At 37.6% G+C, this 72,089-nt stretch overlaps 1 protein-coding gene and 1 non-coding gene across 2 annotated transcripts; one reads left to right on the top strand and one right to left on the bottom strand.

Annotated features, from left to right (window-relative positions):
• Positions 1-50,407: 50,407 nt before the first annotated feature.
• LOC122438331 (60S ribosomal protein L12-like) lies at positions 50,408-51,027 on the top strand. Its single transcript, XM_043463102.1, has one exon. The coding sequence runs from the start codon at positions 50,464-50,466 to the stop codon at positions 50,959-50,961; it is 498 nt and encodes a 165-aa protein (XP_043319037.1). The 5' UTR covers positions 50,408-50,463; the 3' UTR covers positions 50,962-51,027.
• A 7,531-nt stretch (positions 51,028-58,558) lies between these two features.
• TRNAC-GCA lies at positions 58,559-58,630 on the bottom strand. The gene has a single exon. It is a non-coding gene; the product is annotated as a tRNA-Cys (tRNA).
• Between the last annotated feature and the right edge of the window lie 13,459 nt (positions 58,631-72,089).

Here is a 72,089-nt window from a genome sequence, read left to right as displayed (position 1 = left end):
TTATGGAAAACAGCATGATGGATTTTTGGTAATGTTATACATTCTGATGCATCTGTAGGGTATCACATTATGGATTTAATATGCATTTTGTGAATGACAAAAATTTTAGCATCTTTTCATATGTCTGTATATCATTTGGATATTATCTTGTGAAATGCCTGTTTAAGTATTTTGCCCATTTTTAAATTAGGTTATCTGTGTTTTGTTTTTTTTTTTTTACTGATTTTTAGTTAGTTTGCTATATTCTAGATATGATTCTTTGTCAGGTAATTGTTTTATAGATTTTTTTCTTACTCTTTGACTTTTTCATTACAAAATGAATCTTTGACTTATTAGAGTCTTCTGCAAATTAATACTTTTATTTAGCTTCTAGACAATGCAAGGACTTTGAACACTTTAATATCATTTACTCAATTTCTGATTTTTGTACAGTTGTTGCTTAGTTTAATTGTACTTAATCATTTTAAAATCTAGCAAAATATTATTTATTTTAAATGGACAATATTAGTTTAGATTTATAGTGTCTTACTTTGCTTTCATTGTGTGTGTCCTAAGTCACTTCAGTTGTGTCTGACTCTTCGTGACCTGTGGTCTGTTGCCCTCTAGGCTTTTCTGTCCATTGGATTCTCCAGGCAAAAATTCTAGAGTGGATTACCATGCCCTCCTCCAGAGGATCTTTCCAACCCAGGGATTGAACCCACATCTCTTAGGTCCTCTGCATTGGCAGGCAGGTTCTTTACCATTAGCACCACCTGGGAAGCCCTTGCTTTTCATTACTTTCTGCTTTTCTGAGATTAAATCTGAAATCATTTTCTTTATTAAATTTTAGAGCGTATCTCCTGGTGACAAAATTTACTAACAGGCTATCTAAGATGAGATACTTAAGCTAGCTTTCCTAACTGCTTTCCATACTCTCAAATGCAATTGTTTCCTTTTCATACTTCATCCAACAGTGAAGTTATTCATGGTGAGAAGTTGGTCTGATACCATATGCTCAATTATAGCTCAAAAAGAATTGAGCATGTTGATTGGTGTCATTAATATTTTAGTGTCCCTTAGCCTAGTATAGTGCTGTCCACCGCAAGAAAAATGTTTTGGAATGTCAGTGGTGAAAACAGCAGAATAGGCACCTTCAGTGGTCTATTCACCTACAGAAAAATTGAAAAATTAAGCAGAAGCAGTCAGAATAAAGTTTGCTGAAGTCAGGAAAGCAGATAAAGTTTCAAACAACCAAGCACATGCTGAATCAAGACAAGGCAACTTTATAATGGTAGAAATATTTGGGGTGTTTTTACTTGCCCTTGACCAGCCCCCTCCAAGATACTGCAGCCATCTTAAAAATATGAGAATATTTACTTTAAAAGATAAATTGTAATTTGGAATTTTAAGGATGTAAGTGATATAAAGCAGTAAGAAAGTAAGTGGAAGATGGAGGACAAGAATTATAGGAAAAGAAATGGTGGTAATAATGTTTTAATAACCTCGAGGGTAGCCATGATTGAGTGGTGAGTACATAAAACTATAGGCCCCTGAATTATCTTAATTGATAAATCATTTTAGATTCTGAGAGGACCTGTGATTGGTCATATGATGAAAGAAGAGGTTAACACATTTTTCCTAACATTTTTCTTATATTAACATTCCCTTTATTACTAGTTTGCAACTAAAATAATCTTAGAAGTTTGTCTAAAAGGGACAGTCCTTTTAGTAATTTAATAATTAGACATATTGTTACCAAACCAAACTTGAATCTCTTTGCCCAAAGCACAGCAAAGCTAATGCTTTGACACTAGGTTGTGGTGAAGGAAAATGCAACATTTATTGCAAGGAAAATGTGCAGCTTGTGCTAAAAAATTGGAACTCCCCAGTGGCTTTCAGAGAAGTGTTTTTAAAGATAGCCTGAGGGAAAGGGTTGCAGTGTGTGATCAACTTGAGCACAGTTCTCTGATTGGTTGATGATGAGATAACAAAATACAGTTCAGGTAACTGAAATCGTCTACCTATGATTCCACCTGGTGTAGTTTTGCCATTTTGCTGGTCAGCACACAGTTAACTTCTCCTGGCAGGTGGGGATTTTAGTATCTGTAAAACAACTCAAGGATATGGCTCAGGATATTTCTATGGCCCTTAAGGAGGAATGAAAGGTCTTTGACCTTGTTTTATGGGTAAACTATAATTATTTTGTCTTGCTTGACTGTCTTTGTTTGTTCGTTTGTTTTAGCACTTTCTCACCTCTTTAATTAAAGTTGCCCTTTAGAACTTGGTAAAGGCCTAGGAGGCTAAAGCTTTTATACAGACAGGAGGTGGGGGACGGGTAGGGATCTGTCCCCAAGAAAGTCTAGCAAGGTCCTGCTTGGTTTCAAAATCACTGATGTATATTGCAATTTAGTTCCCACTAAATATTACTACTAAATATATAAATAAGTGAAAAACCTAGGATAGGTGATTTTGACTTAAAAAAAGAAAAACACACCAATCTTGGAGAAGAATGAAATAGTGGATACCTGTTAGGAAGAGCAGTATCCATACCATCTAAAAAGACATGAGTTCTGAGACAAGTTGGGATATTTGGGTCTGATCCAAGATAGGCTTTAAATACTAATTTACTCTTAAACAGAATATAAATTCCTGTAGAATTTATTGAAGATACAACTTCAGTTGCAGCAGTTTAAGTATTAGAAGTCTAAAAGACTAAGTAAAACTTGACTTATAGGACCAGAGCTAATGTTAGATCTTCGTAGAAGTTTGCCAACCCCAAACATCAGTGAATTTGGTCATTCTCATCCTGTTCTCTCCTAATTTGAGGGATTTGGTTGCATTTTGGTGAATCTGTTTAGCTCACCATGGTCTCTCACGTAATACAGGACCACAATCCCAATGAGCATCCTCTTCTGCTCCAGAGTGAGTCAAGACAGCCAGGAAGGAGGTTTTCTTCTGCCACTGTGACTCACAGGGCGTGAGACTGAGTTGGTGCTCTGGAGTAGGGAACCACTGCACTCTCCCTTGCATGTGGACCTGATGTTAGCCAAGGCTGGTCAAACCACCAAATCCACATATCAAATTAGGCCTCCATATTGCAAAGTTGCCAAGAAGTCATACAGAGGTCATTGGTCTATTCTTCCCAGCTATGTTTGTAAAGTTTCACACAATGCTTGTGTTGGCAGGAGGCAGCTCCTATAAGATTCTAGTGGTAACATGTGAGGAAGGGCCAAAATAATGGCAGAATATCCAGGAAAACAATGTTTGTCATTATCATTAGTTATTTTCAAAGAAAGTTTTCCACATCTCTTTTTTGACTTTTTGGGGTTTTGTTAGTCTTTTTGTAAGCCTCTGTAGTCTGATGTTCTTTCTATGTTAAAAAAGGAATTCAAGTAAAAAGCACTGTTAATAATCCTTAACTTTTGGAAGCACTATGTGCTTGATGTAAGATTTCTCCATAAAACTATGCTATCCATAAATTTTTTTTTTAAATAAAAGAATACAGGTAGTACTATAATGCTGTGCTTGGTTTTGGTGAACTCATTCACTATTACCAGAAACTGATAGAGTTAGTGAGTTATTTTTTCTGTTTAGAAAATTAGTTTGTTTAAAATTTATAATAGTAATTTTGACCCTGCTTGAGTTGGAGCTAAAGGGGTGGGGAATGGGGAAGAAGGAGAGATGGAATGGGAGACAGGTAGGAAAGGGGTAGAGAATGGAGAAGAAAGAGAGATGGGATGGAATTTTTTAAGATGGTGCTGTGATCTCTGGGCCTGGAAGTTTTGTATGATTTTAACTGTTTTTTAAAAACATGTAACACAAAATTTACTGTCTTAACCATTTTTAATTATAGTCGTAACTATATTCACATTGCTATGAATGTTAATTATATTCAGTAGTGTTAACTATATTCACATTGTTGTACTGCTCTCTAGAGCTTTTTTATCTTGCAGAACTGTAACTCTGTACCCATGGAATAGCAGCTCCCTCTCTCCCCCTCACTTCAAATCATGGCATCTAACTACTTTAGATACCTCATATAAGTGGAATCATATACTATTTGTCTTTTTGTGAATAACTTATTTCCAGTTTCACTTAACATGATGTCCTTAAGGTTCTTCCATGTTGTAGCATATGACAGGATTTCCTTCTTTTTTAAGGATGAATAATATTCCATTGTACATATTTACCACATTTTCTTTTATCCATTTTTCCATGGACATTTAGGTTGCTTCTACCTCTTGGGTATTAGGCATAATACTAAAATAAATATGGTTATGCAAAATGTCTTCCATCCTGCTTTCAATTTTTTTGGTTGAGTACCCAAAAGTGGGATTGCTGGATCATATAATTCTATTTTTATGGTTTTGAGAAACCTCTATATGGTTTTCCATAGTGATACATCATTTTGCATTCTCACCAACAGTGCACAAATTTCAAGTTTCTCCACATCCTCACCAATACTTGCCATTTTCTAAGTCTATCTCTGTCTATTTGTGTGTGTGTCTATGTGTGTATGATATCTCGTTGCATTTTTCTAATGATTAGTAACGATAAGCCATCTTTTCATATGCTTGGTGGCTGTTTGTATATTTTCTACTCAAGTCCTTTGCACATTTTAAAATTGTTTTTTTATTGTTGCTCAGTTTAGTTCACTATTTTGGACATTAACCCTTTATCATACATATGATTTTGCAGATATTTTCTCCTATTCTGTAGGTTGCTTTTTCACTTGTTGATTATTTTCTTTGATGTGCAGAGGTTTTTAAGTTTGTCTCTTTTTCCTTTTCCTGTGTGTTTGATGTAATATCTAAGAAATCAGTGCCAAATCCATTTTCATGAAGCTCTTTCCCTGTTTTCTTTTACAGATTTAGATCTTATGTGTAGGCCTTTAACCGTTACCATTTTGTGTTACTTTTCGTATATGGTGTAAGATAAAGATCCAGCTTCATTCTTTTGCATGTCAATACCCAGTTTTGCCAGCTCCATTTGTTGAAGATACTGTCTTTTTCCCATTTTGTGAGCTTAATACCTTTGTCCAAGATCATATAACCATATATGTGAGTGTTTATTTCTGTTCTGTTCAGTTAGTCTATATATCTATCTTAATGCAGTACCACACTGTTATAATTACTATATCTGTAATGACTTGAAATCAAGTTTGAGGCCTCCAACTTTGTGTTTTCTCAAGATTTATTTGGGATCTCTTGAGATTCCATATGAATTGTAGAATGACTTTTCAATTTTTGCAAAAATATCTTTGGATTTTTCATAGTAAGTGTTAAGTGCTAGTTGCTCAGTCATGCCCGACTCTTTGCAATCCCATGGCCTGCAGCCCATCAGGCTCCTCTGTCCAAGAGATTTTCCAGGCAAGGAATCTGGAGTGGGTTGCCATTTTCTTCTCCAGGGGATCTTCCCAACCCAGGGTTCAAATCCGCATCTCTTGCACTGCAGGCAGATTCTTTACCAACTGAGCTACAAGGGAAGCCCCCTGTTTTTCATAGGGTTTGTATTAAATGTATAGATTGGTTTGAATAGTATGGACATTTCAGCAATATAAAATCTCCCAGTCCATGAACATAGGATGTCTTTTCGTTTATTTGTATTGTCTTTAATTTCATATAGCAGTCAGTGTTTTATAGTTTTTAGTATAGAAGTCTTGTTCCTTCTTGAGTGAATATATTCCTAAGTATTTTGTTCCTTTTAATGTTATTGTAAATAGAATTGTTTCCTTAATTTCCTTTTAAGGTTATTTATTGTTAGTATATAGAAACACAACTGATTTCTACCTTTTGTTTTTGTATCCTGAAACTTGCTGAATTTGTTTATTAGTTCTAACAGTTTTGTTTGGGTTAAGGTGTGTAATGTTTAGTTGTGTTTGTATAAGAATATGTCATCTATGAACAGAGGTAATCTTTCTTTCTTTCCAAATTGGATGCCTGTTTTTCTTAACTAATTGCTCTGGTTAAGACTTACAGTATTATTTAAATAGAAGTGAGGAGTGGTCATCCTTGCCTTGTTCCTGATCAAAGAAGAAAAGATTTCAGTTTTTCTATATTGAGTATAATGTTAGCTGCAGGCTTTTCATATATAGTTTTAATTATGTTGAACTGTTTTTCTTCTGTTCCTAGTTTGTTGCATGTTTTTATCATGAAAAGTTATTGAATTCAAAAGTTATTTAATTTTGTTAATGCTTTTTCTTCATCAAATGAGATAATCATTTAATTTTTGTTCTTTATTCTGTTAATGTGGTGTGTGAAATTGCTTTTCATGCATTCAACCATCCTTGTATTCCAGGAATAAAACTCATTTGGTCATGCTGGGATGCTTTCAAGATGCTATTGAATGTAGTTTTTATTATTTTGATGGATATTTTTATATCAGTATTCACCAGAGGTGTTTGTCTGTAATTTTCTTTTATTATAGTATATTTTTCTAGCTGTGGGATCATGGTAATACTTGCCTCATAAAGTTTGATTGGGAATGTGCTTCTCCTTTAATATTTTGGAAGAATTTAAAGAGAATTGGTAACTTCCTCTTTAACATATTAGTAGAATTATCCAGAGAAGCAATCTGGTCCTAGGTTTTTCTTTGCTGTGAAGTTTTTGATTACTGATTCAGTTTCCTCACTGATTATAGATCTGTTTAGATTTTTAATTTCCTCATGATTCAGTCTTGTTAGGTTCTATGCTTCTAGAAATTTGAATAGAAATAGTGTATTTCTTATAGATTATGTAGTTTATTGTATAAAATTGTTCATAATAGTCTCTTTTTTATTTATATTTTTTACATAGCAGTCTTTTATAATCCTTTTTGTTTCTGCAAAATCAGTTGTAATAGCTCCTCTTTCACTTCTGATTTTATTTATAAGGGCCCTCTCTTTTTTCTGATTTTCTTTATATGTGTTCTCTTTTTTTTCCCCTTAGTCTAACTAAAGATTTGTCAATTTTGTTGATTAAAAAAAAACCAATTCTTAAATTTTGTTGACTTTTTTAAAATTCTTTGCTTCATTTATTTTTGCTTTATTATTTTCTTCCTTCTGCTAAATGTATACTTTGTTCTTCTTTTCTGTATCTTTGAGATGTAAAGCTAGGTTATTAATGTGAACTCTTCCTTGTTTTTTAATTTAAATGTTTACTGTCATAAACTTCCTCTTGGTACTGCTTTCACTGCATCCCATAAGTTTTGGTATGTTGGGTTTTTTTTAATCTTTATTTTCCTCAAGATATTGTTTGTTTCTTTTTTGACTAATTTATTCTTTAAGAGTGTGTTGTTTAAGTTCTACATATTTGTGAATATTCCAGTTTTCCTTTTGCTGTTGATTTCGTTTCATCCCACTGTGGCCAGAAAAGATACTTGGTATGATTTCAGTCTTCTTAAATTTGTTAAAACTTAATTTTGTGGTCTAACATGTGGTCTATCTTGGAAAATGTTCCATGTACAGTTAAGAAGAATGTGTATTCTGCTGCTGTTGGGTGGAATGTTCTCTATGTCTGTTAGGTCTAATTGGTTTATAGTGTTGTTCAACTCTTCTGTTTCCTTACTGAACTTCTGTCTAGTTGTTCTATCCATTATTAAAACTGGACTGTTGAAATCTCTTACTATTGTTGGGTTGCTGTATTTCTGTCTTCAATTCTGTAATTCTGTCAATATTTGCTTCATATATTTGGGATTTCTGATGTTAGGTGCCTATATATTTATAATTGTTATATCTGTGTGGTTAATTGACACTTTTATCATTATAAAATATCCTTCTTTGTCTCTTGTGACAGATTTTGACTTAAAGTCTGTTTTGTCTATTATAATTATGGCCACACCTGCTGTATTTCAGTTACTACTTGCATGGTGTGTCTTTTTTCACTCTTTCACTTTCAGCATATGTATGCTGTTAATTTAGTCTCTTACAGATAACATATGGATGGATCTGTTTGGGTTTTTCTCTAATCTATTTAACAAATCTTTGGGAATTTTAATCTATTGACATTTTAAAGTAATTATTGATGGGGAGGACCTGCTATTGCCATATATTAATAGTTTTCCATATGTCTTGTAGCTACTCTGTCTCTTTTTCTCTCTTGCTACCTTCCTTGTGTTTCATTGATTTTTTTTTATAGTAATATACTTTGACCCTTATGGCAGAAAGTGAAGAAGAACTAAAGAGCCTCTTGATGAAAGTGAAAGAGGAAAGTGAAAAAGTTGGCTTAACGCTCAACATTCAGAAAACTAAGATCATGGCATCTGGTCCCATCATTTCATGGCAAATAGATGGGGAAACAGTGGAAACAGTGGCTGACTTTATTTTTGGGGGCTCCAAAATCACTGCAGATGGTGATTACAGCCATGAAATTAAAGGACGCTTACTCCTTGGAAGGAAAGTTATGACCAACTTAGCATATTAAAAAGCAGAGAGATTACTTTGTCAACAAAGGTCTGTCTAATCAAGGCTATGGTTTTTCCATATGGATGTGAGAGTTGGACTATAAAGAAAGCTGAGCACCCAAGAATTGATGCTTTTGAACTATGTTGTTGGAGAAGACTCTTGAGAGTCCCTTGAACTGCAAGGAGATCCAACCAGTCCATCCTAAAGGAGATCAGTCCTGGGTGTTCATTGGAAGGACTGATGTTGAAGCTGAAACTCCAGTACTTTGGCCACCTGATGCGAAGAGCTGACTCATTGGAAAAGACCCTGACGTTGAGAAAGATTGAGGGCAGGAGGAGAAGGGGACAACAGAGGATGAGATGGTTAGATGGCATCACTGACTTGATGGATGTGAGTTTGTGTAAACTCCAGGAGTTGGTGATGGACAGGGAGGGCTCGTGTGCTATAGTTCATAGGATCACAAAGAGTCAGACACGACTGAGTGACTGAACTGAACTGAACTGAACATTTGCCTTATATGTTGGGGTGCTTCTATGTTGGGTGAATATATATTTACAATTTTATATCTTCCTCTTGGATTGATCCTTTGATCATTATGTAGTGTCCTTCTTTTCTCTTTTGCAGTCTTTAAAGTTTATTTTGTCTGATATAAGTATTGCAGCTCCAACTTCCTTTTGATTTACGTTTGCATGGAATACCTTTTGCCATCTCATCACTTTCAGTCTGTATATGTCTCTAGATCTGAAATGACTCTTGTAGACAGCAAATATACAGTTCTTGTTTTTGTATCCATTCAGTCAGTGTGTATTTTGGTTGGAGCATTTAGTCTTGATTAGAAAAGTAAAAGAAAAATATGTTGATACATGGTTAGTCACTATTGTAATATTTTATAGGACTTAGAATTTGATCTTTCCGCTGTGGAATTTGTCAGATAATTGGAGGACAGAATCATATGGAAATTGTAGAAAGAATATTTTAACAAGTATTTGTCTAGTATACATAGAAATGTGAGTTTTTAACCCAAATTCCGTTAGTTAATGGATGTTCTGAGATGTGTAATGGGAAGTAAGCATAGTGATTACTAATACTAAGAAATTGTCTGTAACAATTTGTCTATAACATATCTGGAAAGAAAGTGACAACAAGACTGCATTAGTCTTAGGGCTTCTTTAACTGTGTACCACAAACTAAGTGACTTTAAACAACAGAAACGTATGGTCTCACATTTCTAGAGGTTAGGAGTGTCAGCAGGACTATGTTGTCTCTGAAAGCTTTAGTGGATATTTTTCTTTGCCTTTATATAGCTTCTGATGGTGGCCGCAATCCCTGCCAATTCTTGGCTTGTAGCTGCATCACTCCATTCTCGGCCTCTGTCATCACATGGTATTCTCTGTGCGTGTCTGTCCTTGGTTGTCTTCCTTTTGTTATAAGGGCACTAGTCAGATTAAATGCCTGTCCTACTCATCTAATTACATCTGCAACAACCCTGTTTCTGAATAAAATCACATTTGGAAGTGATGTATTTGAGGTATGGGGGGTTATGACTTCAGTGTATTTCTGTAAGGCACACAATTCAACTAATAACATTGACTAAACCCAATTGTAGAGGTACTAGAGTAGTAGTGGTCAGATTACCTAGAAATGTTATAAAGAACAAAGAACAAGACAGAAGTTCAGTTATGAGAATCAGAACAAAGGTCAGGTCAGAATGTAACTAAGGTCAATGAAACTAAGAAACTAACTTACTGCCAAAGCAGTCTATTAGCAAAAAGAGATAAGGAATTATGATGAAGGTTAAGATTTCTTCTTGAACTATAATAATTGGAGTCAGATGTAGAGAGGGGGGTTTATGGAAATTGGAAATCAGATAAGTACAGATAATCATTAACATTTGTATTTCACATTTAGTGCTGTGAATTAATTTGAATAGCCCTTTAAAGTTTTTCAAATCATCTTTTATATACCAGGCCCTCTGCCAAGTAGCTAGACAGGTTCAATGATGGTAGATACAGTGTCTCCTTTAGGGCTATCCAGTATTTTGCCCAGATACACATATGGCATTTACAGTTAACCCTTGAATAATGTAGGGGTCAGTGGTACTGACCCCAGTGCAGTAAAAAATTCGTGTATAAATTCAGTCTGCTCTCCATATCTGAGGTTCCATATCTGTGGATTCAACAAACAGTGGATTATGTAGTATTGTAGTGTGTATTTATTGGAAAAAAAATCCATATACAAGTGGACCTGCACAGTTAAGCCCATATTATTCAAAGGTCAACTGTATACACATATGTTACTGATATGAGGCAGTCAGGTTGAAATTGATGCATAAAGTGGGTTACTAAATGGAGGGAAGAGATGAATTGATTTTGACAGAGAGGATATATGTTTCTGTCCCTCAGCCCACCACTCCTTTCCCCCATCTGCTTTTGGTTTCTGCCTTCCTCACTTCCTTCTATGTTGATCTGATCTTTGCAAGCACATCTTCCAACCTTACTGACATTCAGTTCAGTTCAGTCACTCAGTCGTGTCCAACTCTTTGCGACCCCGTGAATCGCAGCATGCCAGGCCTCCCTGTTCATCACCAACTCCGTGAGTCTACCCAAACCCATGTCCGTCGAGTTGGTGATGCCATCCAGCCAACTCATCCTACCCTTTTCCTCCTGCCCCCAATCCGTCCCAGCATTAGGGTCTTTTCCAATGAGTCAGTTCTTCGCATCAGGTGGCCAAAGTATTGGATCTTTCTCTTCAGCATCAGTCCTTCCAATGAATATTCAGGATTGAAAACGAGCCCCAGGTGACACCAGCTCCTCACAACACTTCAGACTTGGTTGATAGAATATGTTTAGATAAAGATGTATAAACATCACCCCAAACCTTCTTCCCATTGCCACTTTTTGACTTTGGCTCCTAATTTCACAATGTACCCAACACTGTAATAATTCACAACATGGCAGTGGGAAAGTAGACCATCAGAGGGTGATGTGAGGGTCACTAGTAGCACATGCTACTACAGCAGGGATGTTTGTCCTTGGAAATCTGCCATAGTTTCCTTTAGCTCTTTACTCCTTGTAATTTTTATCATCTTTCCACAAATGCTAAAGGATCTGGACTTTACCAGACATCTCAGAACAGCTGAATAACTTCATTTTCTAGAAAAACAATAACAGAGTAAAAGAGGGATTGTATATAATTGAATCCTGGAGGACAAAATTGAGGAAAGTTATCAGAGGAGAGTTACTTCTAATTCCCACTATTTATTAAAAGCTTCCACAATCACAATTTCTACCAGATACTCCCCTTATAAACCTTTCATTTCAGAAACAAAAAGGGAAAAAGATATCACATGAACAAAGGCAGCAAGGGGGGAAACAGTTTCAAGAATTTGGGAAATACCATCTGTTTGATATTGCTGTAGTGATATCAAGTTTGAGGCAGGGGATCGTGACATTTATAACTGAAGGGGTAGTGAGTGTTAGATCATGAAGAAGTAACGTAATAAGTTGCCCAGACATTATTCTATAGATAACAATTGGTGGGTATTAAACATGAGCATGATGTAACCAGTGTTAAATCTAAGAAAAGTGATTGCAAGCTTTGTGGAGAATGAATTCAGAGGGACAAAAATCACTTAAGAGAATGTATGTAATCATCTTCTGTATCTCCAAGAGGGTTATGATGGCACCCTGATGCCTGGAAGTTTTAGTGCAGATGAAGAAGAAGGTTCCAGAAACCAGAATATTTGAGATATAACCAACGACTAAGTTAAGGGTATGATACAAAACAGTGAGGGAGTAGGGAGCTAAAGTAAGTAAGTTATTGTTTGTGACCCCATGGACTGTAGCCTGCCAGGCTCCTCTGTCCATGGGATTCTCCAGGCACCAATACTGGAGTGGGATGCCAGTCAGGGATCTTCCTGACCCAAGGATGGAACCCATGTTTCTTGCATCTCCTGCATTGCAGGCAGATTCTTTACCCACTGAGTCACCTGGAAAGCAAATTCTAAGGGTTTGGGGTACTGTGAACCACGAACTGAAGTTGAGTTGAGTTCAGTCGCTCAGTTGTGTCTGACTCTTTGCAACCCCATGGACTGCAGCACGCCAGGCCTCCCTGTCCATCACCAATTTCCAGAGTGGACTCAAACTCATGTCCATCGAGTCAGTGATGCCATCCAGCCATCTCATCCTCTGTTGTCCCCCTCTCCTCCCTTCAGTCTTTCCCAGAGTCAGGTCTTTTCCACTGAGTCAGCTCTTCACATCAGGTGGCCAAAGATTTGGAGTTTCAACTTCAGCATCAGGCCTTCCAATGAACACCCAGGACTGATCTCCTTTAGGATGGACTGGTTGGATCTCCTTGCAGTCCAAGGGACTCTCAAGAGTCTTCTCCAATACCACAATTCACATCAATTCTTGGGTGCTCAGCTTTCTCTATAGTCCAACTCTCACATCCATACATGACTACTGGAAAAACCATATCTTTGAGTTAATGGACCTTTGTTGGCAAAGTAATGTCTCTGCTTTTTAATATGCTGTCTAGGTTGGTCATAACTTTCCTTGAAAGGAGTAAGTGTCTTTTAATTTCATGGCTGTAATCACCATCTGCAGTGATTTTGGAGCCCCCAAAAATAGTCTGTCACTGTTTCCATTGTTTCCCCATCTATTTGCCGTGAAGTGATGGGACCAGATGCCATGATCTTAGTTTTCTGAATGTTGAGCTTTAAGCCAACTTTTTAAAATCATAATATCACAGCTATATTGTTTGGTTTAGGGAAGGGATGCAGGTTAGTAGGAAGAGATAAGTTTAGAAACACTGGATTTAGAATCCTTCCAAAAATTAATAAACAGATCCAGCCAGCTAGTGAAAATATGTCTTCAAATCTCAAGAAAGAGAGGGAATTGAGTTGAAAATAAAAATGTGAATGTCAAAAGCATACTGATGACTGTTTAAAATGACGTAATTTTACATATTTTTTTTGTCTGTGATTAAGGCAGAGTATTGAGAGAAGAATCCAAAATTTAAAAATATGTGAGAGAAAGAGATTCCACTTATAGAAATGGGAATAAAAGTAAGAAATTATTCTTACTTGTTTTATTTCTCTCGTGGGAATGCTGCTACTGCTGCTAAGTTGCTTCAGTCGTGTCCGACTCTGTGCGACCCCATAGGCGGCAGCCCACCAAGCTCCCCCATCCCTGGGATTCTCCAGGCAAGAACACTGGAGTGGGTTGCCATGTCCTTCTCCAATGCATGAAAGTGAAAAGTGAAAGTGAAGTCACCCAGTCGTGTCCGACTCTTAGCGACCCCATGGACTGCAGTGTACCAGGCTCCTCCGTCCATGGGATTTTCCAGGCAAGAGTACCGGAGTGGAGAAAATAGTGTGTCTTGATAACACGGGCAGAACACATGCATCAAAGAATAGGATGAACAGTGCAAAATAAATGGAGAGATACTGTAAGAGAACAATTAAACATGACAATTAAATTAACTGAAAACGTTATTATGGACCCCAACAAGAGTAACTTCAGTGGACTGCTGAGAGTGGGAGCCATAATTCAATTGACAAAATGTGATTTCTTGATAAACTTGTCTAAACTGGTCTCTTTTCCTTTATTAATCTGAACTTCTGAGAGTAAAATGTCACTCTTGAAGAATTCAGTTCAAGGGAATGTATCTTGTTTTGGGAAGGGCAGTAAAAGAACAAATAGGACAGAAGAAGTTGTACTTACAAGAGAGACAGTGGATGATTGAAGGGAGTGTGTAGGCTCAAGGTCTGAGTGGTTGGTTGACATGTGATATAAGGGAGAACTTAGACCAGAGGAAAGAAGTTTAAAAAATTTTTTAAATGGACTGGTGGAAAAAAATGTTTTTAGGTAGGGTAGAAAGTTCAAAATGAAAACAAACACACAAAGAAGCAAGCAAACAATCCACTGAAAATGTTAAGCATAATGTCAGTAGAAGGTAATGTTGAGATGTGTGAGAATAAGCAACAGGGAAACTGAAATTTGGATTGTGAATTTAATGGCAGGGAAGTTATGGTTTAGATTTATGAGAGTCATAGAATGGAATGGAAGGGTAAACTTCCATTAGCTAACAAGAGTGAAGGTAGGAAGTACCCAGGTCTTACGAAACCATGCCTCAAAGTGTGATTTCATCAATTTGCAGAGTTGTGTGGCTCAGCCCCTGCGACGAGTAGGAGAAAAAGGTAGGTTATTCCTTGTCTTTTATCCAGAGGTCAGGGAACATGCATACTGGGTATAGCAGGAGGATAGAGTGTAAGTAAACTGAGGTGCTGGTGAGAAGGTAGAGAGCAGATCAAGCCTGAGGTTTGCAGTAGGTAGTCAGGTAGTCAAGTTGCTGGTATGAGGGCACATACGCTTGAGAGAGGAGAGATGAGGAACTAAGGAGGGAGGTCTGTGGGGTAGAGGCGAGGAGATCTTTGGAGAAGTGGAAGGTCAGGAGGTTGTGGTGAGGGTCTGGAATATTGGAATCTATGTTTCTGAGGCCTAAACACATTCTTGAGGCCAAAATGGAAACAGACTCGTCTTTGGGCTGAAGGATTGAAGATGAAGACCCAAAGGATTACTTCTGTCACATATGACTATCTCTTCATCAATGCCCCAGATCAGTACTAGGGTAAAAAGCAGCACAGTAGTTATTAATTCACAATTTTTCTGACTCCCACCCCTTTTATCTTACTATTTAAGGGAAATCTGGTTAAAAGCAGCTATCTCTGGGAGCTCAGGGTGAGCTGACAATGCAGAAAAATGGGAAAGCTAATCTATTAGACAGGCCCTCAATTACCATGCAAACATATGTGATGATGAGCAACCACTGGTGGAGATATTTGCAAGGTGGGAATATTGTACCACAGGAAATATCATATTATATACTTGCTTCAGTATATTTTAACAAAATGCTGTGTGATGGAATAATCTGATACTAGGTGCAGTGTTTAAAGATACGTCAAAGAGAGGATGACTTAGCTTAGAGGTTTTGAAGCACTATGGAAAAAATGGAAATCTTGGGCTATTCTAATTAGCTACTGTGGATAACCACTGTATTTCCCAATCTGCCAAGTATGCAAATTGTGGAATATTCATGAAAAGGTCTTTGGAAAGTGGCAACAAGGAAACAGATAAATGATTTTTTTTGTAGAGCGGACTATTAGAGATTACCTTGGTTTTCCATTGTAGCCTTAAATATTATTACCTACAACTCTCCCAGAAGCTAGAGTACACTGTACCTGGTTTCTGTTTTGGTTACATGTCTGTTATCTTTGAAACCTTTGTGAACTTTTTTCAACCCTAAAAGCATGTGACCTTTGGATCCCAAAAGAGTAGGAGTTTTGGTAGTGTTCTTTTATTCTTGGATCGCTTTACATCATTAGGATTTTCTAGGCTCTTCCTTCAGGATTGGTGCTCTAAACTTAGGGTAAAATAAGGTGAAAGTTTAACTGAAACAAGATACATTGCCAGTCTAAATGACTTTTTAACATCTCTTGAACTGGGCTGGTGAAGTTCAATAATAGCATCATAAACACATCATTTTCTTTGCTGGCTTAGAGTGTTTATGTACTCTATGGGTCTAAGTAAGGTTTTAAAAAAGTCAACCCTTATACTTAAATTTCCTATCCTATTGGCAAAGTTTAGCTGATTTGGACCTAAAATATGCCTTCTGATAGAATGAGGCATCCTCCAAATTATTGACACCAAACTCTGTCACTCAAATCAATGGTGTGTACTTGTAGAGAAACGATACTATGTGACCATTCAGATGTAAATGTTTAATAATTCAGAAACATGAGAGCACAGCTTGCTTTGATTTATTCTACAACTTTCCAGCTCTAACAAGACCTCAGGCAACTATGTAATAGAAGTTCTAGCCAAATTAAATATTTGTGTGTGTGTGTTTTTTTTTAAGAATAAGGGAAAATAAAGATTGAAATTTAAAAAGTTAAGTTGAAATCCTTGTCAGCATCTTAACCGTCTCAGGATCACAGAATGATGGAAAGACAACCAGTAGAATGGTAACAAGATGAACCCAAACCAACAGGGTGGTAACAGGAATTGACTGGAATACTGGGGATGAACTTTTAGAACCCTTGTCTGCATATGTTAGTTAACTCCACACACAATAAATTACTTTATTTTGATTTTTCTGACTCCAGAATTTTAGTCTTACTCAGTTTATTTTTTCTAGTTGTCAAAGGACACCTTCGTTTTATATTCTGTACCACACCGTGAAGTCACTTAGGCTAAGTCTGAATACCTCTCTGCCCATTCAGTTCCCACAACCAAAGATAACTTGATAATACAGTTCCCATTCAAAGAAGGGAGGACATTCAATGAAAGAAGCTATAAAATGTACGTTTCCCCAGTTCTGAAACTCAGTCAGGTGTCTTGCTTGTAAAATCCCATGGGCAATTCATCAAGTGAGACAGAGCTATTGGGCATAGTGAGCACTAAGGCAGAAATGTTTGTTTCTGAAGGAAAGTCCTCTCCTCAGACTAATTCAGAAAGGGAGGGAGAGCTCTAATGTTTCTCTGTGGTTTTGTTCTGCTTTACTGCACTTTGTAATAAGCACTCTGGCCAAAAGACTGAGTTCTGATGAAGTGGCACAAAACTGCGTGTCATCCCACAGCCTCAGAAAGGAGGTCTCTCTGTTTTTATTTGAAGCATACCATAACATGGGATCCCATCACAGTCTTTGAGAACTGAAATATAACAACACACAACTGATATTTGGATTGCCTCTAAACCACAAGAGAATAGCCACAATTCCAGCAACTTTCCTTCTAAGCTCTAGCCAAGTGCTCTAAAAGCTGTATCCTGGAATTATAATGGGGCGATGGGGGTGGGGGGGGCGGCGCACAGAGGGGTGGTTTTAGAAGACAGTGACTGATTAGTTCTAATGCAATATGGGGTAATAGAAAGTGACTTAGATAGGAATTTTAGCTTTTTTTTTTCCTCCTCTCACCCAAGTAACTAACTCTTCAATTGAAGTCAAATCACTTGGAGCCCTTCATTTAACAGATGAGAGGATTAATGTTGAATGCAATGAGCTTCCTTATATGTAAGTAAAAATACCAGAAGCTTGAATCTCACGACCTGTAGACCTTTCTATAATTCTAAACTTTTCCTTTTTGCTTTGGAATGGATTCCATCATCGATGTAAAAAATATTACTTACTTAATACCCTCTATTTTAAAGATAAATAGCCTCTCAGGAAATCATGTTTTTTAATTAATAGAGAAATTAATTGATATTGTACTAATTTAAAAAATGCTGACCTGGCTAATTACCTCTAGGACTGATTGACAAGAAAGCATATGCAGTTCTACCTCCTGGAAGATTTTAGACACTAAAATACAGGCACTTTACTGGGATAGAGTAAATCAAATCCCTAACTAGCTATGGTAACAATGCACCAGGACTCAGAAATTAGGTAATGGCTGTTATTTGTTGCCACTGATGTTCACTGGAACACCCTTCCCACTCCCATAGAGGGCCAGAGCAGGCATGGCAGGTTTAGAGGAATCAGAACCAAACCCAGGGAAGGCTGCTTACAGAATGGTGGAAGTCAGGCCATTGTGAAGCAATAAAAGATGATGCATAGTTTATTTCACCTTTGTCTGGGTTATTTGTGAACTTCTGTCTTCTCTGGTTGGTTGAGAGTTGACTGCATATCTTTAATACTATATGACCAGAACCTAATGGACAATTTTTCAGTGTCATTTCTGATGTGATCATGTCATAATCCTCAAATCCATCTTCAACATTCTCTTCATGTTTATTCTTCACCTCAAATCTCTACTTAAAGATATAGAAAAGATTGAAAAGAACATTGGTATACAATAGAATTAAAAGGCACATTTTTTACTGAATTGGAAACTCTGGCTATCATTTGTTGTTCAGTTGCATGCATCTCTAGCATAATAATGACACCAGTTATTTTCTAACAAGAAGGGATTTGGAGGATCCATTTTCTTGACATGAGCTGCTGAGTATGCTTCACACAGTCGGTCCACATCCAAGTGTCTGAAACCAAAATGTTCTGCTCTAATCCTACAGAGTGATCTAATCCATGCAGAGTAATTCTCTGAGTGTAGAAAGATTTCCAGAGATTTACACTGTAGCTTGCTTTTGCAGCAAGGTTAGGTGTTAATCATGCATGCTCAGTTGCTCAGTCATGTCCGACTCTTTGCAACCCCATGGACTGTATAGCCTATCAGGCTCATGTGTCCTTGGCATTCTCCAGGCAAGAATACTGGAGTTATCATAAAGGAATGTTATTCTTCATTGAATAAAAATGGAGATGGCCATTGAGTCAGAAATGGAGAGGAAGTTCTTTCACATTAGTGATTGGTTAAGGAAGATGGGAGGGAGGAGGGGTAATTCTGAGCAATTACTGGGCTGAGACTGAAAATCCTTCCAAATTCAACTACTCTGGGGATTAAGCATGGATCTAGTAAAAATGGCTTTAAGTTCAGTTCAGTTCCGTCGTTTAGTCGTGTCCGACTCTTTGCAACCCTATGAACTGCAGCACACCAGGCCTCCCTGTCCATCACCAATTCCTGGAGTCCACCCAAACTCACGTCCATCGAGTCAGTGATGCCGTCCAACCATCTCATCCTCTGTTGTCCCCTTCTCCTCCTGCCTCAATCTTTCCCAGCATCAGGATCTTTTCCAATGAGTCAGCTCTTCTCATCAGGTGGCCAAAGTATTGGAGCTTCATCTTCAACATCAGTCTCTCCAATGAACACCCAGGACTGATCTCCTTTAGGATGGACTGGTTGGATCTCCTTGCAGTCCAAGAGACTCTCAAGAGTCTTCTCCAACACCACAGTTCAAAAGCATCAATTCTTCAGCACTCAGCCTTCTTTATAGTCCAACTCTCATATCCATACATGCCTACTGGAAAAACCATAGCCTTGACTAGACGGACCTTTGTTGGTAAAGTAATGTCTCTGTTTTTTAATATGCTGTCTCAGTTGGTCATAACTTTGCTTCCAAGGAGCAAGCGTCTTTTAATTTCATGGCAGAAATCACCATCTTTAAATGTAGACTCAAATAGTCTCTTGAAAGTGAAAGCCATTCAGTCATGTCTGACTCTTTGTGATCCCTTGGAATATACAGTCCATGGAATTCTGCACACCAGAATACTGGAGTCGGTAGCCTTTCCCCTCTCCAGGGGATCTTCCCAACCCAGGGATCAAACCCAGGTCTCTCACATTGCAAGCACATTCTTTTCCAATTAGACCAGTTTTGTGAGGGGTTCACGCTTGCATAGAACTATCAAGAACTATCACAGTTGACAGTGACACTAAGGAGAGATTCCTTCTTCCTGTGGAGAAACTGCTGACAGATAAAGGATGAATGGCGGCAATGCTTGTAGGTCTCCAAGATTCTTTGCAGTGGTCACCAGTCACAGTATTGGCCTGGGGCTCTGTGCAGCAGGGACCCTACCTGGGTGGCTGTGTTCCCTGCGTTTCAACAGCGACACCGTGTGGCAGCAACTGTGAAAAAGAAAGGCCTTCACCACTGAGGAAGCAGGTTTTCTGGTTCTCTGTGGATGGACTAAGCAGCCCTGGGAGTTTAGAGGTTCTCAGAGGAAGGAGAATCTTCAAAGAGAAGGGCAAGGATGACTGCAATCTGTATTGACCAAGCCACTGTCTGAGAGGGAACCAGTACTTCCCTCCTGGTCACAATGGAGAAGGAGGAGATGTGCTCATCTGCTGTCTCCAGGCAGGAGTTATCTTCTCACTCAACAGGGAAAATCAGGACTAGTCAGCTTGAGGACTCAGAAAGATTTGATAAGAGCTGGCAAAGCAAACCAAACTACATCTCAAGCCAATCACCAAATAATCTTTCTGCAGCAAGAGCCTTATTAGAGTAGATGGTAAAATCTTGGACTTTGCCTTCAATGCCCCTAGAGTTAAATAAACCCAGTCATGCTACTTACTGTCTATGACTTCAGGAATCAACTCTGGGTCTCGCTTTTCATATCTTTATATAATAGGAGGGAAACAGCACACCTCATAGAATGATTTTGAGAATTTAATGCATGAATCTGCAGAAAGTGTTTAATCTACTGGTAGACCAGGTCAACTGACATTTGCTGGGCATTCTTTCTTTTATAACCTTTTTATACTATCTTGCTGCTTATCTTGCTCTAAGACTCCTTTATTTCATTAATTCAAGAATTCATTCTATAATGCAGAAACCAGGTCCTGATTCCTGTTGTATTTCTTCTCTTAACTTTACATCTATATTTCTAAAATACATTTCAGTGTTAAATTATATTTTTCCAACAGAAGCAAAAAATACAACTTTATAATGTGGAATTCTGTAATCTTAAACATTAACCAGTAATAGAAAATTTTGAAAACATGATGAGCCAATCAAAACACATGTGAGCCAGAGTCAGACCCTCTCAGTTTCCAACCTTTCTGTCGCCATCCTGGATAGACACAATTTAAGATGTGTGCCACCTAGTGGTACAAATTACAATTAAGTAATAATAGACTGCTTTACATGCTATTTTAGTTTATGATTATAATACTAAAGTATAAAAGGTGATTGGTATCTTTTAATCATTTCCTATATAATTATTCATAAATGATAGTGGGATCAGTTAGTTTGAGAAAGCTAAGCAGTGATCCCATACTCTTATCTCACTCTCATAGCAAAAGTGGCTACAGAAGAATTGCTCCAATAATGTAGCTATAACATCACTTCCATTCCATCCTGCAGTTTCTGGGGATTCTGTTCTCATAAACTCTGGATCATCTTCTGTCTGAATTCACTCTTCCACACCTATGTCTTAATTTTTACCTTGTCTAGAACGAGTATAAGGTGGAAGTGAGGAGTAAACAAAGAAGTATGGGTTAAAGATGGGTAATAAAAAATCAAATTATCTACCATCTTTGTCCAGTTCCTTCTCTGTATTTTCTGAATACCCATTCAAGCTTCTGAGATTGACTTTTCCTGCAAAATCATGATGTCCTGATTTATTGTTGTATCTTATTTATTTGCACATCTGTTAGGCCCATGATTATGATCTTTCAATAGAACAAAAATTGGCAAACTATGGCCTGTTGGTCAAATATAGCATGCCAACTGTTTCTGTGAATAAAGTTTTCTTACAATGTATGTATTTGTTTACATATTGTCTGTGATAGCTTTCTTGCTACAATGACAGAATTCAGTAGCTGTGACATATGGCCCCAAATATATATTTTCTGGCCCTTTACAGAAAGATTTTGCTGAAAGTGAAAGTCACTTAGTTGTGTCCAAGTCTTTATGACCCCATGAACTATACAGTCCATGGGATTCTCCAGGCCAGAATACTGCAGTGGGGAGCCTTTCCCTTCTGCAGGGGATCTTCTCAACCCAGGGATTGAACCCAGGTCTCCTGCATTGCAGGTGGATTCTACCGGCTGAGCCACAAGAGAAATCCAAGAATACTGGAGCGGGTAGCCTATCCCTTTTCCAGCAAATCTTCCCGACCCAGGAATCTAACTGGGGTCTCCTGCATTGCAGGAGGATTCTTTACCAACTGAGCTATTAGGGAAGCCCTGACCACTGCAATAAAACATTTTTCAGATTATGGCATGTGTACGAAATATTTTACTCTCCATTGGCTTGTAATCTTTCTGTATGCTTATGTTTTATGTCTTTTTTAAACAGAGTATTGCTGCATTTTATTTAAACCAAGCTTAATTTTTAATTTACTCTCAGATTCAGTTAAACGGATGCATTCATCATCCAGTTTTGCCATCCTATCTTGTGATTTTTGTTTATCCTGTTTTTTTCCCATACTCCATTTTCCCCCTCCATTCAGACTTTTAGTAGATTGAGTTTTATTTAAAAATCCTATTGCTCCAATAATATTTGGAAAGTTTTGTGTTCTCATTCTTTCCTTTAAATAGTCTTAAATTTTAAAAAACACACATTACTTTGAAAAGTCCAGTTTATGTTTATTCCTCACCTGAAATGTACAAATTCTTAAAATACTTAAATATCATATTTCCTCAGCTCTAATGTTTCCCTCTTTAGTTCTAACTTATTTATATATGCGTCAAATAAGTTTTAAATAACAATTATAAAATTTTATGTAGTAAATTCTCATTTGTTTGTACCCTGATGTTTGCCATTTGTCAGTTCCTTTAGCTATTACTGTTTCTTGCTTTGTAATTCTTCCTTTAGGTTGCATTTCATTTTCTGGAAGCACACCTTTTAAAAGATGTTTCAGTGAAGGTCTATTATATAAAAAATTGGGGTTCCCACAAGGGAAGAAGACAAAGGATGGATCAGTTTGGGGAGAAATGACAAATTTGTAAAGTATTAAACTCTCCAGTCCATTAACATGGTATACTCTTAATTTGGGCTTCCCAGGTGGTCCTAGTGGTAAAGAACCTGCTTGCCAGTGCAGGAGATGTGAGAGATGCAGGTTTAATCCCTGGGTTGGGAAGATCCCCTGCAGGAGGGCGTGGCAGGGCAACCCATTCCAGTATTCTTGCCTGGAGAATCCCATGATCAGAGGAGCCTGGCAGGCTACAGTCCACAGGGTCACACAGAGTCAGACATGATTGAAGCAGCTTAGCATTCATGCACTCTTAATATATTTATGTCTTATCTGTTTTCTCTAAATAATGTTTTTCTCTGTAGAGATATTGCACATCACTCATTATTTTTAGACATTTAATATTTTAAATTATGTTTTAAATTGTATGTTTTCAAAAACTTCATCTTCTATTTGTTGGTATATGGCAACAGTTTTTTAGTTTTTTGTTTTTTTAAAGGGGATGGGACATAATCACATTTGATATTTAAAACAAAAGTTTGTTGACCATAGAGAAGAGCATTAGAAGAAGATCACACTTGGGGAACAAGACAGTTTAGTAGGCTTATGCATAGTGCATGTGCTATTGCTTAAAATTGTGGCTATGGCAAAAAAAAAAAAGTAGATATAAAATAGTCTTGTATGTATTCTGAGAGAAAGGAAAGAATTAATGATTACTTTGACATCTGGAGGCATTATAGTGTTGTTCACAAAGGTAGAGAAAGAAAGAGTGGGGCTTCGATGAAGAAAGCCAAGCCTAAAGCTGAACTCCTTCTGTCAGATACAGAACCATAGATATATCAATATTTAAGAGATAGCCAGATAAGTCTGAGTCGAAGACTAAGGGATAGGATAAAGCAGTAAGAAGAAATCTAAAAAGAAAAATCAAAGCCAAGTGAGTAAAGATCAGAGGCAAACGTTGCAGAAATCTAGTTACAGAAGAGTTGAAAAACTTAAAAAATCTTCTGAGTTATAGCCAAGAAGTCATCATGACCTGGGAGAACATTTCTAGTGTCTTAGAAAGGAAAACCTTTCTAAAGATGGTGATTTTTAGTCTCCTCTGCAACCCACTATGAACAATGTCTTCAAAGAATTTTTTTGTGAAAGGGCAAAGAAAGATGGAATAAAAACAGAGAGGGGAAGAGTCGCAAGTTATTTTGAACAAGTGAGAAGTAGTAAGCATGCAGAAAAGATAGCATATTGGTTCTCAAAATTTATCATGCTATAAGTATTGTTGAAGACATTCAGATAAGGAAGCCTCCTGAGTTGTGCCTTACAGAGCTACTGATTAGGGTAGGTTTGAGTGGATCTGTGCTTACCAAGTTCTCCAGGTGAATGTAAGGTAGATATTGCAAAGACCACAGTTTAGAAATACTGCAGTAAGCAAGAGAAAATAAGCAAGGATAAAACTGAGAAAACCTGGTCCACAGAGGTAGGGAGGGTTTGGGGTCTAGAGAATAGGTGGTGGAATGAGTATTATAAAGGAAGAATACACTTACCCTACTCTGATAGGAGGGAAAGAGCCCTAGGTGCACATACATTTGTAGTAATTACACAAAAATGAATGAGTTTTATTCTAAGGTTTCTTTTATTCTCTTTAAAATAAGCAGCAAAATAATTTACTAAAAATAAGGGGAAATACTAAAGAGTAGAGAACTGAGGAAATAATTTTTAAATGGATGTTTTTAGGGAATGTAGAATAGGTAGATGGTCATGAACACAACAGTATTTCTGTGTAGCTAAGGACCAGGTGAAATGAGATACTATTAATCTGAAGTGACAATGACCTATGAAGCAGTGATTTTTCTCCCTCTCCTCCAGCAGTCTTTTTGTGCTGGGTATTGGATGTCTCTAAAGTTAGTTTTTGTTACAGTTGTAGGAGAAAAGGGGGATAAGTTAATTATAGTGTGTGTGTGTGTTCATGCTCAGTTGTATCTTTCTCTTTGCCACCCTATGAACGGTAGCCTGCAAGTCTCCTCTGTTCATGGAATTTTCCAGGCCAGAATGCTAGAGTGGGTTGCCATTTCCTACTCTAGGGGATCTTCCAGGCCCAGGATTTGAACCTGCATCTCTTGCGTCTCCTGCGTTGGCAGGTGGATTCTTTACCATTGCACCACCTGGGAAGCCAAGTTAATTATGCCAGTTGTCAATTTATTGTCTCTCAACTCCAAATCCACCCTTCTTTCCCTGCTTTGCTGTACTGGAGATGGACCTTGTAAACATTTCTCCTAGCCAGTTGACACAATATTAAGACTTGTCAGTAGAGAGTGCTGGAGGGACACTATAAGAGGAGAGGACTTCTTTTCCTTGTGGTGGTGCTTTTCTTCTTGATTCTGTGGTGCATCTGCCAGAGACTGGCTTCCTTGTTGGGAAGCTGTGCTGGAGAATAGTGATGGAAAATAGCCACCTCAGTGGGTGGCTTCCTGGCAGGTCTAGTCAGTGCTGAGGCAGGCGTGCTTTTCCTAGTCTGTTCCTTTCTTGAGTGTTCTCCCACAACCTGCTGCCCCTTACATCCACTTATTCCTCAGCATTCTCTTTACTTCTCTTTGTGTTTTATCCCATTACTCAGTAGTTCTTTTACCAAGTCCAAGCTTAGTCTGCTCGCTGCACGACAGGCCATTTAACCAAGAGATGAGGTGTTGAGGCAAGGAATACAACTTTATTTGGAAAGCTGGCTGACCAAGAAGATGGCAGACTGATGTCTCAAAATAACCTTCTTGTCTGGATGCCAGATTCTTTTATGGGACGGGGGCGGGGCGGGGGGTAGTTGAGGAAGAATTAAGAGGGTGAAGAGTTGATTATCTTGCAAATCTCTTGGAATAGCCAACCTCAGGGGATGTAGGTTCAATCTCTGGTCCGGGAACTAAGATCCCATGTGCCTCAGAGCAACTAAGCCTGCATGCCACAACTACTGAGCCCACACACCACAACTAGGAATTCCATCTGCCACAGCGAAGATCCCATGTGCTGCAACTAAGACCCGAGGCAGCCAAATAAATAAATACATATTTTAGAAAATAATAAAAGAAGATCATTACCTTTAAAAAAAGAAATTGATGATAGGAGTCCCACACTAGTGACAAATATGCTACTTCTCATTTCATTTTGTGGACATGCATTGGAAGAGTTAAAGGAAAAGGTCATCAATAATTATAGTGACTTTGTGGTTATTTCTAATGGCATAACTGGACAACTATACCTCTGAACATTTTGGTCAACAATATTCTAAGTCTCATTAAAAGATAATGTGAGTCTTTATTGTTTGAAAACCTTCCATCAACTTTCTGATAGGCTTTTTAATGCCAGCACCAAAACTTAAAGAGCACATGTCAGGAACTTGGAAGAAAAGCCTGGAGATAGGAGTGGAGCACTCTTTTAAATACCTGATGTGACTGCATCTCCTGATGCCCCAAAGGTAGTATCATGGGGGAACATTTGGGCATCAACACCTCTAATTCAGTAAAATTGAACTCTGGGAAGAAATTTTAAGACTATTAAGCCCCTAATATTTTACTAACTTTTTCTTTTAATAAGAGCATGATGGTTATATAGTAAAAATGTAGGCCTAAATATGTCTAAAAGAGCTCTTTGAATGACTATAAAATAAAGACATAAGATGATTCAATTGGCAGTTTTTTCCTTCTGATGATATATAAAACAATGATAATTTTACAATTGATAATATTATAAATGTGGTTCATAAAATTTGCCACATAAAGTGGCAACTTAAAAAAGTATGAAGTGCTTTTTCTTTGCTATAGACTTGGAAGCTATTAACATATGTTACTAAACATCAATTAACTTGCAATCTTTGGAAAGAATCAGGTATTATTTTCCTGAGTGCTTAGTGATAAATTCTGGAGAAGGAAATGGCAACCCACTCCAGTATTCTTGACTGGAAAACCCCAGGGACAGAGGAGCCTGGTGGGCTGCCATCTATGGGGTCGCACAGAGTAGTTGGACATGACTGAAGCGACTTAGCAGCAGCAGCAGCAGCAGTGATAAATTCCTCTATTTCCTCTCATTTCTTCAAGCATGTGAGTTCCACATACATAGTCTTATAAGCAGAGCAGCTAGACTGAGACTATAGTGTTGAAAGATTTAAAAAATTCTATAATTCACATTGTTGGTTGACTATTCTGGAATTTCTGGTAAATTTGTCATCCTTCTATGCAATAACCTCTATTAAATTCTGCCATATATCTCATTCCTTGAGTAGGGAGTTTGGACTGAGAAGAGACAGAGAGTCTCTTGCAGAGTGTGCCAGAATAGGATTCAGTTCATAGTAATGTAGCTCTCCCACTTTAAAGTGGCAAGAAGAAAGATTTCAGTGATGCTTACCGGATATCTGATATAATGAATACCTGTATTTGCAATGCTAGAGAGGTTGTGTAGAAGACCAGTTCCTTTGGACCCAGCAGTATGGCTGTCATAGAACAGATCAGGGCATAAACCTAAGAGTTTTGGTTTTCTATAGTTCTAAACCAATGTTTCATTCTTCTGTCCTTGCTTATTTTACCCTCATTAGGTTCACCCAGAGTTTAAATTTATCCCCCACCCAAAAACCCACAGGAATCAAGCAAATGTGTTTTGATGGATTTCTGTAGTTTCCTTTCAGACCCAGATGTTGGACAGCAGCCATCTTAGTAAAAACACTTGCTAGATGAGGCAGGTTAAAAAGGAAAGGAAATCTGAAAAAGAAATCAATTGGGAAAAGATATCTTCAGCATATCCATAAGTAAGAAATCTAGTTAATTACCTCAAAGATTTGAAGTCTGTAATCCCTGGAAATAGCTTGGGCTTTCACTCACTAAGGCCAACCTGGCTACAGCCAATGCTGAGTGCCCAATTGACCAGTTTGATAAAGAACTACCAGTTAGTTTCCTTGGGTTGCCATAACATATTATCACAAACTGCTTGGCTTAAAAACAGTAGAAGTATATCCTTTTACAGTTATTAAGGCCAGAAGTTTGAAATAAATGTGTTAGCAAGGGTCACATTCCCTCTCAAGACTCTAGGGTAGAATTCTAGCTTGCTCTTTTAGCTTCTGGAGGCTGCAGGCATTCCTTGGCTACTAGCAGCTTCAATCTCTGCTGCTTTCTTCACATGACATTCTTCTCTCTGTGTGCCCGAGTCCTCTTCTTGTAAAGACATTCATCATTAGATTTAGAGCCCACTGATCTCAGCCTTCACTTAATTACATCTGCAAAGACTTTTTTCCCAAATAAGGTCATATTCATGGGTTCTCGGGGTTAAGGTTTAGACACATAATTTTAGGGGCTAGCACGAAAGATGGTGAGTTATCTTTTATAACTCATAAAAGAATCCTTTCTAACTGATTTAGTGTTCACTAAAATTTCACTTATTTGGAATTTTGAGAAACATAGAGTGGGATGTAGTTTTGCAGTCAAACTGCTATGTAGCTATAGGGGAAGAAAAGAATAAAGATCATGGTTTCCACGCTATACTTTTGTTGGAAAACACTTTGGTTATATCCTACTGAGGCAAAACAAAAATAAAAAAAACTTGTGTGGTATATTATTTGCAAAGTTGGCTATCAGTGATTACTCCCATCCCTTAAAAAGCCTCTTTTTCTTCCCCTTGAGACTCACTTTGATCAGCCAAATGTGGTTGAAATTATTTTATATGACTCACGGAAATAGGCCTTAGGTTTTTGCAGCATCCATTCTTACCCTCTTGGATATCAGCTGTCTTGTAAGAAAAAGTCAAATATACTGTAAAAGAAAGAAGCCATGTTGACAGAAAGAGGTGCTGGAAGAAGAGAGATTACAAACATAAAAAAGGGAAAGATCTTCTTTGGAGAAATGTCTGTTTAGTTCTCTGGCCCATTTTTTGATTGGGTCATTTATTTTTCTGGAATTGAGCTGCAGGAGTTGCTTGTATATTTTTGAGATTAATCCTTTGTCTGTTTCTTCATTTGCTATTATTTTCTCCCAATCTGAGGGCTGTCTTTTCACCTTACTTATAGTTTCTTTTGTAGTGCAAAAGCTTTTAAGTTTCATTAGATCCCATTTGTTTAGTTTTGCTTTTATTTCCAATATTCTGGGAGGTGGGTCATAGAGGATCTTGCTGTGATTTATGTCGGAGAGTGTTTTGCCTATGTTCTCCTCTAGGAGTTTTATAGTTTCTGGTCTTACATTTAGATCTTTAATCCATTTTGAGTTTATTTTTGTGTATGGTGTTAGAAAGTGTTCTAGTTTCATTCTTTTGCAAGTGGTTGACCAGTTTTCCCAGCACCACTTGTTAAAGAGGTTGTCTTTTTTCCATTGTATATCAAAAGTCTACAAGCAATAAATGCTGGAGAGGCTGTGGAGAAAAGGGAACCCTCTTAACACTGTTGGTGGGAATGCAAACTAGTACAGCCACTATGGAAAACAGTGTGGAGATTTCTTAAAAAACTGGAAATAGAACTGCCATATGACCCAGCAATACCACTTCTGGGCATACACACTGAGGAAACCAGATCTGAAAGAGACACATGCACCCCAATGTTCATCGCAGCACTGTTTATAATAGCCAGGACATGGAAGCAACCTAGATGCCCATCAGCAGATGAATGGATAAGGAAGCTGTGGTACATATACACCATGGAATTTTACTCAGCCGTCAAAAAGAATTCATTTGAACCAGTCCTAATGAGATGGATGAAACTGGAGCCCCTTATACAGAGTGAAGTAAGCCAGAAAGATAAAGAACATTACAGCATACTAACACATATATATGGAATTTAGAAAGATGGTAACGATAACCCTATATGCAAAACAGAAAAAGAGACACAGAAATACAGAACAGACTTTTGAACTCTGTGGAAGAAGGTGAGGGTGGGATGTTTCAAAAGAACAACATGTATACTATCTATGGTGAAACAGATCACCAGCCCAGGTGGGATGCATGAGACAAGTGCTCGGGCCTGGTACACTGGGAAGACCCAGAGGAATCGGGTGGAGAGGGAGGTGGGAGGGGGGATCGGGATGGGGAATAAGTGTAAATCTATGGCTGATTCATGTCAATGTATGACAAAACCCACTGAAATGTTGTGAAGTAATTAGCCTCCAACTAATAAAAAAATTAAAAAAAAAAAAGGGAAAGATGGTTAACCCATGCCCTTCTAACCACCCTAGTTGGAATCACGTGCGTTATACTCCAGCTAAGCTACTGTTGTCAAAATTACATGGCGCCGAGAGGAGCTATCACTGCCAAGCTCTGCTCACGTTGAAGAATTATAATCAAATAAATTATTGTTTCTAACTCACAAAGCTTTTTGAGGAGGGGTCTTTGTTATGCAGCAATAGGTAATTGAAATGGCTTGTTTTAAATTTAAACAATCAATACAAATATAGTTCTTAATGAAACTTGTATTTCTTAGTGAGGGTATAGAGAAAAAGAAAATTTCTGTTATTGTTAGAAAATTCATTACGCTTTTTATTGTTAATAATTTTTCCGTAAGTATGAAACTATATGCCTTCTGATTTTCTAGTCATTTCTATCAAGGTTGTTTTGCGATGAGCTGAAATGATAAGATTTGAAAGGGTTAGAAAATAACTCAGTGGGAAGGAGGAAACAGGGAGGTTTTTATTATTTATTTCTACCTTTTTGCTTTTGCTAGGAAGGGCTAAGAGACTGTAAATGTGTTGCAGATAAAGAAGTACATGAAAATAAAGTTGTAATGACATTGAACCTAGTTTGGAACATTGAATTTCAATCCAAGAATTTTTGACTAAGGAGTAAAGACAGATTTTCACAATTTGTTAGAAAAATTGAATCTTTCACCATCTTTTATCTTTCATTTAATGTCTTCCCACTACCCACCAATTATTTACATCAGACTGCTCTAAATATCAAGGAATGGAGGTGAGAGTACGTAGTGGGAGGCTGTCTCTGTGATCAAATGTAAAGATGGACACTAGAGATACAATGGCAGTAAAGAACCAATGGACTACACCTTCTTGCTCATTTTTTCATTAAAATGGATTTCCTATTGCTTGCAGGCATCATGAGCAGCAAACCTTGATGGTAGTGGAGAATAGCAATGGAGGCTGTAGATGCTAGTAAGCCAGTTCAGGAACCAGCTATAAAGGCTAGTTTTGATCTTATTGAATTTAACGTGGCATCTAAATATTAGCAAATGATTATGGAAGGAAAAAGGCAAAAGATATATGTATATAGATCGAGGTCTGTTTTGTGTTTAATGAGTTTCCCTGGTGGTTCAGATGGTAAAGAATCTTCCTGCAATGCAGAAGACGTGGGTTCGATCCCTGGGTCGGGAGGATCCCTTGGAGAAGGGAATGGCAACCCACTCCAGTATTCTTGCCTAGGAAATCCCATGGATAGAGTTGCTGATGGGCTGTGATCCACAGTGTCACAAAGAGTAAGGCATGCCTGAGCAACTAACACTTACTTACTTACTTCTGTTTAATATAGCAGGGTGGTTTAGAAAATGAGATCTGGGAATTCCTTGGCAGTCCAGTGATTAGGACTTGGCTCTTTCACTGTCAAGGGTCCAGGTTCAATGCCTGGTCCGGGAAATAAGATTTCACAGCTGAGCAGCACAGCCAAAAGAGAGAAAGAGAAAAAATGAGATCTGAGAGATAAACAGGTTTTAATTGGCTCTAATATTCAGTAAGTGTGAGAAATTAAAAGAGTTAGTATTTGCTATTTCAGTCAGCTTTCTTCCATTTTATTTGCCATGGAGTGATGGGACTAGGGTAAGAAGGGGAAAAGGTGGAAACAGTGATAGACTTTTTCTTCTTGGGCTCCAAAATCACTGCGGATGGTGACTGCAGCTATGAAATTAGAAGACACTTGCTTCTTGGAAGGAAAGCTATGACAAACCTAGGTAGTGTATTAAAAAGCAGAGACATCACTTTGCCAAAAAAGGTCCATGTAATCAAAGCTGTGGTCTTTCCAGTAGTCATGTATGGATGTGAGAGCTGGACCATAAAGAAAACTGAGTGCTAAAGAATTGATGCTTTGGAATTGTGGTGCTGGAGAAGACTCTTGAGAGTCCCTTGGACAGCACAGAGATCAAATTAGTCAATCCTAAAGGAAATCAACCCTGAATACTCATTGGAAGGACTGATGCTAAAGCTGAAGCTCTGATACTTTGGCCACCCGATGCAAAGAGCTGACTCACTGGAAAAGACCCGACTCATTGGAAAAGACCCTGATGCTGGGAAAGATTGAAGGCCAAAGGAGAAAAGGGTGGCAGAAGATGAAATGGTTGGATAGCATTATCGAGTCAATGGACATCAACTTGGACCAACTCCAGGAGATAGTGAGGGACAGGGAGGCCTGGCATGCTGCAGTCCATGGGCTTACAAAGTGTAGGACACAATTTAGTGACTGAACAACAACAACACAGCTTTCTCATCTGTACAATGGAGATAATAAAGGCACTTATTCTCTAAGGTTGTCATGATTAAACAAACTCTTATTAATATATATATATATGTGGAATTTATAATAGCATCTGGCACATAATATCTGCTATATAAATGCTAATAGCTAATTATGTGCCAGTTACCTTGCTGATTTTCATTGTGCCCTTCTTTCTTAGTAACAGAAACCTTCAATTGTTAGAGATGGGAATGTTCTCAGCTGAAAGAAAAACTACACTTCCAAATCTCCCTAATTGATGTGGCTGGCAAATGATCTGTAAATGTAAGTTTTTAGATATAGTTCATGAGAGTTCTTTGAAAGGCCTGATTTGGCTAGTTGGAATGCTTTTTCTTCTCTTTTCCTCCTTCTCCTTTCTTAGAATAAAGTCATCATGACTGGAGCTACAGGAACCCTCATGGATGCTGAGGGAAAGAGCAGTAGAGAAGAGCCCTTGATTCTGATATATTTGAGTTACTGAATCATGCCAGAAAACATTGCAAACCTTGTTAGATTTCTCATCACACATACACAAAAATAAATAAACATAAGCCTTTGTGTGTTTAAGCCACTGTAAACAGATCTTCATTATTGTCTAGCATAATTGTTAATTGATAATGTTCTATTATTGTTGTGAATGAAATTTCCAATTAAGAAACAGTTGCTATAAGAGAAAGAAAATAAATAGATTGAAAGGCACTTTATAATGAATGCCAGAAAAGGACAATATTTCCAAAAGGAGGGACTTGTCTTAAAAAAATTAGTAGTGCCCTAGGGTAACAATGAAGAAAATAACTAAAAAAATACACAAAAAGAGAAATGAGAGATCAAAAGAATAAACTAAGAAAAAGATCTAATGTAAAATAAGGCACCATTGGAGATTTGATCACAAAAAGATATAAGACATATAGATCATAAATAGCAAAATAACAGTCCTTCTTTGTCTATAATCACTTTGAATGCAAATAGATTAAACTCACCAATTAAAAGATAGAGATTGAAAGAATAAATTAAAAATAATTTTTGTGGATGGAGATCCAAAATGTACTGTCTACAGAGATTCACTTTAGATCCAATGACATAAGTAAGTTGAAAATTAAAAGGTGTAAAAATATATCTCATACAAATAGTACCCAAAAGAAAGCTATGTTGTGAAGTAATTAGCCTCCAACTAATAAAAAACTTTAAAAAAAAAAAAAAAAAAGATACTAAGGGGACTGGAAGTCCTAGATCCTTGATTTGGTTACAGTTTCCAGGAAGGGACTTGAGCTAATGGAAGTCAAGAGAGTTATCAATATTTGTATTGAAATAAACACTATCAACTAAATGTTAAGAAAAAGGTACTAAAAAAAAAAAAAAAAGAAAGCTATGGTATGCTAATAACAGGGGAAAGGACTTCAAATAAAAATTGTTACAAGAGATAAAGATATCATCAATTGACTAAAAGTTCATTTCATCAAGAAGACACAAAATTATATATGCCCCAAACAATAAGGTCTCAAAATACATAAAGAAAAATGTGATTATTGAAGGGAGAAACAGTTCTACAATATTAATTGGAGACTCCTTACCTCATTTCCAATAATGCATAGAAATAGTGGACAGAAATGTACAGTTACCAAAACTGTAAAAACAATAAGAAAGAAATAAAAATCTGGAAAGACCAATATCAAGCAAACAGATTAAAGGAGTAATCAAAACTTTGCAACAAAGAAAAGCCCAGGATTAGCTGGTTTCACTGGTGACTTCTACCAAACATTTAAAGAATTAACACCTTCTCAGAATTAAATCCTTCTCAAACTCTTCCAAAATATAGAAGAGAAAGAATACCTCCTAACTTGTTCTATGAGGCCAAAATTATTCTAAAACTAAACTCAGACAAAGATATTACAAAGAAGAAAGTACAAAGTACCAATGATCCTTATGAATATAGATGCCAAAATCAAACATAGATTCCAAATAACTATACTAACAGATTGAATTCAACAGCATATTGAAAGAAACCGTAGCCAAAGGGGGACTTACTTATTCCAAGAATGCAAAGGCATACCAATATAAGGAAATCAGTGTAATATATACCTACATTAATACAACAAAGAGGAAAAACTAGATGATCATTTCACTTGATGCAGAAAAAGTATTTGACACAATTCAACACCTTTTCATGATTTAAAAAAAAAAAACAGAGAACTAGGTTTAAAAAGGAAATTCTTCATTGCAATAAAGAGCACTTACGAAAAACCCACAGCTGACATCATATTTTATGGTGAAAGACTGAAAATTTTCTTCTAAGATCAAGAACAAGAAAAGAATGCCTACTTTCACCATTGCTATTCACGATTGTACATGGAGTTCTAGCCAGAAAAATTGGGCAAGAAAAGAAATAAAAAGTCATCCAAATTGGAAAGGAAGCAGTAAAACTATATCTGCAAGTGACAAGACACGCACAAAATACTAGAGCTGATTAAAGAATTCAGTAAAATTGCAGCCTAAAGGATCAACATAAAAATCAGTTTTATTTCTATAAGCTACAAGTGAAAAATCTGAAAAGGAAATTAAGAAAACAATTCTATTTACAATGGCATCGAAGAGAATAAATTCTTAGGAATAAATTTAACCAAGGAGGTGAAAGTCTTGTACACTGAAAACTACAACATTGCCAAAGGAAATTGAAAACACAAAGGAACTATATCCTTTGTTCATTTACCGGAAGACTTAATATTGGTAAGATGGCAATAATATGCAAAGCCACCTGTAAAGTCAATGCAAATATCAAAATTCCAATGGTCTTCTTTTGCAGAAATGGCAAAGCCCAAACTCAGATTCATATGTAATTTCAAGGAGCCCTCAATAACCAAGACATTATTGAAAAAGAAGGGGTTATATTTCATAATTTCAAAACTTGCTACAAAGCTTCAGTAATGAAGACAGTGTGGTACTGGCAGAGTGCGTGCATTCTTGTGTCTGACTCTTTGTGACCCCATGAACTGTAACCTTCCAGGCTCCTCTGTCCGTGGGATTCTCCAGACAAGAATACTGGAGTGGGTTGCCTTTTCCTCCTCCAGGGGATCTTTCTGACCCAGGGATTGAACTGACATCTCCTGTGGCTTCTGCACTGGCAGGTGAATTCTTTACCACTGAGCCACCTGTGAGGGCCATGGTACTGGCATAAATATGGACATATAGACGAGTGGAATAGAATTGAGAATCCATAAAATAACCCAAACATCGTGATAAATAATCTAATATTTAAGAGATAAATATAAGTGGTAAAACTCTTAAGAGAAAACTTAGGGGTAAATCCTAATTCCAAACCTTGCATTTGCCAATGTAGTCTTACAAATGACACCAAGAGCATAAGCAACAGAATTTAAAAATAAATAAATTGGATCTTATCAAAATTAAAAACTTTTTGCATTGAAGAACAACATTAAGGAAGTGAAAAGACAAGAATGGGAGGAAATATTAAAAATTGTATTCTGATGAGAGTCTAGTATCCAGAGTATATAAGAACTCATACCTCAAAAACAAAAAGATAAACAACCCAATTTAAGATATGCAAATGATTTGAAATGCATTTCTTCAGGAAAAAATACACAAATGGCCAACAAGCACATAAAAAGGTGTTTAGAATTATTAGTCATTAGAGAAAAACAGATCAAAATCATAATAAAATACCTCTTCAGCCCCACTAGACTGGCAATAATTTTTTAAAAGGAGAATAAATGTTGACAAGGAGGTGGAAAAAATTGGAACCCTTGTATATTGTTGGTAGAAATGTAAAAAGGTACAATCACTGTAGAAAGCAGCTTCGCAGTTCTTGAAAAAGTTAAATGTAGAATTGGTATATAATTTCACAATTTCTTTCCTAGGTGTATATCCCCCCAAATTGAGAATTGTGCTCAAACAAATACTTGTATGTGAATATTCATAGCAGCACTATTCACAATATTCCCCAAATAGAAACAACACAGGTATCTAGCAATTGACGAATGGGTAAGCAAATTGTGGTGTATACGTGCAATAGAATATGTGGTTCAGTTCGGTTCAGTTGGTAAGTAATGTCAGACTCTTTGCAACCCTGTGGACTATAGCCCATTGGGCTCCTCTGTCTATGGGCTTCTCCAGGCAAGACTATTGGAGTGAGTTGCCATTTTATTCTCCAGGGGATCTTCCCAACCCAGAAATTGAATTCGCTCTCCTGCATTGGCAGGCGGATTCTTTACCACTGAGCCACCAGGGAAGCCCACAATAGAATATTATTCTGTAAATACTCATGAAAAAGGAATGAAGTATAGATAGTGTGGATGAAACTCAAAAACATTAAGCTAAGTGACAGAAGCCAGACACAAAAGTTAATTACATATTATATGTAATTACATATTATAATTATAAAAGTTAATTACATATTATAATCACATATCATATGATTTCATTTATATGAAAATATCCAGAATAGTTAATCCATAGAGACATATAGCTGACTGATAGTTGCTAGGGGGTAGGGGAGGGGATTTGGCAATAAGGAGTTAATGATCTGAGCCACAGTCAGCTTCCGATCTTGTTTTTGCTAACTGTATAGAGCTTCTCCATCTTTGGCTGCAAAGAATATAATCAATCTGATTTCAGTGTTAACCATCTGGTGATGTCCATGTGTAGAATCTTCTCTTGTGTTGTTGGAAAAGGGTGTTTGCTATGACCAGTGCGTTCTTTTGGCGAAACTCTATTAGCCTTTGCCCTGCTTCATTCCATACTCCAAGGCCAAATTTGCCTGTTACTCCAGGTGTTTCTTGACTTCCTACTTTTGCATTCCAGTCCCCTATAATGAAAAGGACATCTTTTTTGGGTGTTAGTTCTAAAAGGTCTTGTAGGTCTTCATAGAACCATTCAACTTCAGCTTCTTCAGCATTACTGGTTGGGGCATAGGCTTGGATTACTGTTTTATTGAATGGTTTGCCTTGGAAACGAACAGAGATCATTGTGTCGTTTTTGAGATTGCATCCAAGTACTGTGTTTCGGACTCTTTTGTTGACCATGATGGCTACTCCATTCTTCTAAGGGATTCCTGCCCACAGTAGTAGATATAATGGTCATCTGAGTTAAATTCACCCATTTCAGTCCATTTTAGTTCGCTGATTCCTAGAATGTCGACATTCACTCTTGCCATCTCCTGTTTGACCACTTCCAATTTGCCTTGATTCATGGACCTAACTTCCAGGTTCCTATGAAATATTGCTCTTTACAGCATCGGACCTTGCCCTCTATCACCAGTCACATCCACAACTGGGTATTGTTTTTGCTTTGGCTCCATCCCTTCATTCTTTCTGGAGTTACTTCTCCACTGATCTCCAGTAGCATATTGGGCACCTACCGACCTGGGGAGTTCCTCTTTCAGTATCCTATCATTTTGCCTTCTCATACTGTTCATGGGGTTCTCAAGGCAAGAATACTGAAGTGGTTTCCCATTCCCTTCTCCAGTGGACCACATTCTGTCAGACCTCTCCACCATGACCCGTCCGTCTTGGGTGGCCCCACACGGCATGGCTTAGTTTCACTGAGTTAGACACGACTGTGGTCCTGTGATCAGATTGGCTAGTTTTCTGTGATTATGGTTTCAGTGTGTCTACCCTCTGATGCCCTCTGGCAACACCTACCATCTTACTTGGGTTTCTCTTACCTCAGACGTGGGGTATCTCTTCACGGCTGCTCCAGCAAAGCTCAGCAGCTGCTCCTTACCTTGGACGAGGGGTATCTTCTCACGGCCACCCCTTCTGACCTTGAACATGGAGTAGCTCATCTCAGCTCTCCTGCGCCCAGCAGCAGCCGCTCCTTGGAGGTGGGGTTGCTCCTCTCGGCCGCCACCCCTGACCTCGGGCATGTGGTAGCTCCTCTCAGCCGCCGCCCCTAAATTGAAGAAAGTAGGGACAACCACTAGACCATTTAGGTATGACCTAAATCAAATCCCTTATGACTATACAGTGGAAGTGAGAAATAGGTTTAAGGGACTAGATCTGATAGACAGAGAGCCTGATGAACTATGGACGGAGGTTCGTGACATTGTACAGGAGACAGGGATAAGACCATCCCCACGGAAAAGAAATGCAAAAAGGCAAAATAGTTGTCTGAGGAGGCCTTACAAATAGCTGTGAAAAGAAGAGAAGCAAAAAGTAAAGGAGAAAAGGGAAGATATTCCCATTTGAATGCAGAGTTCCAAAGAATAGCCAGGAGAGATAAGAAAGCCTTCCTCAGTGATCAGTGCAAAGAAATAGAGGAAAACAATAGAATGGGAAAGACTAGAGATCTCTTCAAGAAAATTAGAGATACCAAGGGAACATTTCAGGCAAAGATGGGTTCGATAAAGGACAGAAATGGTATGGACCTAACAGAAGCAGAAGATACTAAGAAGAGGTGGCAAGAATACACAGAAGAAACTAATACAAAAAAGAATCTTTCACGACCAGATAATCAGCAATGGGTGTCATCACTCAACTAAAAGAGCCAGAACATCCTGGAATGTGAAAGTCAGTGGGCCTTAGAAAGCATCACTATGATCAAAGCTAGTGGAGGTGATGGAATTCCATTTGAGCTATTTCAAATCCTGAAAGATGATGCTGTTAAAGTGCTGCACCCAATATGCCAGCAAATTTGGAAAACTCAGCAGTGGCCACAGGACTGGAAAAGGTCAGTTTTCATTCCAATCCCTAAGAAAGGCAATCCCAAAGAATGCTCAAGCTACCGCACAATTACACTCATCTCCCACAGTAGTAAAGTAATGCTCAAAATTCTCCAAGCCAGGCTTCAGCAATACGTGAACCGTGAACTTCCAGATGTTCAAGTTGGATTTAGAAAAGGCAGAGGAACCAGAGATCAAATTGCCAACATCCACCGGATCATCGAAAAAGCAAGAGAGTTTCAGAAAAACATCTATTTCTGCTTTATTGACTATGCCAAAGCCTTTGACTGTGTGGATCACAATAAACTGTGGAAAATTCTGAAGGAGATGGGAATACCAGACCACCTGACCTGTCCTCTTGAGAAACCTATATGCGGTCAGGAAGCAACAGTTTACAACTGGACACATGGGAACCACAGACTGGTTCCACAAATAGGAAAAGGAGTACGTCAAGGCTGTATATTTGTCACCCTGCTTATTTAACTTATATGCAGAGTACATCATGCGAAACACTGGGCTGGAGGAAGCACAAGCTGGAATCAAGATTGCCGGGAGAAATATCAATAACCTCAGATATGCAGATGACACCACCCTTATGGCAGAAAGTGAAGAGGAACTAAAAGCCTCTTGATGAAAGTGAAAGAGGAGAGTGAAAAAGTTGGCTTAAAGCTCAAAATTCAGAAAACTAAGATCATGGCATCTGGTCACATCAATTCATTTGCAATAGATGTGGAACAATGGAAACAGTGAGAGACTTTATTTTTTGGGGCTTCCAATCACTGCATAGTGATTGCAGCCATGAAATTAAAAAGACGCTTACTCCTTGAAAGGGAAGTTATGACCAACCTAGATAGCATATTAAAAAGCAGAGACATTACTTTGCCAACAAAGGTCCATCTGGTCAAGGCTATGATTTTTCCAGTAGTCATGTATGGATGTGAGAGTTGGACTATGAAGAAAACTGAGTGTCAAAAAATTGATGCTTTTGAACTGTTGGTGTTGGAGAAGACTCTTGAGAGTCCCTTGGACTGCAAGGAGATCCAACCAGTCCATCCTAAAGGAGATCAGTCCTGGGTGTTCATTGGAAGGACTGATGCTGAAGCTGAAACTCCAGTACTTTGGCCACCTCATGTGAAGAGTTGACTCATTGGAAAAGACCCTGATGCTGGGAGGGATTGGGGGCAGGAAGAGAAGGGGATGACAGAAGATGAGATGGCTGGATGGCAGTACTGACTCGATGGGCATGAGTTTGCATAAACTCTGGGAGTTGGTGATAGACAGGGAAGCCTGGCGTGCTGTGATTCATGGGGTCACAAAGAGTTGGACACGACTGAGCAACTGAACTGAACTGAAGGGAGGGGAAAAATGTGAGTGACTGTTTAACAAGTATGGAGTTTTCTTTTGGGGTGATAAGAATATATTCACATTGATAGAGGTAGTGGTTGAACAACTCTGCCTATACTAAATGATGCTGGGGGCTTCCTAGGTGGCTCAGTGTTTAAGATCTGCCTGCCAACGCAGGAGATACAAGAGGCATGGGTTTCATCCCTAGATTGAGAGGATCCCCCCGAGTGGGAAATGGCAACCCACTGCAGTATTTTGGCCTGGGAAATCCCATGGACAGAGGAGCCTGGTGGGCTACAGTCTGTGCACGTGTGCCTGCTAAATTACTTGTCATGTCTGACTCTTTGCAACTCTATGGACTGTATGTAGCCCTCCAGGCTCCTCTGTCCATGGATTCTCCAGGCATGAATACTGGAGTGGATTGCCATTTCCTCCTCCAGGGGATCTTCCTGACCCAAGGATTGAACCCACATCTCTTAAGTCTCCTGCACTGGCAAGTGGGTTCTTTACCACTAGTGCTGTCTGGGAAGCCCAAGCCTATGGAGCTGGACATGACTGAGCCACTGAGCATGCACACACTCAGATAACATTGCATTGCACATTTTTAAATGGTTAATTTTAAAATCTGAATTTCACCTCAATTTTAAAACCAAATGATTTTTTTGATTAGAGGTAGAGCCACCAGGGAAGCCCTAAGAATACCAACTAGGGGCCTGCAAAAAATAATAAATGCAAGCAGCTGGAATGACTTCATTTTAAAATGTGTAGTAATGATTTCATCTTTGTTGCCCATTCTAATATGCTATTAGATTACTATAATATGTTATTAGATACATATAAATAATGCTTGCCTTGAACTGAGGGGGAGTGAGTGAAAAGGAGATAGAATCAGAAGATTCTTTTCTAAAACCAGACAAGAACCCCAAGCTTTCCTCAAGACACTTCTACAAGCACAAACCTACAATATGTACTGAAACAAGCACATCTGATCTCATATTGGCAATTCACATGTGTTATCTTTTTTCAACTCCAAAGTTATCACCCAAATTGTTATGATTTTCATTGCTTGTAGTTCATTCTCTAACATACTAGTTAAATAGTATAAGTATTTAGAAGAAGTATCTGTACTTCTTCATAAGTACAGAAGCATATCAGAAAACTTAATTTTTATATGGGAAGTTGCCTTGATGCAGTGGTAATATCCAAGTTATACTTTACCATCAGGCTACTCCAGAGTCTCATGGGCTAAATTAAGATGCTTGAATCATTCAATTTACTAAACTAATGTAAAATACACAAAAAGAGAAAAAAGTAGTAAGTTACCACATTAGGTATAATTGTAAGCAGAGCAGAAGTACCACATTACCTAGATCCTCGTTTAAGAAATGTTTATATGGCTTGCCTCTCCCTTTGCTTCATTAGCAGTCCTTGTCAATCTTGGAATTATGAGGATCTGAATAAAGGTTAAACAAAGGGATTAAGTAGATGGAAGATGCCCAGATTAAACAGTGATAATTCACATCATTAACTAATGGCCTTACTTCTCTAATACAGGATCTGGTACTATCCAAATTCTCTGGTAAGTAATATGCAGAGTCTTCAGAGTGTCCCAGATGCACTCAAAATCAGCCTACTGATTGTACTGATTTGTACTGTACCCTACTTGTATTTCAGGAATAGAATATCCATACCTTCCAGGTGGCTCCAGTGGTTAAAGAACCCACCTGCCAATGCAGGAGACATAAGAGATGTGGTTTCAATCCAGTATTTTCAGTATTCTTGCCTGGACAGTATTCTGTCCCATGGACAGAGAAGCCTGGTAGGCTACAATCCATAGGGTCACAAAGAGTTGGACACAACTGAAGCAACTTAGCATGCTAGAAGATACATGAGACAACTAAAACTTATTTCCTATTGTCATTTAGAGTTTATTTTGAATTTTCTTCCTTCATCTCAGAGAGTATTTCTGAGATTTGAGTTCAATATGGGAGCTATGTTTCAGTGATTCTAAATGATTAGAAAATTGTAGTGTTCTTGAGTCTGCCCTATGGGATCACTTTCATTATTCTTGAAGCATCCTTTAAGAATCTTTTAAGGCACTGTGGTCCTGCTTCAATGGGTTTTTTTGTGGTCCTACCCCACATATTCATCAAGAGCAATCATACACACATGTCGGTCTCTGACTCAAGCCAAGAAGCCCCAAACCCACATGTATATCACTCATTTATTATTTAAAATCTTTTTAACAAGTTTGAATGACAGGTACCATCACAGTGGAAGAACTTGAGATTCCACAGAGGTGAAGCAGCTTACCCAAAGATAACAGTCCCTGCGTTGGCCTGTCACACTTAGTTGCTCTTAGGCCTTGTCATAACTGTAGGTGACTGTTCATATGCTTATATTGTCTTATGATGACTAAGGATAAGAGAGGATTTGTCATTATCAACATCAAAGCTAGATGACAGTTGGGAAATAAGTTAACCCTGCTTGTTAACTGTAGGTGTTGGGGCTTTTACTGAGGTATAATTATACACTTCTTATTTCTTTATGCTGATGACACCAGTACAAGTTGTTATTAGGTTAGTGAGTGAAAACTATACAGATAATCAATCCAATATTGGTCTCATGGATTCTCCTCCATGTCTTCTATGAACCTTGGCAATAAAGGAAATGGAAATTATTTCAAGGCCTTACAAATATTGCATTTTCTGTCCTGTCATTCCAAATTACAGTCTGGTGATTGGAATGTTATACTCAAAGACCATGTCTCTGACTAACAGAAATCTTAGGGTTACAGGAGGAACTCTAAACAGCAGCCCCTTCATGAAAATTTAGCCACTTGGATCTGGTATTTTGGAAGCTGAAAGCTTATCTACTTCCTTTAAGGAAAAATTTGGAACAAGAGGCAATATTTAAGCAGATCCCTGGAACTCAAAGTCAATGGCATATTTCAAAACAATCAAATTTAATATGGTTTGAGGTTTTGCAATAAAATCTCATATGATCCTAAGCAAGAATGAAACTCCCTTTCCAGAGCCCAGGAAAAAACTTAAACTGACAATACTAAAAAATAGGTTAAACCAAACCAAAGGAAACAGACGGTAGAATGGGAGGCTCTGCCAACACAGAGTGGACTGGAACAGATAGTCACATACATTATCATTTTCCAAAACATCCTCTCTCCTGGAAGCCAGTGTTACCACTTGGCCTGCCAAAGGCCATGTGACCAGCCATTAATAACAAACTCAGATCAACCATATTCTATGAAATGCTTAACCCTTTAATCTTATAACAGTACTGTTTTGAAGATGCATTGGTGTATTTCTATGTTGAAAGTATTTGAAGATTTGAGGTATCCCAAAAGAAGATGCCTAGTGGGACATTTTTCTCTCAGAAGTTACTTAGTGTGTTCCTTTGCTAAGGATTGTAAATGATGACAGTTAAAATTGTGCCTAACATTTTAATCCAGTCACAACAATTTATAGAAATTTGTGTTTGCCCCTGGCAACCACCATTCAACTCTATGATTTTGACTATTCTAGGTATCTCATGTAAGTGAAATCAAATAGTATTTGTCTTCTTGTGACTGGTTTATTTCACTGAGCATAATGTCCTCAGGGTTCATCTATGTTGTAGTATGTGCCAGAATTTCCTTCCTTTTTAAAGTTGAATAATATTCTATTGTGGGTATATATAAGACATGTTGTCTTTATAGTCATCTCTGTGCAGATACTTGTTTTGCTGCCTTGTTTTAGCTGTTATGAATAATGGTGCTATATACATGGTAGTTTGGATATCTCTTCAATACCACACTTTCAGTTGTTTTGTATATATGCCCAGAAATGAAATTGTTAGATGGAATAGTAATTCTAGGGCTTCCTCAGTGGCTCCATGGTAGAAGAATCAGCCTACAGTGCAGGAGATGCAGCAGAAGCTGCAGGTTTGATCCATAGTTGAGGAAGATCCCTGGAGAGGGAAATGGCAACCCACTCCAATATTCTTGCCTGGAAAATCCCATGGACAGAGGAGCCTGGTGGGCTATAGTCCATGGGGTCAAAAAGAGTCAGACATGACTTAGTGACTAAACAGCAATAATTACAATAGTAATTCTAACTTTAATTTTTTAAAGAAGCACCATATTCTTTTTCACAGCAGCTGTGCAGTTTTGTGCATGGGTTCGTTTTTCCACATTCTTGCCAACATCAGTTGTTTTCTCTTTTTTGATAGTAACCATCTTAATGGGTGGGAGACGGTATCACACTATGGTTACAATTTACATTTCCCTACTTATTAGTGACATTGAGCATCTTTTCATAAATACTTGAAAATAGACTTGGTCATGATGTACAATTATTTTAATATAATGCTGAATTAAGTTTCCTAATATTTTGTTGAAGATTTTTTTTTGTTTCCAATAAAATTTTATTTCAATTTTGTTGACTAGGAAGGGACATATTTGCATAGTATTCACTGTTCAGACAAGTTTCAATATGGTTGATTTTGTCTCTGTATTGAGTAGAAATAATTTAAAAAACACCTTCCTTCACTTACACATGGAATCTAAAAAGCAAAACAAATGAACAAATATAATAAAACAGAAACAGACTCAGGGAAACAGAAAAATCTAGTGGTTCCCAGAGAGAAGGGGAGTGGGAAGATGCATGAAATAGGTAAAGGGGATTAGGAAGTACAAAGTACCAGTTATAAAATAAATACATCACAAGGATGTAAATACAGCACAGGGAATATATTCAGTAATTTTGTCAAGTATTTTTGCATCAATAATCACATTTATTGTTATGTAGCTTTTTTATAGCATCTCTGACTGGCTTTGGTATTGGGGTAATGCTGGTCTCACAGAATAAATTAAGAAGTGTTCCATACTCTTAAGTTTCTTGGAAAAGTATAAGAAGGATTGGTGTTAGTTCTTTAAATGGTATAATTCATCAGTGAAATCATCAGTTCCAATGCTTTTCTTCATTGGAAGGTTTTTTGATTACTGATTCATCTCCTCACTAGTTATAAGCTTATTCAGATTATTTCTTAGAGATTCAGCCTTGATAGGATTTATGTTTCTTAGAAAATGTCCAATTCATTCTAGATTATATAATTTGCTAGTGCTCAATTTCTATTTTTAATTAATTTTTATTGGAATATAGTTGTTTTACAATATTCTGTTAGTTTCTACTGTACAGCAAAGTGAATCAGATATATATATATATATATGAGATATATATGTCTGATATATATATATATATGAGATATATATGTCTGATATATATATATACATCCCCACTTTTTTGGATTTCCTTTCCATTTAGGTCTTATTGTGGTTCAGCCACTCAGTTGTGTCCAACTCTTTGTGACCCTATGGACTGCAGCATGCCAGGCTTCCCTGTCCTTCACTGTCTCCTGGAGTTTGCTCAAACTCATGTCCATTGCTTTGATGATGCCTTCCAACCATCTCATCCTCTGTCACCCCTTCTCCTTGTGCCTTCAATCTTTCCCAGCATCAGTCTTTTCCAGTGAGGTGGCCCTTTGCATCAGGTGGCCAAAGTATTGGAGTTTCAGCTTCAGCATCAGTCCTTCCCATGCACATTCAGGGTTGATTTCCTTTAGGACTGACTGGTTGGACCTCCTTGCAGTCCAAGGGACTCTCAAGAGTCTTCTCCAACACTGCAGTTTGAAAGCATCAGTTCTTTGGCGCTCAGCCTTCTTTATGGTCAAACTCTCACATCCATACATGACTACTGGAAAAACCATAGCTTTGACTAGACGGACCTTTATTGGCAAAATGATGTCTCTGCTTTTTAATACACTGTCTAGTTTGTCATAGCTTTTCTTCCAAGGAGCAAACATCTTTTAATTCCATGTCTGCAATCACCATCTGCAGTGATTTTGGAGCCCTAGAAAATTCCCCATCTATTTGCCATGAAGTGATGGGGCCAGATGCCATTGTCTTCATTTTTTGAATGTTGAGTTTTAAGGCAGCTTTCTCACTCTCCTCTTTCACCTTCATCAAGAAGCTCTTTAGTTCCTCTTTGCTTTCTGCCATTAGGTTGATGTCATCTGCATATCTGAGATTATTGATACTCCCAGCAATATTGATTCCAGCTTGAGCTTCTTCCAGCCCGACATTTCTCATGATGTACTCTGCATAGAAGTTAAATAAGCAGGGTGATAATATACAGCCTTGACATACTTCTTTCCCAATTTTGAACCAGTTTGTTGTTCCATGTCCAGTTCTAACTGTTGCTTCTTGATTTGCATACAGGTTTCTCAGGAGGCAGGTAAGGGGGTCTGGTATTTCCATCTCTTTAAGAATTTTCCACAGTTTGTTGTGATCCACACAAAAGCTTTAGTATAGTCAGTGAAGCAGAAGTAGATATTCTCTGAAATTCCCTTACTTTTTCTATGGTCCGGCAGATGTTGGCAATTTGATCTCTGGTTCCTCTGCCTTTTCTAAATCCAGGTTGAACATCTGGAAGTTCTCTGTTCACATACTGTTGAAGCCTAGCTTGAAGGATTTTGAGCATTACCTTGTCCCAGTTTCATTTCTGATTTTAGTACCTTGAGTTTTCTTTTTTTTCCATAGTCAGTCTAACTGAAGTTTGATAATTTGGTTGATCTTTCTGAAGGTCATTGATTTCCTCTATTTTGCTCCTGTTTTCTACTTTATTTATTTCTGCTCTAATCTTTATTATTCCCTTCCTTCTGCTAGACCAGGACTTGATTTATTTTTTCTATTATTAGTGCCTTAGTTTGTACCTTTAGGTTGTTGATTTAGGATCTTTCTTCTTTTTTTAAATGCCAACATTTGTAGCTGTAAATTTCCCGTTGGCACTGCTTTCACTGAATTCTGTAAGTTTTGGTATGTTGTGCTTTCATTTTTATTAATATCTTAGTATTTTCAAATTTCCCTTGTGATTTCTTCTTTTATTCATTTTTTTTTAGAATGTGTTGTTTAATTTTGACAAATTTGTGAAATTTTCAATTTTCCTTCTGTTTTTGATCCTTGTAATTGGAGAAGATATTTTGTATGATCTCTACCTTTCAAAACTTACTGAGATTTAATTTGTGTCCTAATATATGGTCTATCCTGGGAATGTTCTATATGGAACTGAGAAGAATGTATTGTTGATAGAGTTTGGTATATGTCTGTTAGATCTAATTGGTTTATTGTGTTCAGATTATCTTTTTTCTTACTTATCTTTGTCTGATTTTTCTATCCATTATTGATAGTGGGATATTGAAGTCTTCAGTTATTATTGAGAAATACTTATTACTTCTATTTATCCCTTCAGTTCTATCAATTTTTATTTTATACATTTTGTTAGTTTGTATTGGGTGCATAAATGTTTAATATTGTGATACTTTCTGTATAGAAGTTATTTTTAATATATAGTGTCTTTCTTTGTCTTCTATAAACTTTTTGATTTAAAGCCTGTCTTGTCTGACACTAGTATATGACCACATACTTCATTTTTTTTAATGTGCATTATAAATACTTGAAAATGGATAAACATAAACATATAATAATTTACATATGTAATTACAATTTGAAAATTACAAATATAGTATATCTATATGTACAGTAGTTTTCGTAGTTATTCAGTCTTTTGTTTCTAGAAGGTTTATGGCTGTTTCTACTGCCATCATCAATATTTTTTCAATTATTTATCTTTTCTTTGTTAGAGCTCATTTTTTAAAATATTGTAGCTATTAATCTTTGAAATGTCATTACATGACTTTTAAAATCTTATCTTTGGTTTTATGGTCATAAAATTTTAATATTGAAAGTCCAAATATGTATTCTTAATAATTTCTGGGTTTCCAATATTTAACTCCAATAGGGGAGTTGAGACCTCCCCTTAGATTGAACACATACTCTCAACTGTATAGTTGTACATAATTGTATTGTAAAGCAGTTATTATTGTATTTATTTTTACTGCATCTAGAAGATTTCTTTTAATGGTTAAGAGTAGGATCCAATTTTATTTTCTTCTATTTTGATAGCTAGGAGGGACTTTCAGGTGCCACTAGTGGTAAAGAACCCACCTGTGAATGCAGGAGACGTAAGAGATGAAAATTCACACCCTGGGTTGGGAAGATCCCCTGGAGGAGGGCATGGCAACCCACTCCAGTATTCTTGCTTGGAGAATCCCATAGACAAAGGGGCCTGGCGGGGTATATTCCATAGGGTTGCAAAGAATTGTGCACAACTGAAGTGACTTAGCACACACGCACACAGTAATAGCACCCTGCATTAAATTACTTGCCTTTTTACACTTGTAAAACCAAAATTTTAGCCAAGTATTAAAACTATCTTATTTACTAGAATCTATTTCTGTACTCTGTGACCTGCTCCATTGAGTAAAGTCATTCCATAGCTATGCCAATATCATTTTTTTTCCTCAGTCTCTTTGTACTAATTCTGATAACCTGAGAAACAAGTCTCCCCTTCTTTGTTCTTTTTTGTAGCTGTCATGACTGTTCTTTATGAACCTTTTTTTCCACATAAACCTTAGCTAACTTAGTCTAATTCCAACAAGAAATTATTAGAATTCTAATGAAAATTTGGTACATTTCATATTTAGCGAGATTAGCATTTCTATGATGGCAGTTCTTCCAATCCGAGAATATATTCATATGCTCAAATCTTGACATATCTTTTACTAATATACTATGGTTTTCTGCGTATTGATCACATGACTTTTTATTATATTTGTTTTTAACATTTTTATAGTTATTTCTGTTAAAAGTGGAATATTTCTCCCTGGTTTCATTTATAGGTGGTAATTGCTAAAATAGAGTAAATCTAATGATAAAATATACTTAGCTTTCATTTAGCTATGTTGTTAATATTCTCACAGACCTTTTTTTTTCTATTGTAACTATAAGGTCCTTGAAAGTTCTAGTTGTATAATCATATTATTTGCAAAATTAATAGTTTTATCACTTGATTTCAAATAACAGAGCCAGTCATTTAAATTACTTTCACTACCCCTAACTCGATCCTGATTTTTAAATACTTTCATGTTTTGCTGATGGTTTTTTTGGTAAAGAGTTCATCATATTTAGTTTTTCCATGCATTCTAATTTTACACAGAATTTCTATGAGAAATGACTGTTGAATGTTACTCTTTTCACCATCAGTTATTATATTATAATATAATATATTGGTTATTCACATCAGTTATTATATTCACATGATTATTCCCTTTTAACCTGTTAATATAATAAAATATATTGATAAAAATCTAGCAATGTATCAAAATAATAGTAAATGTAAATTAAGTAGGATTTATTTTAGGACTACACTGGTAGTTCCATGTTAAAAAAGACTTATTTTTTAATATATAGTGCAATTTATGTATCTATCTAAATAAGTGAAATCAATCTATATCTTTTTTTGGATACTGTCTTTATCAGGTTTTAGGGTTATCCTTGGTTCATAAAATTATTTGGAAACTGTTCCAGTTTTACATTGGCCTGGAATAATAGATATTTTTAAAATACATAGTAAAGTTTTAAAGCAGTAAATGAAAAATGTTAGGTGCCTGAACCAAAAATGAAAACACAAAGTTAGAGTGATGAGTAGGAGTTTAAGCCAGAAATGAATTTCCTACCTAAAGGTGAGATTCATGCTGGCCATCTCTTTCAAGTGATGGTGATCTCTTTCAAGTGCTAAGGTTTAGAAGAATTTTACCTTATTTAACCTGAGAACCTGCAAGATTCTTATCAGCTTCCCAAAGCCTTGAAAACAAATAAAAGTGTCAGTCGCTCCATCATGACCAAGTCTTTGCGACCCTTTGGACTATAGCCTGCCAGGTCCATGGAATTCTCCAGGCAAGGATACTGGAGTGGGTAGCCATTCCTTTCCCCAAAGGATCTTCCTGACCCAGGGATTGAGTCTGGGTCTCCTGCACTGCAGGCAGATTCTTTACCATTTGAGCCACTAGGGAAGCCCGTGGAATAAACATTTACCTTAAGGCAATAAAACACCAAATCTCTGCCATGCTAGGGTGTTGAGTACAAAAATACTTTACCTATATAAACTCAAACCAAAAAGTTAACATTGAAATACACTAAAACTATTTGACCTATTGTCATTGTTCTTTAGTTGCTAAGTGTGTCTGACTCTTCTGCCCTTGACCTACAGGGGATCCCAATAAAAGCAATGACTTTTGAGAGTACCTCCAAAACCTATGGAACAACCTCTGCTGGAGAGGTTCTCAGTCCAAAATTAGAAACTACATTTGGCTTTCGGCTTTCGGCTAGGAGGAGGCGAAGGTGCAACTTTCTTCGGTCATCCGAATCCGGGTTCATCCGACACCAGCCGCCTCCACCATGCCGCCTAAGTTTGACCCCAACGAGATCAAAGTCGTGTACCTGAGGTGCACCGGTGGGGAAGTCGGTGCCACGTCTGCCCTGGCCCCCAAGATCGGCCCGTTGGGCCTGTCTCCAAAAAAGGTCGGTGATGACATAGCCAAGGCAACTGGTGATTGGAAGGGTCTGAGGATTACAGTGAAACTGACCCTTCAGAACAGACAAGCCCAGATTGAGGTGGTACCTTCTGCTTCTGCCCTGATCATCAAAGCCCTCAAGGAACCACCAAGGGACAGAAAGAAGCAGAAAAACATTAAGCACAGTGGAAACATCACTTTTGATGAGATCGTCAACATTGCCCGGCAGATGTGGCACCGGTCTCTAGCTAGAGAACTTTCTGGAACCATTAAAGAGATCCTGGGGACTGCCCAGTCTGTGGGCTGCAATGTTGATGGCTGCCACCCTCATGACATCATAGATGATATCAACAGTGGTGCAGTGGAGTGCCCAGCTAGTTAAGAACTGCAAAGGAAAAAGAAAAATAAAGGATCATTTGACAACCAGTGGAAAAAAAAAAAAAAGAAACTACATTTGGAAACAGATCACCATGAGGGAGATTCAAATAAATGCAACAGGAGAATGAACAATTGAAAACTAAAATTGCAAAATACAGTAATTGAAATAAAAATATGCAGTGGAATAATTAAATAGATGAGACAAGCTAAAGAGAACTGATACACTGCAAGATTGATTAATAGCAAATATAAAAAATATATGAATAAATACAAATAGTGGGATAGGAGGCATCAGCTTAGTCGCTCAGTTGTGTCCGACTCTTTGTGACCCCATGAACTGCAGCTCGCCAGGTCTCCCTGTCCATCAGCAACTCCCGGAGTCTACCCAAACCCATGTCCATTGAGTCGGTGATGCCATCCAACCTTCTCGTCCTCTGTCGTCCCCTTCTCTTCCTGCCCTCAGTCTTTCCCAGCATCAGGGTCTTTTCAAATGAGTCAGCTCTTCGCATCAGGTGTTCGCCAGAGTATTTCATGAGGAAAGAATAGAGAGGATGCTATACCCTGTATACAAAAAGTTAATTAAGGAGAAATTTTCAGAATAAAGGCATGAATTTTTGGAATACAAGATCTTGCTGAGGCTCAAATGTGACAGATTAAAACAAACCACAACTGGGTAAATCATATTAAAGCAAAACTGACATTCAGAGCTTAAAAATCATTTTGAAACATTTTTCAGTAGTATAACTTCTCCATTTATTGTATCCTTAACCTTCATGCATACCTCTTCCACCAACCACTCCATTCTTTCCTTGCCTTAACTAAATCTTTCTCTCACCTCAGAGCTCTGCTTCAGCAAACATTTCATTCCAGATCCCAAAAGATTTGGGTGAGCTAGTTTCATAAGCACACCTAAAAACTATTGTTTTTCCTCCTTTTTTTTTTTGTAAAAATCCATCCTCTGAGATTTTTGCCTCTTATTATCGCATGCTTTCTCCCTCTCACCACTGTTTTCATTGATTTTCCTGGTTAATCATTAATTTATAGATTCATGGACAGGAAGTTCAATGAAATGGAAAATTTTCCTAACTCTGAAGAATAGTCTCTTAAGATGTTCACCTAGATGGTCAACTGACATTAGTCTGTTTCAGTCACAATCTGGCCATCTGTCACTTACCCCATATTGCTCTATATTTCAAAACAGCATCTAATTCAGTAGTACATATCAGACTTCATAATCTGTTATGTAAATTACCTTGCTAACATTTTCAATTACCTCACTTACTAATCCTTTTTCTCTAAAATTTGTACTTTAGGTCAACACAAATGTCTACAATTGGTAATTATATACTTAGACTAATGACTCTACCTGGTTAAAAATAATCCATACAGAGTAGTGCTCAGTTCAGGGTCTCTGTGGTCATCTGGGGTCTCAATATTGTCTGCCATTTCTTCCACATTTCTCCAGTTAATTATCTCTTCTCATATTCACAATAATTGTTTTATATGCTCACCTTTGAGTTTTTTTTTACTCATTAGGCTCTATGTTTATCCATCATTTCATTGAAAATAGATACTCAGATGAGTTGACTATATGAAACGTTCTTCACATGGAAGAAGAGCACATTGAAAACTAAAATGTAAATGAAACTGGGAAAAAAATTGTTATATTCTAAATAGACAATTGCTTATTTGTAATATAAAGGAAACAGACATAAAAAAGAAAAAGATAAATATTATTGTTTAAAAACAGGCAAGGAACATGGACATCCATGGGACTGGCTGGATAAGATGTCATGTTTTTCATCCATCAATCTACCCAACACTGGGCATGGACGGGACCTGCTTAACAAGTATGCAAGAAAATTGCTATTATCTTCAGGAGGTGGGAAGCAGCAGGTTATACCAGACAGTTGTACCAATTTAGATACATATTCCCAGAATTTAAATTTTGATTCCACTCTTTGGAACCCATCCAAATTTTGGAACTGACTTTTTCTCCTAATGTTGTAAGAAAAAGTTTTGTTCTTCAGTCACTAAATTGTGTCTGATTCTTTGTGACCCCATGGATTGCAGCACACCAGTCTTCCCTGTCCTTCACTATCTCCCAGAGTTTGCTCAAACTGATGTCCATTGAGTCAATGATGTCATCCAACCATCTCATCCTCTGCTGCCCTCTTCTCCTTTTGCCTTCAATCTTTCCCAGCATCAGGGTCTTTTCCAATGAGTCAGCTCTTTGCATCAGGTGGCTGAAGTATTGGAGCTTCAACTTCAGCATCAGTCCTTCCAATGAATATTCAGGGTTAATTTCCTTTAGGGTTGACTGGTTTGATCTCCTTGCTGTCCAAGGGACTCTCAAGTGTCTTCAGGACCACAGTTTGAAAGCATCAAGACTGAAGTTTGAGTGACAACGATTTACAGGATCTGAAATAAATGAAATGAGCCAGTCAAGAGAGAAAAGAGACTTTCAGAGAAGTAGAAGGATAACTAGAAGGTGTAATATCAAGAAAATCAGAGAGGAAATGAGATTCCAGCAAGATGTCAACTCTGTCAACTTCCACAGAGAATCAATGAACATAATTTTCAAATGGATGAAATGGGCTGACCCCTTTGAAAGCTGATATTAAAATACTGTAGAGAACTTGTTTGACAATATCATTTTTGGAAATTGTAAAATACACCTATTGCTCAGCAACTGGGTAAACCTCCAAGAGAAGTAAATATATATACATATTCACTGTTGTTGCCTTTTAAAAAGCTCTTGTATTCAAGTCAAAACCAAAAGACATAGATACAGAGTTTGAATCCCAGGCTTTTCACGAGGCAATGTTGCATTATTTTGCTCTACACCATCAAAATAAAAACTATTCAAGAAGTCAGCAGCTGCTATAAAAGTCATCTGGAAAGTCCAGGGAAGGGCCTTTAGCTGCTGCTGGGAAAGGGAAATTGTCCTTTGGCCCGTGAGCTGGCGTGTTTGTCTGCTGAGTGGCTTCAGCGGTTTCATCTGTTGCTGAAAGAGCCAAGAGAAAGGGGTAAAACAGGACTGTAATCCACACCACAATGAGTGGGACCGGCAGCCAAGTGACTGTTTTGTTTTTGTGCTGCCCCTTCTGGCACACTGCATCGTTGCACAGATTGCATGGGCTTTTAATCATCATTTAAATATAAGTGATCCAACCTTGGCGTTAGTTGGCTTTCCATGCAGCTTGCTGATCACCCAAAGGTGCTAGCACATACCACTCCAAGTTATGATTTTTCAAAATATAGTGATATCATGATAAGAAGGGTAAATGCCTCCCATAGTCTTATATTCAGTGCACATTCTTTGGGTGTTTACAAAGAGAAAAGACTATATAGAAAACCTAGAAATTGATTTCCGCATTCATTCAGACAATCTCTGATTAAACATGGCATCCATTTCAAACCATAAAAATAGATTTCAGGCAAATTTCTTTTTGGATCTCTGAGATTCAGATTGTTAGTTCAACACTGGGTGTTGAACAGTCTTCTTTTTTAAGTCCTTTTTTCCTTGATTCTGAAATGCTGAGGGAGAAAGCCCAAAAATAAATTATAATAGTATTCCATTAATGTTATAAAATTTTTAGGCAAAGATGGAAAAAGAACAAAATGCAATTTTTATGGAAATCTTAGAAGGAAATATGAAGTAAATGTCTTCTATTTAATAAGAGAAAATTATCCCAAGTCTTCTGGATGAAAATAGGACCCAAATCCTTAATTCTTTATTGACTTAGCAACTGTGCTCATAGGATTTTGTCCTAAGGATCCTAATAAGGGTCTAAGTATCTACATATAAGGATAGTTGTATTATAGCTTATTCTGCAAAGTTTTAAATAGCCTAAATGTTCAGCGGTGAGTGAATTGTATTCCATTTTACAGATGTTGATTTAATCAATCCTTAAAAATATTATGAAAGCATATTTGACACAGAAACATGTTATGTAGTCTTTTTTCTCACTAACACTTTAATATGAAAAAGTTTCAAACATACAGAAAAGTTAAACAAGTTGTACAGATAACACACACATAACTACTACTGGATGCTATAATCTACATTTTACTATGCTTTCTTTATAACTCATCTATTCACCTATCCCTCCTTGTTTCCAACTGTCTTTCTTAAAAATTCATTTCAAAGTAAGATGCAGACACCAGTTCACTTCCCCCAAATACTTTAGCATGCACACTATTAACTAGAGTTTGATATTTGTTGTTCTTAAGTAAGATTTGTGTAAAATGAAATATATCTAATTTTAAGTGGACCATTTGATGAGTTTTGACACATGCATACAGCTGTGTAATTCAAATCTCTATCAAGAAGTAGAACATTACAACCACTGTCATTCTTATCCCTTCTGCACTACCTGCCTCAGGTTTTGTCAAGGCAACCACTTTTCTGATTTTTTTCCTGTTTTTCCAAAACAGTGAGCTTTGCCTGTTCTAAAACATCATATGAATAAACTCATACAATACATACTGCTTTGGGTAAACCTTCTTTCATTCAGTGTTATTTTTGAGATTCATCCATATTTTTATGTGTATACATGGTTTGTTCCTTTTTTATTGCTGAGTACTATTCCATTCTGTAAATGCATGATGGTTTATCTCATCTCATGTTTTATGGTCACCTGAGTTAGGAAACATGTGATATTCTCTCAAACAGACAAACTTGCAAAACAAAGTAGTTCATATGGTTTTGTATTTGTAAAAAATGTAGACACTCAAAAAAATACATATATATATACACATATATGTCACAAAGATATATATCACAGTATGGATCTCTGAGATTATGTTGTTGGTTATATATACATAACCACTTTTAATATATTTCTATAAAAACTTTATAGTATATATACTCTTTATATTGATATATGTACACACATACACATGAAGGCTTCTTTGGTGATTCAGACGATAAAGAATCGGCCTGCAATGCAGCAGTCTTGGGTTCAATCCCTATGTCAGGAAGATCCTCTGGAAAAGAGAATGGCTACCCACTCCAGTATTCTTGCCTGGAGAATTTCACGGACAAAAGAACCTGGCTGGCTATAGTCCATGAGGTCGCAAAGAGTCGGACACATCTGAGCAACTAACACTTTTTACTTTCACACACACACACACACACAAACATATATATGTTATATATATATATACACACACACACACACACACACACACACACACACACACACACTCTAAATATAACCACTAACTACTAGCTACATAGAAATTTATCTAAGTGGGTAGTCACCAACAGTATAACAGTATATCCCATCTGTGGTAGAATTTGGGTGATTAACTTTTTACACATTCATAGTTTCTGGCTGCTATATAATCAACATTCAAGAACTAAAAATTTACCCTTTTTTATTATTAGACTGCATGTGATTGGACTGTAAGAAGCTGAGATTGAAAAGAAAACACTGAGCTATAACATGAGCCTCCTTCCCTGAAATCAAAGGGAAGAACAGAAATGTGACTGTTTGGCTGGAAGAGCCAGGAGGTGATTGTCTCCCCACAGAGATTGGTTACATAGGGGTTTGGTTACTGTAAAGTGACCAAAGTGCCGTCTGTGGAGAAACAGCCTGTGAAAAACTCCTCTCTAAACAAAGACTCAGACTGGAGTCCTGTGCCTGGATTAGAAAGCCACCTCGTAAAATCCCCCAAAGTTATTTTTTCTCTACTTTACAAAGATTCTGAATTAACCTCTTATTGTTTCCAAGGGAGAACAGGGTAAAGAAAAGTGGAATATTTTACTAAAGGCAATTGAGAATAAAGAGTGCTGAGAGAGGGAAAACCTGAGTTTTTGTGAAAAGATAACTAACTAAATGCCGCACGTCATAACATCTCTAAAGTCACATGAAATATACTGGATAAATTTTAGTTTCACTGGAATAATTAAGTGACATGACAGCAAAAATCATGAAAAGTGGTAGTTTAGAACCGTTGTTCAGTTCAGTTCAGTTGCTCAGTCATGTCTGACTCTTTGCAACGCCATGGACTTAAGCACTTCAGGCTTCCCTGTCCATCACCAACTCCCGGAGCCTATTCAAACTCATCTCCATCATGTTGGTTATGCCATTCCAACCATCTCATCCTCTGTCAATCCCCTTCTCCTGCCTTCAATCTTTCCCAGCATCAGGATCTTTTCCAGTGAGTCAGTTCTTCACATTAGGTGGCCAAGTATTGAAGTTTCAGCTTCAGCATCAGTCCTTCCAATGAACACCCAGGACTGTCTCCTTTAGGATTGACAGGTTTGATCTCCTTGCAGTACAAGGGACTTTCAAGAGTCTTCTCCAACACCACAGTTCAAAAGCATCAATTCTTTGGTGCTCAGCTTTTTTTATAGTCCAGCTCTCACATCCATACATGACTACTGGAAAAACCATAGCTTTGACCACACAGACCTTTGTTGGTAAAGTAATATCTCTGCTTTTTAATATGCTGTCTACGTTGGTCATAGCTTTTCTTCCAAGGAGCAAGCATCTTTTAATATCATGGCTGCAGTCACCATCTGCAGTGATTTTGGAGCCCCCCAAAATAAAGTCTCTCAGTGTTTCCACTGTTTCCCCATCTATTTGCCATGAATTGATGGGACCGGGTGCCATGATCTTAGTTTTCTGAATGTTGAGCTTTAAGCCAACTTTTTCACTCTCCTCTTTCACTTTCATCAAGAGGCTCTTTAGTTCTTCTTCACTTTCTGCCATAAGGGTGGTGTCATCTGTGTATCTGAGGTTATTGATATTTCTACCAGCAATCTTGATTCCAGCTTGTGCTTCATCCAGCCCAGCGTTTCTCATGATGTACTCTGCATAGAAGTTAAATAAGCAGGGTGACAATATATAGGCTTGACGTACTCCTTTCCCTGTTTGGAACCAGTCTGTTGTTCCATGTCCAGTTCTAACTGTTGCTTCCTGACCTGCATACAGATTTCTCAAGAGGCAGGTCAGGTGGTCTGGTATCCCAGTGTCTTTAAGAATTTTCCATAGTTTGCTGTGATCCATACAGTCAAAGGCTTTGGCATGATCAATAAAGCAAAAGTAGATGTTTTTTTGGTATTCTCTTGCTTTTTCGATTTTCCAGTGGACGTTGGCATTTTGATCTCTGGTTACTCTGCCTTTTCTAAATCCAACTTGAATATCTGGAAGTTCACAGTTAACATACTGTTGAAGCCTGGCTTGGAGAATTCTGAGCATTACTTTGCTAGCATGTGAGATGAGTGCAGTTGTGCGGTAGTTTGAACTTCATGGGGTTCTCAAGGCAAGAATGCTGAAGTGGTTTGTCATTCCCTTCTCCAGAATGTTTGTACTCCTATTCATAAACCAAACCTCTCTCTATTGTGTCTGTTGAAGACCCTTAATAGTTACTGTATTTAAAACATTTTGAAAAGTTATATCTTAATTATAGGCGTGGTGGGATTTGTTATTAAGACCAAAAGGTGAAGTGAAAAGTGAAAGTGAAGTTGCTCAGTCGTGTCTGACTCTTTGCAACCCCATGGACTGTAGCCCACCGGGATCCTCCATCTGTGGGATTTTCTATGCAAGAATACTAGAGTGGGTTGCCATTTCCTTCACCGGGAGATCTTCCCGACCCGGGGATCGAACCCGGGTCTCCTGCTTTGCGGGCAGATGCTTTACCGTCTGAGCCACTAGGGAATCCCCCAAAAGGTGAAGAAGTATTATAAATAGACAACTACCTGTTTTGTCTTCAGGAGGATCCCAAGAGGAGAAAGAGCACCTCACCGTTTGTGCTCAGGCCTTCCTGAGGAACCCATGTAGTTCAGTTCCTGGTTCTTGGAAAACAGGATTAGAGACTAAAAGCCGGCCCTGTTTTTCTCGCCCTTTTTTTTTTTTTTTTTTTAAATTTTGTTTATTTATTTTTTGGCCATGCCACAGGATATGTGGGATCTTAGTTCCCTGACCAGGGATAGAACCCACGACCCCTGCAGTGGAAGCTGGGAGTCCTAACCACTGGCCTGCCAGGGAAGTCCCCTCTCGCCCTTTTTGTACCCAGAAGGGAAGTGATTCAATAGCACAGGATTCTTGGTGACATAGGGCCAGAACCTAGGCTTGACAATTTTTGATTTGCGAGTCAAGCTATTGAATAAAGCTAGGCAAGATCATCTGAGGGTCAGCAAACACCTCAGTTCCATGGGTATCACACATCTCCCTCCACATTTATTCTTGGCTGTGCAGAAAAAATCCAGTGAGGTCCCTTGCTGATCCACTGGTATGAGAGCCTCAGAGAACTTTTGCAGCTACAAGAGGATCAAGTGATCCAATTGTGCAGTTCCAAGGGTGAGTAGAAAGATCACCCGGAGTTGCTTATATATTTTGAGATTAATCCTTTGTCTGTTGCTTCGTTTGTTATTATTTTCTCCCAATCTGAGGGCTGTCTTTTCACCTTGCTTATAGTTTCCTTTGTTATGCAAAAGCTTTTAAGTTTCATTAGGTCCCATTTGTTTATTTTTGCTTTTATTTCCAATATTCTGGGAGGTGGGTCATTCCAGAAAAATAAATGACCCAATCAAAAAATGGACCAAAGAACTAAACAGACATTTCTCCAAAGAAGACATACAGATGGCTAACAAACACATGAAAAGATGCTCAACATCACTCATTATCAGAGAAGTGCAAATCAAAACCACAATGAGGTACCATTACACGCCAGTCAGGATGGCTGCTATCCAAAAGTCTACAAGCAATAAATGCTGGAGAGGGTGTGGAGAAAAGGGAACCCTCTTACACTGTTGGTGGGAATGCAAACTAGTACAGCCACTATGGAGAACAGTGTGGAGATTTCTTAAAAAACTGGAAATAGAACTGCCATATGACCCAGCAATCCCACTTCTGGGCATACACACTGAGGAAACCAGATCTGAAAGAGACACGTGCACCCCAATGTTCATCGCAGCACTGTTTATAATAGCCAGGACATGGAAGCAACCTAGATGCCCATCAGCAGATGAATGGATAAGGAAGCTGTGGTACATATACACCATGGAATATTACTCATCCATTAAAAAGAATTCATTTGAATCAGTTCTAATGAGATGGATGAAACTGGAGCCCATTATACAGAGTGAAGTAAGCCAGAAAGATAAAGATCATTACAGTATACTAACACATATATATGGAATTTAGAAAGATGGTAATGATAACCCTACATGCAAAACAGAAAAAGAGACACAGATGTACAGAACAGACTTTTGGACTCTGTGGGAGAAGGCAAGGGTGAGATGTTTCTAGAGAACAGCATCGAAACATGTATATTATCTAGAGTGAAACAGATCACCAGCCTAGGTTGGATGCATGAGACAAGTGCTCGGGCCTGGTGCACTGGGAAGACCCAGAGGGATCGGGTAGAGAGGGAGGTGGGAGGGGGGATCGGGATGGGGAATACATGTAAACCCATGGCTGATTCATGTCAATGTATGACAAAAACCACTACAATATTGTAAAGTAATTAGCCTCCAACTAATAAAAATAAATGGAAAAAAAAAAAAAGAAAGATCACTTGGCAAGGTAGGCAGAGACCTGAATATGGAGTCAGATAATTTTGAATCCTGGCCCCAACCAAAAAGTCAGGGTTCTTAAACTCTCTTAGTTTCCTAATGTGGGTGGAAAATGTATTAAATATAAAATACTTAAAATATTAAAGCACTTTATTTAACATCTCCGATTAGAATAATGAACTTGGATTTTTTAAATTAATCATTTGTTTATTTAATGCTGTTTTAAGCACTGATGACTGTGTAAAGACAATTTCATGATTTAATGATTGGAAGCCTAGACTTCAGAGTTACATTAACTCAGTTTGAATTTCTGCTTCACAATTGACTGCTGGCAAGATATTAGGAGGTTATTTAACCTCTCTGCTCAGTTTTCTCCTCTCTAAAAGGAGAATGATAAAAGTATCTTCCTCATAGGGTTACTGCGAGCATTAAATAACTTAATATAACCAGCTAAGAATATTACTTCCCAAAGAAATATAAGGAAGCTATTAATCTGTTTATGCTTTCCGGTCTTAGCTGATGCAGTGTCCTATGGTGGAATATGATTGACTAGGGCCATGGAGTTCCTAAATTGATCTCTTCTATTCTGTCAGTCAATACTAGTAGCAGTTTGAGGGGAGTGGGCTGGGGAGCGGTAACAGGGAAAGGGCTGTTGGCTCTTCATGGGTAACTCTGGGGCCAACTTATTGAGCCCAGTCCAGCTGTCTGTATAATCCTCCCTCTTCTCAGAAGCATAGCTGTCTGTGCTGACCTTTTCCATTGCACCTCCCTATCCTTTTCCCCAGATTTATTTCTCCCAAGGGAGAGATTAAGAGGAATAAAAGAATTGCACAACATTTCCCCTTTCTGCCTTTGCTAAAATTATACTGATGTTCTGGCCACAAAACACCAGCAGCTCTAAAATAGGAGTCTGACAGGAGTTGTTGCTGAGATAGAGAACACACACTAGGGCCAGTTCGAAAGGCAGGTCAAGAATAAGAAGGTAAGTCAGAGTCAGAGACCAGCTGTCAGTACAGAAATTGCTGGGAGCTGCCGGGATGAATATGTGAAATCAGAGACAAGAAACAAGAAGGAAGGGAAGTAAAAACAGGAATGAGAAGAGGCAAAAGGTGGTAGTGGAAGAATTATTGAATTATTTCTATGTAATATTTTAAGAAATAGAATCATCTTTTTGAAAAATAGAGTCAGGCTACATTCACAGTTATCCTGTAGGACTTCTTAAAGACACTAATTAGCTGAGTTTCACAGCATGTTTTTTTCCACTACTTACTTTGGGGAGGAAAGTTATATAGACTCCCAAGAAAGAATTAAAAAGCAAGCTGGTATTCTCAAATGCTCAAATTTATTTGTTTGTTTGACCTAAATGCAGTTAACTACCTATACAGCAAAGATAGTCCATGTAGAGAAACCCAAGGAACCATGAGTTGAATCAAGAAGCTTGGTGAGGTGATGGATGTCTGGAGGCAGGAAGAAAGATCTTCTGTAGATGGAGCATGCAGTTTCATGCTCTCTCTTGGCTCAGATGTACACCTGGAGCTCATTCTTTTTAGTACCACACATGTACACTCACAGAGATGTTCCTCTTCCAACATCCTCTGTTCTTGATATCAAGGATTCAGCCTCTTCTTAAAGAAGTCTTATGGCTATCTTGAGCCATCTAAAAGAGGGAAGTCCTACTGAGGACACTTCAGATAGGACTGTGTAAACCCAGGGCACAGACACTTCTTCCTGCTGAAGGATCAACAGGTGATAGGCAGGCATCTCCAAATGGGAGGTTTCCATTTATGATAACCAGGAGAACAACCAATGTACTCATTTAGAATGGTGTGCACAGCTGTCTCAAATGTAGTGGGCTCTGCAGTTGTTGGCTCAGCCCAAGATAAATGATGATTTCTTTGGCACAGGCCAGGCCAGCTCTTAACTCATATGCATCTTCTGTTCCCCTTCAGGTGCCTCCTCTGAGCAGGGCTCCACTGTCCTCCTTCTGGGTCATGTTTTCTCCTATTCTTGGCCATATTTCCTCGTGGGAAGGTCTGGTTTTTCATATATTCCCCTTCTAAGCTCTGTCACAATCTTTATCCTTGATCCCTTCAGAACTTAGTTCTTTTTACTCTTAAAGTTCATGTTGACAGTGTTCTTTAAAAAAACCAAACCTTTATTTTTTTATTTTTTTGCTATTTGTCAAGCTGACTGACTGATAATTTCACTTGATCTTCATTTCTGTTCTTCAATTCAATGCCCACATCCCCCCACCCCCTGCCCCTGGCCCCGAACTCCAGATGTATCAGAACTTGTGCTGCTTTTGGTTTTTTCCATACATCTCACCTTGCACACATACACTGAGGTCTGGTAAAAATGACATATCAGAAGTTCAGGTATAGCCTTCCTAGAAAATAGCTCCTGGGGACAGACACCCATATAAAGTTCAATTAAGTTCCACATGTTTAGAATTCAAACTTTTGGATTTACAATGATTTAAGAAAAATATATAGCATACCCAAATATTTAAGCCTCTGTCTCAATATCACCAAAATCGTATCTTTGTCTTTTCTTATTTCCAGCCCCAATTCAAAAGAAGTAAGGCAGACTCTCCTACCACAGACCTCCAAACTGTCATGGCACTCCAAACTTCTGATAGAGTCAACCTTTGAGGATTTAAAGAAGTTAGGAAGTAGAGAATAAGATGAAAAAGTAAACAAGGAGACTTCAGAAGGACTTGTTGCTACTTAGAGGATGAACAAACAGGATTATCAATAGAAGTCCACACATCAGCAGTCTTAGATCCATGCTGGAGTGAGTGTGAACATGGGGAGCAGAGTAAAAGGCATCCTTCTGGCTGTCAGGCCATTGCCTCTCTCTTACTGCTCATTCTCCCTTTCATCAGCCTAAGTATCCTCAATGACCTCCTTCATGTAGGTGAATAAGAATCTTAAAGTTCCTTCTTCATGTTTGGAGGCCCTGACACTGGCCTATCCACTAAGAAACTGAACAGGGTCGAAAGTTCCCTAATTCCTCACATCTAGGTCCTATGCAGATATTTCAAGTCCCAGCTTTATTATGTAAACTTTCACTTTCAGAGAATATTTTTAAAGGATTCAGCTGCTATAGATGATTATGGCTTGGTGCATGTCCTTGCTCTAACTCCTCTGGGATACAGCCAGAGGCCTCAGTCAGGAAGAGCCCAAAAGCCCATGTTTTTTGGGGGTCATTCTAGGGACCACTTAGAAACATAGTAGTTGTGATTTGTCAAATCATTTTAGAAACATGTTTTTTTTTCTTTTTTAAAAAATTTTAGCTAAGCATTAAATGCATTACATATGAGAAACCCTGATCTGTGAACTCAGTGGATACATGCTTTTCCCAAAGCAGTGAGAAAAATTCTTTAGCACATATCTCCTTTTGATGTTGAACCAATGTGGCCATGATATAACACATCCTATATTTAGACCAGTGATGTTTATATAAGCTACTGACTAATTACCAAGTTTATTTACTCAGTTAAGAGAAGAGTCCAGATTCAAGTGAGGGTACTTGTTTCAGCACTTTAAACACTAGGGTAACAATGTGGTTACATTCCCATTATAAACTATTGCTCAAGCAAACATTTGGAGTTTCACATTTGTAAATTAAGGTGTACCTAGAAAAGGAATAAAAGCATTCCCAAATTTTGGAATGGAAGGGAAACTTCTAAATAAAGAAACTGAACCCTAAAACGAGGTTAGACTAAAAGATTCACCATCATATGTATCAAATAACAGAACACATTCTGATTTCTATTTTTCCCTAAGTTATGAAATCTTTTGAATACATAACAATGTAGAACATGGTTCATAATTCTTGATATAAAGTTTTGCCATATTTTAGTCAACAACTGTTTAATCTGAATTTTAAAATTCTGTATACTCTTCACTGATCCTACTTCTGTCTCCTTCCTCAGAGTTAACCATTCTTCTCACTTGCTATTCACCATTTCCATGTTTTAATGTTTTAAAATAATGTTTAATTATCCCAAGTATATATGTAATATACTTTGTACATTTAAGCTTTTTTGTTGTAACTTTTATCTTTGTATTTTCTGCAATGTTGGAATCCTGTATAATGAAGAACATAAAAATTAATGCTGAAGACCAGCCACAGACTAAGAAAAAATATTTGCCAAAGACACATCTGATGAAGCACTATTATTCAAAATATACAAAGAACCATTAAAACTCAACAACAAAGCAAACAACTTGGTTTGAAAATGGGCCAAGGTCATCGACAGACATCTGTCCAAAGAACATGTACAGATGACAAGTAAGCAAATGAAAAGATGCTCTACATCATATGCCATCAGGGAAATGCAAGGTAAAACAATGAGATACTGCCACATAAGCACAGCCGCATACCGTGGCCAGTGTCCAGAACACTGACAACATGCTGGTGGTGATGTAGAGCAACAGGAACTTATTCATTGCTGGAGGGATTGCAAAATGGTATGGCATCTTTGAAAGACAGGTTGGTGGTTTCTTATAAAACTAAACATACTCTTACCATAGGATCCAGTAATCACACTTACTGGCATTTACCTAAAGGAGTTGAAGACTTAATGTCCACACAAAAATGTGCACACAGATGTTTATAGAAGCTTTATTTATAATTGTCAAAACTTGGAAACAAGATGTCCTTCTGTACCTCAATGCATAAATAAATGTGGTATAGTCAGACATTGGAAATTATTCAATACTTAAAAAGAAATGCACTATCAAGCCATGAAAAGATATAGAGGAACTTTAAATGCATATTATTAACTGAAAGAGGCCAATTTGAAAAGGCTACATACTGTGTGATTTCAACTGTATGACATGACTGAAAAGGTAAAACTATGGAGACAGTAAAAAGATCAGTGGTCGGCAGGGTTTGGCAGGTAGGAGAGTGCGTAGGCAGAGCACAGGAGATTTTTAGAGCAGTGAAAATATTGTGTATGATACTATAATGATGGATACTTGTCATTATACATTTGTCCAAATCGGTAGACTGTAAAACACTAAAAGTGAAACATAAGGTAAACGATGGACTTTGGGTGATTATAATGTTTCAGTGTAGCTCATCAGTTGTAACAAGTGGGCCTATCTGGTGAGGAATGTTGATAATGGGGGAGGCTATACATGTGGAGGGGCAAAATGTAAATGGAAGTTTTCTTACCTTCCTCTTGATGTTTCTTTGAATCTAAAATGACTCTAAAAATTTAAAGTCTTAATTTTTTAAGTCTTTTGAAAAGTTAAGCTTGATTAGCAAAAAGAAAATACTAATAATCAAACTGATATTGTATACTTATACAGTACTTATTTATATATACATATATAAATATATGAATTTATATAAATATATATATTTATTTACTTATACAATACTTCAATAATATTTATTGAGGTATTAATGATGTATAAGTCACTTATCACTTTTATTTTCTAGCATGAGCCACTAGGTAGATAAGATGAAAGATATGATCCCAAGATATGAGATTTCCAAAAAGTGAATATGAATATCAACATTTAAGAGATGGATGGAACAGATTACAAAAAGAACAGAAAGACAGAAGGAAAATGGAAGAATATGATGTTATCATAGAGCATCATCAAAGTATTGGAGTAGTTAACAGTGTTAAAAGTGACAGACACTGTTTTAGGGACTATTACGAGAACACTGCATTTTTACAAGGAAGGAATGAAGGGAACAGAAGAATTTATTTTACCACAAGTCATGCAAGCGTTCAACCCTTTGCTCAGCCCGCAGTCCTGAAGACCCACAGTTAAGTTTTTTTCATTTAGGGAAACTTATGTGAGAGTATCTAGAATAAGATAATTTCAGATTTTATAATTTTTCACATGAGGAATAATCTTTGTAAAATAGTTCAGAGTATAGTTTTTCTTGATTTTATTTCATCTATGAGTATCACTTGAAAACGTTGTTTATCAAAACTGACACTGTAAAATTCTTACCCAATTTGTTACATTGCCTTCTCCAAAAGAAACTTGAAATTTTGAGTTTGGAGCCAGTTGGAATGCCGTCATCAGCACTTATCAGCAGTTTATCATTGGCCAAATCATTTAACCAAAATGAGTTTCAGTTTTCTCTTTCTTAAGTAGAAGTGATTGGGTTTTTTTTTCAGGATATGTTAGATATTGCATGTGGTAAGTGCTTATCAAGCCACATTAATACTAAAACTTTCATTGTATGTGTGCTCAGTCATTCAGTCATGTCTGACTCTGTGACTCCATGGACTGTAGCCCACCAGGCTCCTCTGTCCACGGGATTTTCCAGGCAAGAATACTGGAGTGGATTGCTGTTTCCTACTTCAGCAGATCTTGCTGAACCTGTGTCTCCTACATTGGCAACGGGATTATTTAGCACTGTGCCACCTGGGAAGCCTGTGGCTCTCATAACATACTATAAAACGCCTTCACTTTGCTTTGGTAACTCTTCCTCTCAGGTCTTTTGTCTTTGAAAAGTACCTTGTAACTTATGCTCTGACCTACCTGCACTCGTTTATAAGTGCTATTGGTATAAGCAATGTGACGTTCGTTGACAAAACTGAGCTCCTGGCCTTCAAAGAATGTTTTAATTTTTAATCCTCAGCACTCAGTGGTATTTGGCTGCTAGTAATATGTTAACATTAACTAACTGAAGGACACAATCATGATAATTTCAACAGATGCAGTAAAAACACACATAATGATGAAAACGTACATCATTCATTTATGATAAAAAATACTCATCAAACAAGGTTAAAACAGGCAATTCATTAATCTAAAGAATATCTACAACAAACAAAACAACAAAATGTCAGCAAGTACACTTAGTGATGAAATAATGAAATTATTTTCTTTTCATCCCTCTTATTCAACAATTACTCAAGTTCATAGTAATACAGCAGGTAACAAAAAAGACACAAAAGGTCTAAAGTTTAGAAATAAAAAATAAACATAAACTTCTACTATTTCCACTTACTATGAAATATATAAACATTTAAAAAATAATTCACAGTTAGATCATAAGACTTAAAGAAGTTTTTGCAAGATTTCTGTACATGAAACCAATATTTAAAAATCAATTCATTTCTATATATCAAAAAGGTTAGGAAACAGAATTTAGTGTATGCTTTTATAACAGCATCATGATGTTATGTACCTAGGAATGAATCTAAATAAAATTCTTCTATACTTCTATACAAAAAAACCTGGCAAACATTAAGAGAAATTAAAGAAAGCCTAAATCTAAATTGTGTTATGAAATTTGGATTGGAAAACTCAATCTTATTGTCTATGAAATGCTGCAATCTAAACTCTTATGGATTTTTTTAAATTTGACAAGCTGATAGTAAAGTTTATAAGGCGATGCAAAGGAGTTAAGATTGCCAAGACTTTCTTAAAGAAGAAATGTGAGATGAGAAGACTTATTCTCAGATGCCAGAACTTATAAAGCTACAGTAGTTGAGACAGTGTAGTGTTGGTCATGAATAGGCAAATAGACGAATGTAGATCTGAAAGAGACCAAGGGAATCAGAAATCATTTGCTGCATATGGGAACAGTTGCCACTGCAAAATGTAGCTCTAAGATCTGCCTAGATTCCACTTTGCATGGGCAGATTCTTGATTAGGGGCTCTGGGGTCCAGGGGAAGCTGTGCTGTGATAATACCACACTTCTGGGTAATATGGCCATCTAGTTTCCATTAAGTTTTAGTGCCTTTCTCTAGAAACTTAATTTATTGTAGCTCATCTGACACTTGTTACAGACGTTTTGGGGGTGAAAATCAAACTAGAACTGGGGACAAATGCCAAGATTCTCAGGGAGAGAAGGGGGACCAAAGTATGTTGTGTTTAGACACAACAGCCCAACAACAAAAAGCTGTTGGATCTTTAAAGGCGCTTTCTATAGGCAAATCATGTAAGTTGAATTTGTCTACTAAACTCCTAATTTCAAATGGTATGGCTTTAGGGATAAAGAGAGATAATGTGATACATGCAGTAGATAGATTCCCAGTAGCTCCTAATCCTTGTAGCTGAGTGCTGGGAGTGTAAACCAGCCAGTTTGTAAGAATGATTAAAGTCATCACAGGCAAATAGCAAAAGGAGGACAGAACTGTGGTCCAGGTATCACAAGTGGAGGCTCCTCCTCTGGGAGCCTAGCGTGATAACCTGGGGAAGAAGCAAGGTCTGAACCTCTCTCAAGTGCCTACCAAACGAGCAGTGGTGACTTTTCAATTAGAAATTAAATCAATGCCAGAAGTGTGGATGCAGAAAGATGAGAAAATGGTGCTTCCTTGACCCAATTCTCTGTTCAGTTCAGTTCAGTCGCTCAATCGTGTCCGACTCTTAGCCACCCCATGAATCGCAGCACGCCAGGCCTCCCTGTCCATTACCAACTCCAGGAGTTTACTCAAACTCATAGAAGGGGCTAAAAATACAGAGGTTGAATACAAGTTAAGCAGAATTTATAGTGCCTATGTTATTGCTCTTAATTTAGAAAAATTCTGCTTTTACATGCAGGTTAATCACTTTTATTCTTTCAAATAGCTCTTCTGCCTTCTGAAAAGAGCTAGACCAGACTCTTACTGAACTACTATATTCTGAGCTCTTTGAGTTTTTTCTCAAAATTATATTAAGATGATAAGACCTCAAATAATTTTATGCTTGGAAAGATACTTTTAAAGTAGAGCATTAAGGATATGTAATAGAGACATAGGTCATTTATTAGTTAATTATAAAAAATTATTTAGGACCCATTTTTGTAAGGAAAATATTACTTTGTTGACTGAGAACTGAGGAAAAACAATGGAGGGAGATATGCTGGGGGAAAATGGACTTAAAAAAGTTTTCCACTAAATGGGAAGTACAGATAGCAGCTTCAGGTATAGCTGGATTGTGATGACCAGAAAACTATCTGTATTGATCTTTTATTTCTGAGTTTCTTTGCATTATCTTCATTCTCTTAAAGACTCTTCCCACCTAGGGATAAAGATGGACAGAAATAACTCAGTCCTCATTCTTATCACCTTCATAACTCTACCAAAGGAAATGCATACCTGTTCTGATGGCATTTTTCAAAATCTTTGGATCAATATAGTACAGAGTTGGGGACTAGAATTGGGGTTGGAGCCAGTCTAACCTAAATCAGACAGACAAGAATGTGGAAGGGAGTTCCCCCAAAGTTGTACTGTGTTGATAAAAATTTTTTTCACTGCCAGATCTATTGCTTAGGAAGTATTTGCTATGCTTCTAACATCACTGGTCTTGCCAATATGCCTGCCTTGCTTTTAGAAGACAGTCAGGTTGTCTTTACTAGTGAAGTCTGCTTCCTTTTTAGCTGTTCACGCTTCCAGATGGGCAGAGACCACTGGAACCTGTGGTATACCATGTTTTTTCCCCATAGGAATTTTAATGATTTAAAATCAGTGGTATTTTTCAAGTCATTATTTTTCCATTTAATAAAGTACTTAATATATGTAAATTTAAAAGATGTGGTCTATAATTATTTGGCTCATATTTTGAGACACTTCTATCCCCACCAGTATTCTTAATGAGATATCTAAATTCCAAAAGTCAACTTCCTCCCACTAAGCCATTCAACAGCCATTTATTACGTGCCTGCCAGTTATACTCTGTTTAGGCGTGTGTGTAATGTGCATGTGTGCTCAGTTGTGTCTGACTCTTTTGCAGCCCTATGGACTGTAGCCCACCAGGCTCCTCTGTCCACGGGATTTTCCAGGCAAGAATACTGGAGTGGGTTGCCATTTCCTGCTTCAGGGGACCTTCCCGATTCAGGGATTGAACCCGTGTCTCCTGTGTCTCCTGTATTGGTAGGCAGATTCCTTACCACTGAGCCACTTGAGGAGCCCCATTTAGGCACAAGGAATATCAATTAACAAGTAAATGAGGGTCTCTGTCCACAAGGCCCAGCATAATGAATCTAATTTACCCAAATTTAAATCTCTTCTGATTTAATCTGAGCTTAGACTTGCCCTATGTAAGAAACTACATTTTTTCAACAAAAGCTTGATATTTCATGTAAACCAAAGCTATATTTGAAGGGATATTCCAATAAGTGTTGTTTGGCACAAATGACACCACTCATAGCAAACAGTAACAAGCCAGCTGCAGTTTGAGTCATGTTTCAGTAAATAAAATATGTGTATGAACTCTGACCCTCAGGCAAGGTTTCTGCAACAAATAAAATAGTGAATGTGATAAATTCCTGAAAATTAGCTTAGATGTCAGAAGCTCTAGCCAAAGTGGTGTTGCCAGACACTGTTCTTGAAGCAACATATAATAAAAGAAGAACATTTTTTTTCTCTTACCCCTCATTTTTAGGAAAAAACAAAAGGCGATTTAGTGAATTGAAGACACAACTGGAGGTGGTTTAAAAGGATGGAGTGCAAAGGTAAGTAGAATTTGTAGGAAATAGCTTTATTCTCTCCCTTGGTCCCTGGTGTCACTGGCTTAGGCTTTTGGTGGCAGCCATTGTGGTTTAGTTATCTGAAGGGCAAGAAAGCTGGAAGACAAACTGGAAGAATCCAAGTCACATCATCTGAAATATAGAGTTGTGATCATAAATACCAACACAGTCAAGACCTCCTCCAAAGACTAGCAATTCTGAAAGCAGTTGCAGCCATGTGCCAAGCCTGGCAGGGGGCATGTGGGTGACAGCCCAGACTGACCTCTGTGCGGGTGGTCTGTTCTGTCAGGCTGCACTGATGCACATCTTGCTTCAAGGATGCGATTTCCTTTGAGGACTCTGGGTGAACTCTTGGGGCTGTCTAACTGGCTGACCTGGGAAACCCACACCAAGTACCAGAGGCACCAGAGGGATCAGGTTTAGACTTTTGGCCATCTGCATGCAATCTCCGCCTCATTCTGGGAAGTAGGCAAAAAGCTCATTTCTTTGCAAAGCTGAGAGAAGATTTTACAAGGAAACACAAAAGCCAAGGTCAGTTTAGATTCAGAAAGTCACTGCACCAAAGATTCCATGAACCTCTCCCTGCAAAATGAGAGGCGGTTCTGGGTCAAGCTAGATCTTAACACATGTGCATAATGGACCACCAAGAGGTTGCTCTTCCTGAGCACAATGGCTTGCCTGCCTTCTGCCTTCCTGTGTTTGCAACAGTGAGCCCAGGAGCAAGCTGATGATACCAGTCCAGGGACGTAGAGGACCATTCCTAGCCACTGTGGGCATCAAAGACAGCAGTAGAGAAAACTATTCAATTCAAAGCCTTTACCAGTGGCTATCACATGCAAAACACTTCCAATGGTAAAGTGTAGGAAAGGGTTTAACAAATGAAAACAGCCAACTCTTTAATGGATTTTTTACCCATCTTCCTTTCACACTTGCACCATATGACAAATTCAGGCAGAGGTGGCCTGGGGATATCTTAGAATAATTCATAACCAACTGGTTTTGCTATTATATCACTACTGCTGATGGCCCACAGTCTAAGCCTCCCTTTTCATATTATATCCTTTTATTGTTTATTCTTTCTATTGTGTGATTTGTCTTTTCAGCTCTCTTTTCCAAATAAGACAGTTTAGCTTAGGCTTTGACTTCTACTAAAACACAAGATCTT

This window comes from Cervus canadensis, chromosome 3, assembly GCF_019320065.1.
Source record: "Cervus canadensis isolate Bull #8, Minnesota chromosome 3, ASM1932006v1, whole genome shotgun sequence".
Classification (NCBI taxonomy): domain Eukaryota; kingdom Metazoa; phylum Chordata; class Mammalia; order Artiodactyla; family Cervidae; genus Cervus; species Cervus canadensis.
The sequence above is the reverse complement of the archived record's forward strand: the minus strand, read 5'-3'. Positions and strand labels throughout refer to the sequence as shown.

Coding starts and splice junctions, on each gene's coding strand:
- LOC122438331 (XM_043463102.1), top strand. CDS start 50,464: ATGCCGCCTAAGTTTGACCCCAACGAGATCAAAGTCGTGTACCTGAGG.